The sequence below is a fragment of the Benincasa hispida genome, chromosome 9 (genome assembly GCF_009727055.1).
Source record: "Benincasa hispida cultivar B227 chromosome 9, ASM972705v1, whole genome shotgun sequence".
Lineage (NCBI taxonomy): Eukaryota > Viridiplantae > Streptophyta > Magnoliopsida > Cucurbitales > Cucurbitaceae > Benincasa > Benincasa hispida.
Genome location: NC_052357.1, coordinates 23,887,193 through 23,959,281, shown reverse-complemented (window position 1 = coordinate 23,959,281; position 72,089 = coordinate 23,887,193). Strand labels below are relative to the sequence as shown.

Genomic DNA, 72,089 nt, shown 5'->3' with positions numbered 1-72,089 from the left:
TGGACAACGGATAAAGGCATATTGCAGAGGAGATTTCCAACCGACACAGTCTCCGCAAATTTGAAAAACCCGGACTATCCCTTACTCAACTCTTGAACAACTCTTCGTCACTTTACTATTATCAGTATTGCACTTATTTTTCTAAAAAAAAAAAAAAATTGCTCTGTTGTTTTGTTTTAAAATCATTTGACCCTCTCTGTCTGTTTACAAGAATTAAGGCATAGGATTATGAAGAAGCAAATGATCTCACTCCATCATCGTAATCCACAGAAGCAAAGATCGCTGTAAGGATGGATGCATCAAATACACAATGTGGGCGACAACACAAAATTTGGGGGTGTACTCTTCCTTATCTTTATTTCAAATTTTGCGCTATAACATTGCATTTCACTTTTCAAATTTTTATCACCGCATCCTCCTTAATTACTGCAATCATTTGACAAATAGATAAATTTAGTAGTTCACCGCATGTTGTTACTTTGCCAAGTACGATTTCAATGATGACAAATATGCTTCTAAGCCTTTCGTATATATCAAAATAATCTTAAGATAGTCACCTCATGAAATATTTCTAGAAATTAGGGGTTTGCTAGCTTTCTCTCAAACTCTCTTTACAATGCATTCTATGACCATGGCATGACTTATTTTAATTTCCTTTGGCAATGAGCACATTGCCGTATTTTAATTTTGAGGGTGAGGTATTTATTTTCGACCTTGCTATATCTCTAATAAATAACTAAATAAATAAATATATAGAATAACAACTCCACTGTCAACGCAATGGGAAACCCATGTTGATAAGAGTTAAGTTGTGAAAGCCACTTACCCGTAGTTGGATGTCCACATGGACACATGTGGGGAGCAACGGGCCAAAACGAAAAGTAAGTTACCAGGATCAATAGCATAAATCAAATAACCGCAACTCCACTAACCAAATTGGTATGAGTTTAGCGAGAAAAGAGTACATTGCTCGTAGTTGGATGTCCGCATGACACACGTGGGGCAAGTCCAAATAAAGGCAAGCACTCGGATCAGCGCAAGGTCAGAAAAAAAATAGCAATGAAGAAAATTTTTGTGCAAGGATAAATCATTTGACACTCCGGTGGAAAATTTTCTTTTTGAAATAAATCATGCGATGTTTCCGGAATTAGTAAAAGTCATTTTGAAAGTTAAGCTTGCAATCCTAAGTCTTAGAAATATTTTAGGAAGAGACTTGAATAAGACTTAAGGAAATTCTGGCATAAATAGGATTTAACGAAATATCCTTGAGAAATCTTAGTGTGTAAAGACATCTTATGCTAGCTAACTTGCTAAGAAAGCTTATAGAACATATGGTTGAGCGATCAAGCATTTTTTTAAATTTGGGGGTGTAACGGGCAAAATGCACATTATCATAGTACTAGTTCTTAAACATGTTGGATTACGTTGATGAAATATGTTAAATTGCGTCCATTAAGCATAAATTCTATATATATTGTTGGTCGCATGCATCCAACGTATTAGAGCAGTTGATCTTTATATTTTTGGCAGAATATGCGTTAACGCAATGAAGAGATTGCGATCACAGGAATACATTGGTCGAGCGCAACTTCACCGCAAGACTTTGTGTTGATCGTGCTCGCAAACATTCGCTCAAGAAAAATCACCGCAACTTGGTCGTGCAACATGGTGGCGATCTAGGTGAAAGGATAATTAAGATTGATGGGACAGAAAGCTGATGGCAGTCAGATCCAAATTAAGTTGACAGCCGATAATGGTCACAAAGTACATTCAGCTTTATCGGTGACAATTATCCGGCGCATCAGTCAGGAATTAAAGCTGTCCCATCCGTACAACCGGGAGAGAGAAGCCGCCTTTCACCATGGAAACTCTATAAATACCAAGTGCATTCTTCAGAGAAGGGGTTAAGAAGTCGATTACTTCATCACGTTACAAGTTCACGCCTCTGTCCATAGTTTTCTTCCATTTTAAGGCGGACGCGAGGAAGAAGGTGTGCCGATAGATCATTCCGGCAAGCTTGGGAAAGCATCAGAAGTTCCAAAGACAGAGAGAGAGCCGATGCCTGCGGAAGCGGGAACATTTGTAGATCAAAATAGAGATTCAGTGTAAAAAGCCTCGGTCAAAATTGCTACCAGGCTCTTTACCTTTATTTTCCATTATCATTTTGTACTCAACTCAGTTATAAGAATGGAATGTCTTTCTCTATATCTGTTCACTCTCTGTTATTTAAGCATGAGGAGCTAAATTAGTTGAATGGGTTGAGAAGTAGTTAGCTAGCATAATGAGGGAATCTTCATCTTTGCGATTATCTTGTTAAGTATGCTTCATTCGTCTATTAGAGATACTCGGGAGGTAGTCTAAAGACAGGATCTAGACTTGGGAAGGTCAGGTCAGAATCTAGGTTTGGAAGATTCATATTAGAACGCATAAACGGGAGATTGACGCTTAGAAATGAGCACTATTTGTTATTAACACATCGCGTGCATTTGAGCAATAAGGTATGATTGTATACGGTCACCTTGCTTTCCTTCATTTTTCATCAACGCATAGGACAAGAGTAGAGACTTAGGGATAAGCTCTATGGACATTTTGCATTTAACACATGCGTCCTAAACTTAGGAGCATCGCATTTACATTGGGAAATGACTTGCTGTGCATGGTTGTAACATGATCGCAAGGTTTGATGCATTCTCGAGTAACGCTAGCTAAAGATCTTCTCAACCCGTTCATCGCATAATCATTTCATCTATCAACGAAACTATCTTTCTCAAATCCGCCGCCTTTATTACTTCTTTTTCATTAACGTAACAACACACCTAAAACTTATTATTTACTTGGTTACCACAAAGTTTTCATAAATATTACCAACGTAACTATTTTCACAAGTCCCTGTGTTCGACCCTGGACTTACCAGGAAACTCAGGGGAATTTACACTTGAATTCTGCTGGGGAAACTTGAGTGCGCAACACCATCCATTAACGCATATCTATATTTCCACTTAATAAAATTAACGCATCACATCGCAATTCCTTTCATAAATTCACCGCATAAAATAACGCTTCAGGAACTCAGCTTCACAAGATGGAATTCACTTCTTCCCCGAGGCAGGGGTAAGTAGAGAGATAACTCCCTTAAGGGCTGATTCCAGGGCTTGAACGATGTGGCGCCACGCATCTTCTCATGGCCCGAGAGGTGTTCACACATAGTAAGACTATGTTGTATTGTTCATTAGAGGGATCAGTGGCACTTAAGGAGGAAGATGTAATTACAGGGGCAAACGGTAAATTGGCTTGCTGTAATTACGAGCATCTGTGAAGGGTCATCGTATTGATGATTGGTTATATCCAATGGATATAGAAATATATCTATGGCGAGAAGAGTTTAACTATCGGTCTTTAGTGGAATGCGTGGCAGTTAACAGATGGTGGATATCGTGACTAAAGAGTTTAGTCAGATATTCACGTATCGTTGGAGCTTCGAGCCATAGCTCCATAAGGTCCCCTTGGTAGCTTGGATACAAGTTGAAAATAAGATTTTGGGTCAGTTTGAAATGTTCAAATTGACAAGAGGGAGTTCGATTATATATGATATAATTGAACGAGTTAATTAATTATGATATAATTAATTTTATGTATGAGATACATTAATTTGGAGAAAATTGGATATAAATATGATTTATATCTAGTAGAGGAAAATATTATAATTATTATATGATATTAATTATATGTTATGAATATGATAAGATCACATTCATTGGATGGTTAGAAAGGAAATGGGAAGGCACCTCTTCGTTCTAAATAATAGATGAGTGCATTATAAATAGTAGACGGTGTGTTGATCTCGGAGTGCACGGACATTGTGAAAAGATAGTGTCATCGTTTAGAAAATCAGTGCCTATACAATAGTGACTGCACGATCACTTACATATATGATATTTCTAAGCGATCGCATACTGATTACACCGTTGCACGCTATTATCTAAACGACCGTTTAACTTTTTCCTAAGCGATCGTTTAGCTCCCGGTATTTACTAAATGATCGTATAAATGATTGCTTAGTTTTTCCTACGTGATCGGTCGGACGATTGCTCACCCTTTTCCTACACGATTGTTTACCTTTTCCTACACGATCGTTTAGACTATCGCTTACTTTTCCTACACGATCATATACTTCACCTAAACGATCAAGCATCTTGTCTATGCGATAGACGACTGCATCTCCCACTTGCTTGATCGTTGTGTACGGTCTCTCTTCCTCTTTCATTCTACTAAATCTGAGCAAAGCCCACACTTTGGATTCTCACTCCAAGAATACTAAGGGCTCTGAGTGGTATTGTCTTTTCCGTTTCCTTCTGTCTGAGTGGTGATTGTTCGAGGTAGACGGTTGGGCTTCAGACTTGCTGTGAAGAAGAAATCTTCATCTGGTATGATTTCTTGATCCCTTTAGCATTATGAAAGCATGTTTGAATGTATATGCAGTAATTCTGTCACAATGAATTGGAAAGATCCACTTCCGCTCATAGGTACTCTTGAATAAGATTCGTTCAATTGGTATCAGAGCACTCGGTTTTCTGATATTCCAATTCAGTGCTTCAAAAGAATTGCAAATACATTCCTGATGGGTGCATTTCTACACTATTTAATCATTAAATTGCTGTGGATGTGCGGGTTTATGGATATTTTCGTGGATGTTAGCCTCAGTTTGATTTAATGCTTTTACATTTGCGGTTGTTTGTAAAGGTCCCTGTGTTTTTTGGGCATTAATAATCGTTATGGACTCTGTATTCAAAGTCTGTTTGAGTTTTGAGTCGTTTGTGAAGAAGATCGGAGCAAGCATTGTGGTTCTTCGAGGAAGGAGATGATTAAGGGTTGATCGCATCGTGCAGACGATGGAGTATGCGATCGCTGTTGATCGCATCGGTTAGACGATGGGGTATGCGATCAAGTGTTGATCACATTGTGTAGACGATGGGGCACACGATCGCTGTTGATCGCATTGGTTGGACGATGGAGTACGCGAACGCTGTGATCGCATCGGTTAAAACGATGAGGTATGTGATCAAGTGTTGATCGCATCATGCATGCGCACTGGACGATCATTTAGGTCAACAAGCTTCATCGCTCAGTAACTAACGAAACGATCACTTAGTAACGCAAGGTAAATCGGTTACCTGTCGCCGCGTTAAGTAACCGCATAGACGTCCGTTTTGGTCAGCAAGTTTCATCACTTAGTAACTGACTAAACGATCGCTTAGTAACGCAAGGTAAATCGTTTACCTATCACCGCGTTAAGTGATCGCATAGACGATCGTTTTGGTCAACAAGCTTCATCCTTAGTAACTGACTAAACGATCGCTTAGTAATGCAAGGTAAATCATTTACCTGTCGCCGCGTTAAGTGATTGCACTAGACGATCGTTTTGGTCAGCAAGCTTTATCACTTAGTAATTGACTAAACGATTACTTAGTAATGCAAGGTAAATCGTTTACCTGTCGCCACATTAAGCGATCACATAGACGATCAGGCTTCCCAGCCTTGTTCGTCGTCTACGCAATCGTTTAATTTTGCTTCTATCGTCTTGTGCGCGTTGGACCATCGTCTACCTACGGCGTTTACTACACGATGGAGTCCTCCTGGCAGTTCAAGACCCAGTTTGCCTATGAACTGGTTTGCTCGATGAAAAATGTAATAGATAGGGTTATTTCATTCCGGTTTTTGTAAGGGCTCATCCCGGTCCATTAATCTTTTATTTATTACATGTGATGTATGTTTTTAATATGTCATATGGTATGCACATATAGATAAATCCCATCTTAGGTCATGCATATTCTCTTTATTATAAGTGTTACTATTTAGATAAGCATGTTTTAATTTACATAAATGCATGCTCATGTATCATATAATATAAGGGTTATATTTATTTATGCTTTTTATTTTTTTTAACATTATATTTATAAGCGTTATAAATACTTCGTTATGTGGGATGAGTGTTTTAGTTGTTTATTTTATAAATGGTTATAAAATGAAATTAGAACTAAAATAATCAGTAAAAGATTAATATGTAGAAAATCTATCTATAGTAGATTTTTTGTCGAAGGCGGTGTCTTTGTAGGCTGGGGTATTTAAGATGACGGCAACGGAACACCCCTACCTAGGATCCTACCTGGAACGGTAATTTAGATAGATTTAATGCATGCATGCAAACTAAGACCAGTCCATTAAAGAGTTTAATGTGACTACTTGGATTTTTTTTTTAATTTCAAATAAAAAATTTGTTTTTGAACACAGTTTATAAATAACTTAGATCATAATTAGTAGCTAGATTGTCTAGGTTAATAAATCCCTAGGTAGAACATTCAGTGGGAGTAAGAAGAAAAAGGGAGGTGAGGCAAATGTTGTCTCGTCCTCTAAAAAGTTCTATCGAGGTTCGACCTCAAGAACAAAGTCTGCACCTTCAACTTCAAACTCTAGAAAGGGGAAGAAGAAGAAGGGTGGTAAAGGGAAAAGGAATGCGCTAGCTAACCTACCACTTATCGCCCAGAAGAAGTGTCCATCGCCGGTTGGAAAAGGAAAATGTTTCCACTGTAACCAGGACGGACACTGGAAGAAGAATTGTCCTCGTTATCTAGAGGAAAAGAAGGTTGCCAAGGCAGAAAAAGGGGATTAGATCCTGGCGACAATTGGAGGCTGGTGAGATGATGTTGCGAGTAGGTATCGGGCACATCATCTCATCTGTGGCGGTGGGAGACATCTAGTTTACTTTACAGAATAGGTTTTTTATATTAAAAGATGTCTTTGTAGTTTCTAAACTATAAAGGAAACTTATTTTTGTAAAGTGTCTGTTACAATACAATTTTACTATTTCTTTTAAATTGAATAAACCGTTTATTCGTAAGGATGGTGTTGAAATTTGTACAACTAAACTGGAAAATAACTTGTATATGCTAAGACCTTTAGCCTTAAGTTCCCTCCATAATATAGAGATGCCAACGAGTTTCTCCAAAACCTTGTTGGACATGGTTCGTTCGATGATAAGTTACGCTTCCTTACCGGACTCGCTTTGGGATTTCACAGTGGAGACTGTGATATACATTCTCAACTGTGTCCCTTCTAAGAGTGTTGCAAGAACATCTCTGGAGTTGTGGAATAGGCGTAAAGCAAGTTTACATCACTTCCGCATATGGGGTTGCCCAGCACATGTGCTTGAGGAAAATCCCAAGAAGTTTGAATCACGATTGAGGTTATGCCTCTATATAGGCTACCCCAAAGGTACACGGGGAGGTTACTTTTATGATCCGTCCGAAAACAAGGTGTTTGTTTCCACGAACGCTACTTTCCTGGAGGAGGATCATATCAAGGAGCACAGTCCACATAGTAAAGTCGTGTTAAGTGAGCTTTCCAAAGAAACTACTGAAATTTCAACAAGAGTTGTTGAAGAGCCTGATTCATCAACCAGAATTGTTGATGATAGTTCATTTGATAGGTCGGTTCCACCTCAAGAGTTAGGGAACCTCGACGCAGTGGGAGGGTCATGAACCCGCCTGATCGCTATCTAGGTTTCACGAAAATCCTAGCTATGGTGACAGATGGTGACGTTGAGGATCTGTTGTCCTATAAAAAAGCAATGAAGGATGTTGACTGGGATGAATGAGTCAAAGCCATGAATCACAAGATGGAGTCGATGTACTTCAACTCGGTATGGGATCCTGTAGATCAACCTGATGGGATAAGACCTATAGATTGTAAATGGATCTACAAGATGTGTATAAGAGACAGGCTATAGTGTTCGAGGGTCACCTTCAGAGCATGGGTCTATAGGATCGCCCGTGGCTGGATAGGGCAAGTGGGAGATTTTGTTGCACTGGGTTTTTATGCCCTAGTTTATTGTTTTGTGCCTATTTACTTGTACTCTCCACTTCGCTTGGTTTTAAACAAGTGGGAGATTATTGGGGTTTGTACCCTAAAGTCTTGTGTCCAGTAGTTTGTAAACAACTTTGTACGAACACTTGTGATGTATAATATACATGATATTTACTTCACTATTTAACTTTACACATTTAGATTTTTTTTATTTTACCACAAACCAATAAACTTAATATCCCTGGTTATCTATATGTAACTTAAGCATGTATGTGGTGACATACAAGTGAATCATGTCTTGAGTGATGACTAAAATGGTCTGTAGTATATGGATATAGGAGAAAAACCTTATCTTGGTAATGCTACGGATGCGGCCCACTTTGTGGAATAGTCACAAGTGTTGTGACTTGTCACAGATGACCTGATCCTGATCATTCTTGTAGGGGAGATGCGAGCGAAGGCGTCCTATACAAAGAGTTTGTATAAGACCTGACCATGAAGTGTTAACGTCTTATTATATAACACCGTACATAACTGAGACTTCACTTCACTAGGATGACAATAGGTAACATGACCTCAATCCTGAGTGAGTTGAGGGCGATTCTTTAATTTGCATGGGTGCGAATGGCCAGAACGCTGACTCAAACCTACCATTTTGGGGATTTGTCTGATTTTGGAGCTGGGAACTTAGCTTCACAAGATGGAATTCACTCCTTCCCCGAGGCAGGGGTAAGTAGATAGATAGCTCCTTTAAGGGCTGATTCTAGGGTTTGAATGATGTAGTGCCACACACCTTCTCATGGCCCGAGAGGTGTTCACACATAGTAGGACTATGTTGTATTGTTCATTAGAAGGATCAGTGGTACTTAAGGAAGAAGATGTAATTACAAGGGCAAAACGGTAAATTGGCCTGTTGTAAGTACGAGCATCTGTGAAGGATCATCGTACTGATGATTAATTATATCCAATGGACATAGAAATATATCTATGGCAAGAAGAGTTCAACTGTCGGTCTTTAGTGAAATGCTTGATAGTTAATGGATGGTGGATATTGTGACTAAAGAGTTTAGTCAGCTATTCATGTATCATTGGAGCTTCGAGCCATAAGTTCATAAGGTCCCCTTGGTAGCTTGGATACAAGTTGCGCATTAGTTTTTGGATCAGTTTGAAATGTTCAAATTGACAAGAGGGAGTTCGATTATATATGATATAATTGAACGAATTAATTAAATATGATATAATTAATTTTATGTATGAGATACATTAATTTGGAGAAAATTGGATATAAATATGATTTATATCTAGTAGAGAAAAATATTATAATTAATATATGATATTAATTATATGTTATGAATATGATAAGATCACATTCATTAGACGGTTATAAAGGAAATGGGAAGCCGTCTCTTCGTTTTAAATAACGGATGAGTGTATTGTAAATAGTAGACGGTGTATTGATCTCGGAGTGCATGGACATTGTGAAAAGATAGTGTCATCGTTTAGAAAATCAGTGCCTATACGATAGTGACTGCACGATCGCTTACATATACGATATTGCTAAGCGATCGCATACTGATTATACCGTCGTGCGCTATTATCTAAACGATTGTTTACCTTTTTCCTAAGCGATCATTTAGCTCCCGATATTTACTAATCGATCGCTTACATTTTCCTACGCGATCGTTCGGACAATCGCTCACCCTTTTCCTACACGATCGTTTAGATGATCGCTTACTTTTCCTACACGATCGTATACTTCACCTAAACGATCAAGCATCTTGTCTATGCGATAGACGACCGCATCTCCCACTTGCTTGATCGTTGTGTACGGTCTCTCTTCCTCCTTCCCTCTACCAAATCTGAACAAAGCCCACACTTTGGATTCTCACTCCAATAATACTGAGGGCTCTGATTGGTGTTGTCTTCTCCGATTCCTTCTGTCCTAGTGGCGATTGTTCGAGGTAGACTGTTGGGCTTCAGACTCGCTGTGAAGAAAAAAATCTTCATCTAGTATGATTTCTTGATCCCTTTAACATTATGAAAGTATGTTTGAATGTATATGCGATAATTCTATCATAATGAATTGGAAAGATCTGCTTCCGCTCGTAGGTACTCTTGAATAAGAGTTCCTTCACAGTTGTGTTGTCGTTCACTTAGATTTTTTAAATCAAATTTCTTTTTATCTCAAGTTGCCATAAAACTGTGTATAACCACCCACTATGGTCGGTTATTGAGAAAAAGAAATATCAATTATCATATAATTAATAAATTATAAATAAATACAATAACTAACTTATCATATTATATTTATAACCTATAGCTTTAATATTCCATCATATGCAACATATAAACCATAGTTCTTTTTTTTTTATGGTGATTTATATTAACTTCTTCAATCAAATAATAATGTATCAAATACATCATATTAATTATATCATATATAATTTAATTAATTTAATTATATCATATATAATCAAATTCTCTGTTGTTAATTTGAACATTTCAAACTAACCCAAAAACTGATTCTTAACTTGAATCCATTTAACTACCAAGGGGATCTTATGGACCTATAGCTTGAAGCTCCAACTGTACGTGAATAACTGACTAAACTCTTTAATTACGATATCTACCATCCGTTAAATGTCGGATACTCCACTAAAGATTGACAGTTGCACTCTTTGTACTACAAATATATTTCTGTGTCCATTGGATATAACCAATCAATAATGCGACGACCCTTCACAAATTGCTCGTATGTATGGCTAGGCCTAATTACCGTTTTGCCTTTGTAGTTACATCTAACTTCTTAATTACTACTAATTCCTCTAATGAACAATAAGTCATAGTCCCACTATGACCGAGTCCTCTCTTAACAAGAGAGAATGTGGCCACTATATTCAAGACCTTGAATTAGCTCTTAAGGGAGCAATGTATCTACTTATCCCTACATCGGGGAAGGAGTGAATTTTGCATTGTGAAGTTGAGTTCCCAATTCCCCAATTAGACGAATCCCCAATATAGTAGGCTTGTTGAGTTGACAATCTGGCTACTCTCACCCATACAAATCAAAGGACGACCTTTATGAGCAAGAGTTCACAACTCACTAAGAATTCAGGTCATGTCACCTATGGTCATCCTAGTGAAATGTAAGTCTTTATTATCAACGGTGTTATATAAAGAGACTAATCATTTCGTGATCTAGTCTTATACAAACTCTTTATTATCAACGTCTGTCTCTACATGATTGATGAAGCTTAGATCATTTGTAGCACTTTCAACATTTGTAACATCTACAAAGCAGGTCGTATCCATAGTGTCACAAGGATAAGGTATCCAACCTTATCCATCTACTACATACCATTTAGGTTATTATTTAAACAAGATCCACATGTATGTCTTTACATACTTGTTTAAATTTACATAAAATAACCTTGATCTTAGTTTATTGGATTGAGTAAATGGTTATAAAATAACACTTATTTTATTAACAACAATATATTTATACAGAGTTTACAAACTACGAGATTACAAGGAGATTTAGGACACCATTCCCAACAGATCGAGCATGAAACACTAGGTTTGCAGTCATAGCCCCAACCTTTAAATTGTCACACTAGAGAACAGAGATACCATTTATGGGAAGTAAGTTGCAAACCCATGTAACTTCAACAATGGTATGGGCTCGCTCTGTACTCAGATTCGGTGCTTAATCGTGCCACGACATTATGCTTTTTGGAGGACCAATATATGGGAGTGTCACTAAGGAAAACACAATAAGTAACAATGGAATTTTGGTCAACAATGGGCCGCCCAATCAACATCGGAGAAGGCTGTGAATTGAGGATTGAGCTTGGTTGAATTAAAAGACCATGAGACATAGTGCCCTTGAGGTACCGTAAAACCCTTTTGACGGCAAGTCAATGAACATCTGTAGGAGCCTTTAAGAACTTATTGAGTTTGTTGATGATGAATGCGATGTTAGGTTGGGTGTTTGTTCAATACTAAAGAGCACCAACAATGCTTCGATAGAGTAGAGGATCTGCAAGGAGAGCACCATTGTTGATAAAAATTTGCTTGTCGGTTACTGTAGGGGAGAGGCACAGTTTGAGTTTTTGGTAGTTCAGCTTGTCCAATATATTAGAGATGTATTGCTGTTGACTCAAATGTAAACCATTGTCAAGGTAGGATATTTGAATCCCCAAAAATAATCAAGTCGACCAAGGTCCTTGAGAGCGAATTTTGAGTTTAAAGATGTCACAAGAAGAAGAATCATAGGCATGCTAGTGCTAGTGAGTATATGATCATTGACATGAACAAGCAACAATAGAATCATGGAGTCCCTTCGAAGGTAATATAAAGAAGCATCTAACCTGCTAGGAGATAATCCATAAGAGATGAGGAATTGTCTGAGCTCATCATTCCACGCTCTTAAAGCTTGCTTAAGACCGATGGCCTTATTTAATCGACAAACATGGTTTGGATGGATTGGGTTTTCGTACCCAGGGGGTTGAGTCATGCAGACAACCTTTTCAACGTTCCTTTCAAGAAAGCATGGTTGAAGTCAAGTTTTTGAAAAGGCAGCGTTGTTGAAGTCAAGTTTTCGAAAAGGATAGCCATGAGAGATTGCTAGAAAGAGAACAATTCGAATCGTAGAAGGTTTGACAACTGGACTGTGAGTGTAAGAAAAATCGATATCAGAGCTTTTGTAGAAGCCTTTGGCCACTAATCTAGCTTTGTGGCATTGGATGGTGCCATCTAAGTTCTTTTTTAATTGGAACACCCATTTCCACCCTACCACATTTTGTTGAGGCGAGAAGGGGACTAGAGTCCGTGTATTATTTCGACGAAGTGCTTCAATTTCAACATCCATGGCCGATTTCCACACGGGTACAAAGGGCGTTTTGAAGCTTCGTTGCTTTAATCAAGGATAGATCTGTGGGAGTTTCAACAATCTTTAGTTGGTTGTGGGTGGTCGCGGTGGCGGTGGAGCTGGTTCAGGGGTCACAGAGGGCTCGGGTGAAGAGGTTGAAGATGAGAAGTCGTAGGGTAAGGGAGTTGAAGATGAGGTAGGCATATGGGTGGGTGAGGTGTCTGAGTGATGGATGGGATAGAAAGTTTGGGTAGGTGAATTATTATGGGTTGGGGATTGGGAGTAAGTTGGAGAGCCCATAGTTTCTTCGTGATATGTAGACTCGGTCAGATGAGGACAAATATAAATAGCCTTTGTGATGTGGTGACGGGCCCCAATAAACCCACTTCTCTACATGAAAAGAAAACTTTTGAGTTTGATAAGAGCCTAAATTAGGAAAATATGCACATCCAAATTTATGGTAGATAAATCCAATTGATTATTAATTAGGATCTCCATGGCTGATTTGTTTTGCAACACAGGTGTAGGAAAGCCCATTAATTAAAAGAATTGCATTCTGAAACGCAAACCACTAGAACCATAATGGCATTGAGGCTTGGGCTAAATAAAGTGAGGCCCATTTCAACAATATGCCCGTGTTTACACTCGGCCCATCAATTTTGTGCTGAAGTGTGGTGACATGAAAACTGTGAAATAATCCACAAGTTTGTTCAAAGATTTACAATCGGTTTATATTCTCCACTACCATCCATTTGTAATATCTTGACCATGGTATTGAATTGAGTTTTCATAAGAAAAAGAAGTTGGTTGAAAGCATGAACAACATCATTATTTTGTCGAAGGGGGTCTATCCATGTGAAACGATTGAAGTCATTTATAAACACCACATAGAAGCGAAAATCATTGGCTGAAGGTAAAGAGGTAGATCCCCATAAATCTGTATGAACCAGCTCAAATTTAGATGATGTAGGAGAAAAAGAAATAGGGAAGGGAAGATGATGAAGTTTTCTGAATTGACACGTCTCACAAAAATCAGGACTATAATTAACCGAAACATTCAAATTACAACTCTTGATAATTCTATTTAGGACTTTAACAGACGGATGCTCAAGTCACTTTTGCAAAACAGATTTGGCCAGAGACAAAGACGATTGAAAAACTTGCTGTGAAGGAAAATGCAAGCCAACAACACCAGAGCCACTTTTGGGTAGCTCATGTGCACCATTACTTATGAACAGGTTGGAAGTTACTTGATAAAGACCATCTTTAAGAACCCCCTTCAACAGCTCCACCCTCGTAAGCTTGTCTTTAATTACACAGAAATCAGAGTGAAATTTGAAGTAAACATTATTGTCTAAGGCTAATTTCAAAACACCGACCAAGTTTTTGGACATTTCAAGCACGCAGAGAACGTTATTAAGTTTAAGACGGCCATAATTTGATGGAAGAACATAATTTCCAAGATGAGAAATAAATAATGGAGAGCTGTTGCCAACAATAACCTTTTCCATACCTGTGTAGTTGGATTTGGGGTTCAGGTAGTTTGGATTAGTCGTGACATGGCTTGAGGTCCTGCTATCAGCATACCAATTTGGATCGATGATGCATGGGTTGATGCCCTAAATCTCGTAGGTCATGTAGTTCGTAATTGTATTGTACAAACAATTTATTTGTTTAATAAAATATAAGGTATTTTATTTGAAATTTAGTAGCATTAACCCACATAACCAATAAACAAACATCCAATGTTCGAAGGAAATCACAAACAGAGATCTCCATGAGTAGCGAAAGTGGATCGTTCCAAATTCCATTTCGAATGAACACAACGATTACAGTCTTAAACGAAAACATACAAATTATGCATAAACAGAAATTACAACATGCTACAATAGAGTACAAGGGATAGAGTATACGTACCTTTGAAGAACCATTATTCAAGTATCCATCGATCAGTCTTTAAAGCGTCCACAGCAACATTCAAACGCAACGAACAGAACACCAACAACACGAACAACCAACAGCTCCTCGAACCCAATCGAGTCCAACTCGATTCACGAACGGATGTAGAACACCACCACAAGTGTTACTTGGTATTCTCGGTGTGAGAATCTAGGAGTTGTGGGCTCTGTATGATCTTGGATTGAGGAAGACAGGAGGTATGCGATCAAGTAGACGATCGAGTAAGTGAGAGATAAGAACACTGTCTATCGCATAGACGATATACTCGATCGTGTAGCAACGATCGTTTGAGTAACTATCGTATAGTCAACTCTTTACACGATCGTTTAGTCTCTCAACAGCTATCGCTTAGCAAAAACTATTTTTACTTGATAGCCTTTTTCCGTGAGAATTATCTGAAAGGATTAACTTCTAATTTTGGAAAACAATTTTCCTTTTATCTCATGGTTACCATAAAACTTCCAATAACCTCTCACTCAATCGGTTATTAGAGAAAAAGAATTAATTATCATATAATTAATATATTATAAATAAATATGATAACCAACTTATCATATTATATTTATAACCTATAGTTTTAATATTTCATCATATAAACCATAGTTCTTTTTTTATTTTATAGTACTTAATATAAATCATATTTATATTAATTCCTCCATTTAATGTATCTAATACATCACACCAATTATATCACATATAATTGAATTTCATCTTGTTAATTTGAACATTTCAAACTAACCCAAAATCTGATTCTCAACTTGAACTCATTAAGCTACCAAGGGGACCTCATGGACTTGTAGTTTGAAGCTCAAACGGTACGTGAATAACTGACTAAACTCTTTAGTCATGAGATCCACCATCCGTTAACTGTCATTCACTCCACTAAAGACCGATAGCTGCACTCTTCTCACTACAAATATATTTCTGTGTCCATATAACCAATCAACAGTGCGATAACCCTTCATAAATCGCTCATAAGTACAACTGGGCCGATTTATCGTTTTGCCCCTATAGTTATATCTAACTTCTTAAGTATCACTGATTCCTCTAATGAACAGTAAGTCATAGTCCTACTATGACTGAGTCATTTCTTCCAAAGAAAGGGTGTGGCCACTATGTTCAAGACCTGAAATCAGCCTTTAAGGGAGCAATTTATCTACTTACCCCTGCTTTGGGGAAGGAGTGAATTCCATCTTATGTAACTGAGTTTCCAGCTCCCCAATCAGACGAATCTCCAAAAAGATAGCTTGTTGAGTTGGCAATCTAGCCACTCTCACCTATACTAATAAAAGGACTGTCCTCATATGCAGAAGTTCTCAAAACACTCAGGATTAAAGTCATATTGCCTATGGTCATTTTAGTGAAATGTAAGTCTCAATTATAAACAATGTTATATAAAGAGACTAATCATCTCGTAGTCCGGTCTTATACAAACTCTTTGTATAGGACACCCCCGCTCGCATGTCTCCATATGAATGGTCAGAATCAGACCATTTGTAGCACTTTACAATATTTGTAAATATCTATAAAGCGCGCCGTATCCGTAGTATCACAAGGATAAGATATCCCCCCTTTATCCTTATACTACAGACCATTTAAGTTATTACTTAAGGCATGATCCACTTGTATGTCTCATATACATGCTTAAGTTTACATGAAATAACCACGGGTCTTAGTTTATTGGATATGAGTAAATGCAAATAAAATAACACTTATTTTATTAATAACAATGTGTATACAAAATGTTTACAAACTATGAGATCAACGAGAGAATTAGGACACCAATCCCAACAAGGTTATCTTCTGTAACTTAAACATGTATGTAGAGACATACATATGGATTGTATTTAAGTGATAACCTGAAGGGTCTATAGTAGATAAATAAGGCTAGGTACCTTATCTTGATGACACTATGAATATGGCTCGCTTTGTAGATGTTACAATTATTGTAAAGTGCTACAAATGATATGATCTTGATCATTCATGTAGGGACATGTGAGGGAGGTTGTTCTATACAAAAGGGGTTGTATAAGACCGGACCACGAAATGAATAGTCTCATTATATAACATCGTTAATAGTAGAGACTTACATTTCACCAGGATAACCATAGATCACATGACCTGAATCCTGAGTGAATTGTGAACTCCCGCTGATGCGTTTGAATTAAGCGATGAGATGAGTGCTATGTGAAGTCTTATTAATGCATTGTCTTACCTAGTTAAAAATAAGTATAAGCCTAACTAGAGTCCTGGTGAGTCTAGGGTCGAACTTAGGGATTGCATTCTATGTATGTAGCAAATATTTTTTTGATCTTGATGCAAGTTGTTACTAAATAGGCGATGATGATTTTTTTTCTAATGTATTACTGAAAGAAAGTGATGTATGCAATGGAAATTACACCCTTGAACGAAACAATCTATGCGAGTAGTGCGAAAGTCGAATGAATAAGAGTAGGGTTGAGAAATAGATTTTTAACATTCCTAAGTAAATGCATAAATCATGCATTCAAGAAACTTACTCAAATTACAACCTATACTTCTCAGTGTATTTAGCCACAATATCCTATCTCTAGGATGCATGCGATGAGTATTTGATGTAAAAGATATTTCTTTATTCCTAAAGATGTTCTCTTCTTATTTTATGAGGTTTAAATCTTTAGCTTTTTTAAACCTAGATTTCAATCTACTTAGAATAATATCTCGACTCACTTAAGTGGTTTATAAAGCATGCATAAAAAAAGTTGAACGCATAATTAAGCTTTACTTAGTTCATATTAGCTGCAATGTTTCTTAACTCATAAAGAAATTAGTTGCTCATGATAAAAGTTGGGGAGATGGATAAAAGATAGACGAAAGATGCATGCATATTGAGAAAAAGAAGTCTTTCAACGTTTACACAATACAGATGCAACTACGGAAGAAAAGAGATCAAGATAAAGAATCAAGCCATTGTACGCAATTCCTTGCTCCTTCCGGTTCTATGGATAACTGCTTCAAAAAGAGTGTTGGAGGTGAAGTGCCCTTTTTGCTTCCAAGGAGAGAGAGTTTTCAACTTAAGATTTCACGAGGGCTTGAAGCGGAAATGCTTTTTGAAGTAAGAATTTGAGTAGAGTTTTTCTTCTAATGTCTTTGTTCTCTTTGATGAAAGTCTCATAGGGTATTTATAGGCATCAAGGGACAACTTTTATTCTCTTACTAATGATTATGCTGATAAGGTACATTAAATTCTATACCCTAGTGCGGCTCTTGCTCCGCATTAGAAGTTCATTGGCTATGCTGTGAAACTTTCTTGTCAGCCACCAACTTGGTCTTTGATGTGACTTCTACCACTTATGCATCATGTCATTCACCATCAGATGAGGTTACCAACTATGTGATTCCTATATTGGCGTTGAGAGTTTCTTACGATCGCATAAGAAGATTTCCTGCACCCAAAAAGAATGATTTTTATAACTTTTGTAAATGGAGACTTTGTGCGTGTGTGATTGCATGATATAATTACATTCATGAATTCCTCATCAAGCTATCACATTTTCAAGACCTTTTTCTAATTGTTTAAGATAAAAGAGGTAAAATAATTTGTATTTCTATAAGTTATCACTTGCCTATAAAGGCGGTCCTTTGATTTGCATGGGTGAGAGTGACTAGTTTGCTGACTCAATATGCCTATCATTTTGGGGATTTGTTTGATTGGGGAGCTGGGAACACAATTACGCAAGAAAAAATTCACTCCTTCCTTAACGTCGGGGTAAGTAGATAGATTGCTCCCTTAAGGGCTAATTTTAGGGTTGAGAAAATTCAAACTATAGATTATATTATACTTGATATAATATAAAATATAAGTTATATATTATATTAGATATAACATATAGTATAATATATGTTATATAAAAGTGGTTAATGCATAATTAATATTAAATAAATTAAAATTAATTTTAATTTATTTTTTAATTTTAAAATTCAAATAATTTTAAAATAAAAAATAAATTAAAATTAATTACTTGAACAATGTGGCATCACACCCTCTCTTGGCCCGAGAAGAATTTGGTCATAGTTAGACTATGACTTATTGTTCATAGAGAGATCGATGGTACTTAAGGAGTTAGATGTAACTATATAGGAGCAAAATGGTAATTTTGGCACAGCTGTACTTACGAGTAATTTACAAAGGTCATCGCATCGTTGACTGGTTATATCCAATGGACATAGAAATATATCTGTAGTGCGAAGAGTACAGCCGTCGGTCTTTAGTGGAGTGATTGAAAATTAATGAATGTGATATTTAACTAAAGAAGTTTAATTATATTCAATACCATTGGAGCTTCAATCTACTAGTCCAAATTCCTATCTGTAGCTCAATTTGGGATTAATTAAGAATTAATTTTGGATTAATTTGAATTATTAAAATTAATTGAGGGAATTAATTAATATAATATAATTAACTTAAATTAATTATATATTATATAATAATTAATAATAATGTATTTGATACATTATAATATAAAGTTTAATTTGAGAGGATATAAATATTTAAATATGATTCAAAATATTAATTATATGAATTAGATTCATATATTTAATATAAATTTAATTTATATATTATTGAGAAAATTCAAACTATAGATATATAACTTGATATAATATAAATATAAGTTATATATTATATTAGAATAAACAAATATAGTATAATATATGTTATATATAAAGGTGGTTAATGCATAATTATATATTAAATAAATTAAAATTAATTTTAATTTATTTTTTATTTTAAAATTATTTGAATTTTAAATGGAGGGAATCAACTCCCTCCCTATTTTCTCTCAATATTGTACATGGGGTGGTTTTTCGAGGATCATGTTGTTCTTCCCTAAAGATCAACACATAACGTCTATGTGTGTAATAAAAAAAAAAGAGATTTGCCCAAATTATTCTAATTCTCAACCCCTAAGGAAAATATAGAGGAAAATGAGAAGAAATTCGTGAAGACTCTGTGACTTCAGGGATATGTTTACTCGTACATTTTGTTTTAGAATTCATACTTAGGGTTTGTGTAGGTTATGTGAAATTGGGAATTAGGATCGATCCTGCTTCCGTATTGGACCTTATAGTCCTTCATTCGGGGGTTGTAACAGCAGAATTTGTAACCATGGCGTTCTGATTTCCACGGTGGTTTTTTTTCTGGCCAGGAGTGGTGAAAACTTATTCACACAGACGATGGGTTTGATTCGGGTTATTGAACTCTCTGTTATATAAAGAAAAAATAGATGTTATCAGTATGGACAAGTCGTCCACACAGTTGGAACGTAGGGTGATTCATGGTGGAGCTGTTCCAATGGCCACATCCACGATCGCCTCCCCCCTCTCTGACCACTGTTTTTTTGACTGGAGTTGCCACAATCTGGGTTGGGATTTAGGGTGGGTGGGTTCCTGTTTTGCACTATATTTACGGAGGCAGAGGACTCAACACCAATGGACAAATTCGAAACACCATTTTTAATGGTGAACTGATAGTCCAGTCGTTTCTCATAGCCCAATGGGTCTGATTGCATTTCAATTCAAGATATACCAGCTTTCCCTTGGATAGATACAACAACTACATTATACTCCTCATCGAGTCCAGAGTGTAGCTGAGAAATAAGATCATTTGTACTACCTAGACTCCCTGCTAGAGCCAAGTTATTAGAATACATTTTCATGGTAGATAAAAATTCACTCATTTTCGACCCACCTTTCCTAGTTTGTTGAAACAATCTTTTGAGATAATCAATTTCAGCCTAGAATGAACCCCAAATACAGAACAACATCCCAAAGTTCTTCTGAAGTTTTAAACCCCATTACCAAGGTGACAACTTCTGACGATATGGAGTTGTAAAGCCATCTAAGAAGTAACTGATCGCCCCCTACTCAGGACTCATACTCTGGTTTAGCTACTTTTGATAGGAGCATTCAAGCTCGATCCTTCTATGTTGATTGTGTTAATGCTTTTAGTGATGGTTTTGCTGGGACATACCTTTTCTCCGATCAGATAACCTTCAAGGTAGTAGAATCGAAGTATTGGGCACGGAAGGTTATGCTAGATAAGGAAGTTTATTCTATTTAATTTGACTGAAGTAATTTGGCTGAACAACTGGTTTAATGGAGGTCTGGTAAGGTTTTTGGAGCTTGGGGCCAAGATTGGCAAAATGGGATTATTAGCCATCCGGCTTGATACCAAAAAGAGAAATAAAGAAAAAAAAGAGGAAGATAGGTAATTGGATGAGGAATTCCTCTTTGATATATTTCTATATTTTTGCTCACTAAAATAACTAATTACTGAGCAGTTCAAGATGTTATATACAATTTCTAAAGAATAATGGAAAAGGAAAGAATTACATAGAAAAGAGATTCTAAGGCAACGTGGTGCCTGACAATTGGACAAAGCATAATAGAAAAGGAAAATAAAATAAATTGGATTGTTCCCAAAGACCTCATTGTGAGTGTGCAGACATCTCAGTGCAAAACAACTGACTCATCAGAAAAAATGCCACATCACTGGTTTACTTTGCCTTTAATAGCCTTCACGCTTTGTTCTCTTACTTCACCCCTAGAGCTATATAACTGAAGGAACTCTTATCAAAGAGAACCCATGAGCAGAAGCACGATCGATCCAAATTCGTTGTGACAGAATTAGAAGCATTCACAAATATACAAACTAGTTAGGCATCTTTAACAAAATTACGACATGCTTTAGAAATTAAATACAAAAGGAGTGAGAGACTTACCTTTGAAGAATTCTTCTTTCACAGGTATCTCGCTCTCGTGAAGAACTTGGACAACAAAATTTTACTCTTGCCCAGATCATCTACCCAATCGTCCAGTGGTCACGAACCAACTTCTCCAAAACAAACAACCTTTCGGACACCACCACTCGACAACCTTAGTATTCTCGGAGTGAGAATTCAGGAGGTGTGGACTCTGTTATGAATTTGGTAGAGGGTTGGAGGAAACTATGATCGCACTATACGACCAAGCAAGTGGGAGAAGGATACTGTCTGTCGCATAGATTGTGGTGCTTGATCGTTTAGTAAAAGTCAGTAGGTACACGCTCGTTTAGGAAAAACAGGTTTGATCGTTTGTTCAGTGAATCTCGCTTGCCACACGATCGTTTAGTAAAAAACTGCACGATCGTTTAGTCGAAGGCACGTGTACACGATCGTTTAGACAAACACTTGAAGGCTGTCGTGTAGTCTCTAGTGAGCTAAACGATTGCAATGTACTTAATGAAGCGATCCTTACAAAATGAAAACATTTTTCATTTTATCCTTCAGTTATGAAAACTGAATACAACCTCCCACTTTCACGCATGGTTAAAGGAGAAACCACCCACAATTATCTCATAATTGTTTTAATTATAAATAAATATAATAACTAACTTATCATATTATATTTATAACCTCTAGTTTTAATATCACATCATATGTAACATTTAAACCATAGTCTTTTTCTTCTTTACTTGATATAAATCATATTTATATCAAATTCCTCCAATTAAAGTATCTCATACATCATATCAATTATATCATATATAACTGAACCAGTTTAATCATATCATATATAATCAAACTTCCTTTAGTCAAATTGAACACTTCAAACTGACCCAAAAACTAATTCTCAACTTGAATTCATTGAGCTATCAAGGGGACCTTATGAACCTATAGCTTGAAGCTCCAACAGTACGTGAATAGTTGACTAAACTATTTAGGCACGGAATCCAACATCCGTTAACTGCTGGGCACTCCACTAAACTGCACTCTTCTCATTACATATATATTTCTGTGTCCATCGGATATAACAAGTCAACGGTACGATAACCCTTCACAGATGCTCGTAAGTACAGCTGAAAAAATTTACCGTTTTGCCCCTATAGTTACATGTAACTTCTTAAGTACCACTGATCCCTCTAATGAACAATACATTATAGTCCTACTATGAGTGGACACCTCTCGGGCCTTGAGAAAGTGTGTGGCACCACATCGTTCAAGCCCCGAAATCGACCCTTAAGTGAGCAATCTATCTACTTACCCCTGCTTCAGGGAAGGAGTGAATTTCATCTTGTGTAGCTGAGTTCCCAGCTTCCCAATCAAATGAATCCCCAAAGTGGTAGGTTTGATTCGACAATCTGGCCACTCACATCCATGCAAATCAAAGGACCGCCCTTATAGGCAGGAGTTCCCAACTCACTCAGGTTTAAGGTCATGTTACCTATGGTCATCCTAATGAAATGAAGTCTCTGTCATGAATGGCGTTATATAATTAGACTAAACACTTCGTGGTCCAGTCTTATACAAACTCCTTTGTATAGGACACACCTGCTTGCATGTTTCCACATGAATGATCAGGATCAGACCATCTGTAGCACGTCACAACACTTGTAACTATCTACAAAGTAGGTCATATTCGTAGTGTCACCAGGATAAGGTTTCCCTCCTATATCCATAGACTACATACCATTTTGGTTATCATTTAAGGCATGATCTACTTATATGCGTCCACATACATTCTTAAGTTACAACGAAAATAGGGATCTTAGTTTATTGGTTTGTGCTAAATGCAGATAAAACATCTCATATTTCATAGACAATAGTGAAGAAAATATCTCATATTATTATATCACAAACGTTTGTTCTTACAGGTGTTTACAAACTACAGAACCCTACGAAAGTTTAAGGCATCAACACCAACAATCTCTCACTTGTCCTAAAACGAGTAGGTTTACAACATAATAACAAGTACAAAATAATAAACTACGGCACTAAGGCGCAGTTCAAAAATCTCCCACTTTCCCTAGTCCAGCCGCGGGCAGTCCGCAGACTCATGATCTGAAGGTGACCCTAAAAAACTGTAGTCGTGAGAGCCTTCGTAAACTGGTAAGCAGCGTTGTGCTCCGAATCGATCTTCGTGACTATCACGTCCCCTCGATGCATTATCTTGCAGATAAGATGATACTTCCGCTTTATATCTTTGCCGCGCTTGTGACTTCTAGGCTCCATGGAGTTCGCCACAGCTGATAACTTGTAGAAATACAAGTTATTGTCTCTCAAAAGTTGGAACAATTAGGATTTTTAATGATAAAATCTCATCATTCTTAGAGAAAACGCATGGAATTACTCGAGCACTACTAAACTCATACAAAAGAGTGTTTATTACTGAAAAATGAGGCACTAATGCATAATATTGCAGGATTTCAACAAAGATTCTGTGTCACAGGCAACGTCAACGCATAAGCATGCGTCAGAAGGGTTTCAACACGAGGAAGATTCATTGATTCAAGCTGTTTGTGTCAAATCACCATTTGCAAGCATGGACATCTACAGCTGACGGCGTCTGAAAAGTTTCTGAGTGTCAGGCGGCTGACTAAGGTATGGAATTTAATGTTGCCCCATCATTAAGCTAGTGAAGAATAACACCTATATATAGAAGAAAGTCCCACCAGATGGAGAAAGAATTAGCTCAATTTATATAATTTTGAAATTTAGAGGCTTAGAGCTGTGCTGCTGTGACAAGAACACAAGAAGGAAGAGAACCACCCCCACCATCGATCAAGCAGTGGAGAAAGCTTAGCTCGAGAGAGAATTTTGTATCTTCTTGCACGCACACAATAAACTTAGTGTAGATCATTCCGCATTCACTTAGGATACTTCTACATCAGCTACAACGCAAGCTTTACGTTAGCTTTAATCTAAATCCCTATGTTTGACCCTGAACTTACCAGGAACCTGAATTGGATTTATACTTGGATCTGATTCAGGAAAAATTGAACGCATAAAGAGGAGTGTAACGCGTCCCTTCACGCATCACTAACGCATCAACACATCAATCACATTTGCACTCTATTTTTCCAATTACCTTATACAATACACTCCTAAGCTTGCATCACGAATCCAGCGAACAAGTTTTTGGCACCGTTGCTGGGGATTTAGCAATAAAACTAACCAAAAATTTTGCTTATATCTTTTATAGGAAAACTACAGCTGAGGGATTATTACGAGCTAAGCCTAAGCTTGTAAATGTTTATGAGAAGGGAAAACACTCCTGAACTTGTATACGACCCCAAAGTTGAAAGGACCATTTGACGAAGAAATCGATTTAATCGTCACCGTAGGTTAAGGCAACAACTACCCAGACAGCAAATCAGGCAACAACAAATGGCTGACGAACAAGCAAATCATAACTTAGCTCAATAGCTAGCCCACGCTGCTCAAAATCCTATCATAATGGCAAACAGTAGTACGTGTCCCATGCGGGAGTATGTGTCTCTTGTGTTGTATGATTTCTCACCAAGGATCATATATCCAACGCCAGATGGGACAAGATTTGTGATGAAATATGTAATGTTATAAATGCTTGAAATAGCTGGCCAGTTTGGGGGTGCTCGGGGAAAAGACCCTCATGCCCACATGAAATGTTTCCTGGAGATGTGCAACTCGTTTGCGATTCCTAGGATTAACCCATATTCTCTACATGACGAAGCAAAACAATGGGCAAGTTCTTTGAAGCCTAGGGAGATAACAATCTGGAAAAAGTTAGTGGATAAATTCATACAAAAATATTTCCCATCCACCACGAATGCAAGAAGTCGGAGAGAGATAATGAACTTTTAGCAAGAAGAATTTGAAACCTTAAGTGCCGCATGGGAGCGCTTTAAAGGACTGGTCAAGAATTGCCCCAATCATGAACTACCTTTAACTATCCAGATGGAAACCTTTTATGGCGGATTAAACAGAGCATCTCAAATGGCAGCCGATACAGCTACAGCTGGTGGTATCATGGACAAATCATATAACGAAGCTAAGGAAATACTGGACCGCATCGCCAAGCATAATATGGAATGGGTAGATGACACTTATGACGTAGGAGCATATAAGAGGAGACGATCTTAGAATGTGAACTCTGTTGATTCTAACCCAATAGCCACGCTCTCTGCACACTAGCTACCATGACAAACCTTTTGCAGAATATATCACTGGGGAATGCATCAAACTTGCAAAAGGTAAATTAGGTGGAAACATTCGTACAGGCCATGGTTAGTTGTGTGGGCTGTGGAGATCCTCATTCCTACACTGATTGCCCACATAATCTGCAGTCAGTATGCTTTATTAAAAACAATCCATTCTCGAACACCTATAATCTCGAATGAAGGAACCATCCAAATTTCTCTTGGGGAGGTCACCAACAGGAGCAACACCAACCAGGGGTAAATCAGCAGCATAAGCAAGGACCGTCGCTTGGATTCTAGCCATCGTAGCAGCCGCACCAACAATCCTTTAATAAAGGAAGTCATGCATCGAGTTCAACTTCTCTGCTTGAAAACCTCTTAAAGCCAAGCGTCATCCATTAGAAATCTGGAGATACAATTGGGGCAAATTGCTAGTGAGCTGAAGAATTGGCCGCCAGGAGTCTTGCTCAGCAATACGAAAACCTCAGGAAATAACAACGAAAAAGAGCAATGTCATGCGGTGATATTGCGAAGTGACAGACCTCTTGTAGAAGGAACCGTGAACCCAAGAACCAACAATCCTTCAACTGAGCACACAACACGCCTGAAGGCATTGGAAGATCAAGAAGAACGGACGTCAGAATCCATAAGTCATTCGAACACAAGCATGTCTAATGCAAGAGAACCTGCGGTGCAGCTGAAAGCACCATTTCCCAGACGCTTGCTGAAAAAGAATGATGAGCAACAGTTTAAGCTTTTCTTGAACTTCTGAGGCAACTGCACATTAATATCCCATTTGTAGAAGCCTTAGAACAAATGCCAAAGTACGTCAAATTTTTTAAGGATATTCTGACAAAGAAGAGGAGAATTAGTGAGACATAAGTAATTGCTCTAATGTGAGAGTGCGATGCGTTAGTCAGCAACAAATTACCCAAGAAACAGAAGGATCTGGGAAGCTTCACAGTCCTGTGCTCAATCAGAGGGCTAGATGTGGGACATGCACTGTGTGATCTGGGAGCAAGCATCAACCTTATGCCACTCTCAATTTTCAAGAAATTAGGAATTGATGAAGCGCAGCCCACTTCTGTAATATTTCAACTCGCTGATAGGACGATCAACATTAAGACTTCAATATATTGCTAAATTAGACGACCAGTTTAACTTAACAGTTCTATCTTTAAATTCAACAAAGTAAATATGTATGGAAAAATGATATGAGTGCACGTATTACTCAAACCATAAAAATCCTGGGTTATTCACATTGTTGAATCCCTAAAAGAATTCAACTCATGACTAAAGATAAAAGAATGTACTTCATTAAATCAGAAATCATAGCCACAAAATGATGTTCAACGAGAAAAGGAAAGAAAGGAAAAAATTATAGGAAAATAAACTAAGTTATAATGGAAATACAACTAAAAAATACCTTGTAACAACTCCTTTCTTTCCTAGTCTTTCCCTAGGGTGATTCTCTTCTTTCAAGGATGAATCCTCCCTCACTATATGTTCTTATTGGGTAGAGATTAACCTAAAGTACTCGAGCTTCAGAGGAACTTTCGTTCTTAAAGCTGCTGACTGGGATTGTGAGAAATAGCCTAAGGATGACTGACTAATGGCAAAACATAAGAAAGATGTAGATGGATCGTGGATGTCGAGTTGTCCTGTCAAAATGGGAGGCCTCCCTTTCTTTTATAGGCTTCAAATTGGTTAAGGAAGATTGAAATTCACATCATAAAATTTTACCAAGTGATTCGGGACTGAATAACCGGTTGGAACAAGAAAATTGCAACTTCTCGACTGGGTAAAGATCTAAAAAATTAGGGCTCTTTGATACAGCAGCAGTAAATCTGGTGATACGACTGCATTGAAATTTTTTTTTCAAAATTAGTCAAAATTAACTGCCAAAGATCACAAAATTAGTTAAAAATCAGTAAATAACAACTTTTAAGATCAATAAGACCTTCATAAGACCATTTTATCAATATAAGACTAATTTTGGGGAAAACTACATGCAAAAGTCCATTTTTTCTAAATAAAAGTATGAAAATATAAGCCCAAAACCTGCATTTCATGGCATGTATCATCTGTTTCAATAACGAAGTCCAAGTTTTTGTTGATAACATTCAAACTTTTCACAAAGAGATATTGTTTTAGGCTTCTCTTTTTGTCTATGAAATTGTAGTGTGCTATTGTCCACATTCAAGAGTGTTATACATGACAAACTAACGTCTCTAGTGTCTAACTAGAAGACTACCCAATGATCGATATTGTTTTGTCTAGTGAATTGATATCTCCTTAATTCTTTATTCTTAGTGTATTGCTAAACAAAATTTAAATTTGTTTCTCTCATATTTAATAGTGTAAAAGTAACTATTGTGATAGACATATCAAACACTTTTTTACTAGAGAGAGAAAAAGAATAATTTGACATTCAAAGAACTATGAGAATTTAGTAGTACTTGCTTATACACTAATTAGTATTAGTACTAAATAGAGAACATTTTGGACCAAGCCACTAAAAGCAAGGACATTAGTTTTAGGTGTATAAGTGAGCATTAATGATTGTTTTTTTAACTGATAAGATAAGTAACACATTTTAATGCTTCAATTGGAGAAATGACAAAAGAGTTACAAAATATAAAAATAGTAAAACGAAATTAAATAATAAAAAATAATAAATGGTAATTGACAAAACTATCCATGAACACCAAATTAATAATGTTTGAAATTTGGAAAGCAAAAGACTTTAAAAACAACTTGAAAACAACAAATACACTCTATTTAAACATATTAAAAGCAAATAATTCAATTTTCAAATAAAAACTAATAAATGAAATAGCATGCTGATAAATTCTAATCTCCACTTACAAGAAACAATTACCATACTAAACAAGCATGCATTAAAAGAAAATCAATGAAGAAACCAAATTAATCTCTTCCCAACTGAAACACAAAATCAAATTAGAGATTTGGATAATACAAGGTGCAACTTAAATTCCATCCATGTGAACAAACCTTCTCTATAGTGATTTGATCAGTAGAGAAACTGATAAAATTACGTCCACTGTACTTGGAAATGAAAGATAGAAGATATCAATTCCATAGCCTAAACCACATAAACTTAAAATTGCATAAAATATCAACCAAACCAAAATTCTAAACTATCTTGACTAATCTAACCCCAGTTTAAGGAGTACAAAAAAGAAAGAGTCTTCAATTAAAAGAAGACTACAAAAATGTATTGAAGTGCTTAGCTTAAACAAGAAGTGTAAATTGCAATTGCCTTAATCTCTTTCTCATCAGTCAGAGCATACTCAGAAGGATAGTTAAGGTTCTAAAAATGTACATTAACACAACGACAAGGCTTATTGGTGTGGCCAAAGAGTGAAATCGTAGAAATGGTTCGAGAAGTCATGGCCATAGGAAAAAAAAACGATGAGAGCACCACGCATCATCAAACCCCATCTATACCTGAGACCCTTTACCCCAACCATCACTTTCGACCATTGTATTCAAAGGGATTCTGTCTCCTGCGACCCAACATGGGAACAAATGAAGAAGGATCTTATGGGTAGAGATGTCTACGGGGCGGGATGGGGACGAAGATGCCATTTTCCATCCCCGTCCTGCTCCTCATTGGGAAAATTTTCCTTTTTTAAAAAAAAAAAAAAAACCAATGAATTTAAATCACTAATTTTAGCAAATTTTAATTAAATAATTAACTTTATCACTAAATTGTTTAGTTTGAAATGACAATTTGAATTTAAAGATAAATTACTCAAATTTTGGCCTGAAAAAGCTAATTAATTTCTTTTAGTAAAAAAATAAATATAAATCAAATTGTTCACATATATAATCTAAATTTAAACATTCAATTTAAATATATTCTTTATCATTCCCAATAAATAATCAAATTTGAAATATAAATGTAATATTTATATAATAATAATAATAACATAACATTAGATAATTATACTAAATAAATATGTACAAGCTAATCGGGACGGGGGCAGGGACGGGGAATGCATTCCCCATCCCCGTCCCCGTTTAGCTCACGGGGAATTTTTTCCCCACTCCCTCCTCCATTCCCCACCTAATCGGGAAATCCCAGTCTCTGCGGGGAAATTGGACATCTCTACTTGTTGGTGTGAACTTATTAATATAATATAAAATAAAACATGATAAGAATATAAAGGAAAAAATTGAAAAAAATATGAAAAAAGATAATTTATAATTAAAAAAATGAAAAAATATTTAGATAAAGTTGAATATTGTAACAAATTTAATAAAGAAATAGAAAAAATAGTCATATGATAATGTTGGGTTTTATATCCTAAAACTTGTGGTTTGTAAACAATAAACTCATTCTATAAATCAATAAAGTTGTTATTGAAGTTTGATTCAATAAAGTTGTATTGAATATGAATTGCTTATTTGATTTTAGAAATAAATTCAATAAATTAAAAGATCCATGACTGTTACATGAGTACTTGAACTTTATGTGGAGACATAAGGGTAGATCAGGTTCTAGTAAATAGTCTAAATGATCTATAGTATATGAATAAGATTGGGTGCCTTATTCTAGTAACACTATCGGATGCAACCCACTTTGTAGTTGTTACAAGGAATTCTAAAGTGCTACAAACGAAGTGATCCTAATTCATACATGTGATGACATGAGTGAAGAAACTCTTACTAGAGAGAACTGTGAGCGGAAGCAAGATCGACCCAATTTCCATTTTTCATTAAATTTAAGTTTTACAATAAAACAAAAACAAGATATGCATTTATATAAATTATAACATATTTTAAAAATAAGAAAAACTAAGAGTTTCAGAAACCCTTACCTTTGAAGAACACTTTCTTCAAGAATCCCTCTCCTTCTCCAAATGGGACACCACCACTTGAGAACCCTCTGTATTCTCTTGGGATAAAAGATTCAAGCAAGAGTTGTGTGCTTTGCTTGAATCCTTGGAAGAACGAAGAAGATGGAGAGGAGGAGAGAGAAGAGAAGAACTTTTATTCTCTGTAAATTTTGTCAGAGAGAACTATTCACTCAGAGAGAATTAAGGAAGAAGATGAATCTCCAACCACATCATTCTTTCACAACCTATGTAAAATAACTGAGAGCTACACTATTCGTATTACAGACAAATTTTTAGGTCCATTAGATATAACCAATCAACAGTGCGATGATCCTTCACAAATTGTTTGTAAGTACAGTTGGGCCAAAATTATCGTTTTGCCCCTTTAGTTACATTTAACTCCTTAAGTACCACTGATTCCCTCTCGAGCCAAGAGAGGGCGTGGCCACTAATGTTCAAGACCCGGAATCAACTCTTAAGGGAGCAATTTTTCTACTTGCCTCTGCATCAGGGAAGGAGTGAATTCCACCTTATGTGTTGTGTTCCCAGCTCTTCAATCAGATGAATCCCTAAAATGGTAGGTTTGTTGAGTTGGCAATTTGGCCACTCTCACCCATACAAATCAAAGGACCGCCTTCATGAGCAGGAGTTCACAACTCACTTAGGATTCAGGTCATGTCACCTATGGTCATCCTAGTGAAATGTAAGTCTCTATTATTAACGACGTTATATAACAGACTAATCATTTCATGGTCCGATCTTATACAAACTCTTTGTATAGGATACCCCCACTCACATGTCTCCACATGAATGATCAAGATCAAATCATTTGTAGCACTTTACAACACTTGTAACACCTACAAAGCAGGCCGTATCTCTAGTGTCACCAGGATAAGTACCCAGCCTTATTCATCTACTACAGACTGTTTAGGTTATTATTTAAACAAGATCCACTTGTTTGTCTCTACATACTTGTTTAAATTACATGAAATAACATGGGATCTTAGTTTATTGGATTGAGTATATGCTTATAAAATAATACTTATTTTATTAACAACAATATATTTATACGGTTTACAAACTACAAAATTACAAAGAGATTTAGGATACCAATCCCAACAATGAGGAGTGGAGGCATCCTGTGCAATGAATTTGCACAAGATCGAACCATGAAATAAGTCACTCTTACTTTGTAACGATGTTTACTATTTAAGACTGACTATTTCAAAACAATAACCTAGGGAACTTGACCTTAATTCTGAGTTAACTATGAACTCCTGTTTATTCGGGATTATCCTTAGATTAGTATAAATGAGAGTTGACTCAACATTGCTGGCTCAATAAGACTCCTATTTCAGAGGTAAGACCGGATATATAACTGGGGATATAAGGTGCAAGATGGAATTCACTCCTACCCGCTTTCAGGGATAGTAGAGTGGTTGTTCCCTTAAGTGCCAACTTTAGGTCTTGAACAAGGGGCCCCACCCTCTCATTGGCCCGAGAGGGACTCGGTTTGATGATCGGATCACAAACCAATTTTTTATTAGATGATTAGTGGGACTTAAGGTACAAGAGGTAATCTCGGGGGTAAAATAGCCTTTTGACCCAATCATTATTACGAACAACCTGTAAAAGGTTAACTTACTAGTCATGGTTATATCGAATGGACACAATATATCTACAGTGAGGGGAGTGCAACTACGAGCTTTAGTGGAGTGACCTATTAATTAATGAATGAGGGTTAATTCAGTGTAAAGAGTTTAGCCGATTAATCTCGGATTGTTGGAGCCCATGATCTGTAGGTCCACTAGGTCTCCCTACTTGCTCACAAACGGATTAGCCTTAGAGTAGCGTGATAAGTTGATTTGAAACGTTCAAATTAGAATTAAAAGAATTAGTAATTATATGTGATATAATTATACGTTTAATTTGGAATTGAATGAAATTGGAGAATCGATTAATATTTAAATATGATTTGAATATTAAATTCATGAATAAGGATTCATGAAGGTGAAAAGGTGTTAAATTAATTTAGTATTGGATATTAAATTAATTAGAATTAATTATTAATTTTATTAGAAAATTAATTTTGAATTAATTTTTGTAAAATTAATAAAATTCAATTTTAATTATTAGAATTAAAACTGAAAAGAATTTTTATTTTGAAAATCAAAATTGAAATAAAAGGAATTGGAAATTTGGAAAATCCAAAAAGAGTTAGATTCTTCCACTCACTTCTTCAAGCACCTTACTCATATCTCATTACTTTCCACTCAAATTTCTTAAGCATGAACTGTGATTCATACAGGAAATTTAGTTGCATGAGAGTCATGCAATATAAACCTAGATTTTTTAGTGGAATGGGCATGCAATTGTTACTGAATTATGAGAAATTAAAGGTTGAAGAAAACTGTTTTTCATAGTGAAACCAGAAAACTTTTCTCCTCCATTTTCCCTAATTCAAGTTTGTTTTGAGTCTCACACTCAATCTAAGGCACCAAGAGAATAGTAGGAAAGACCTTGTAGTGGTTCACATCCAAAGGAAGGGAGGATTGCAACTGGAGTTCGTGATTCAAAGGTACTTCAAAGGTTAGTGTTGAAACTTTAGTTTTAGTTTATGAGCATGCTGAGTTTGAAGCCAAAATTAATGAATTAGAATGCTTAATGATCTTGTTTTGCTTCTACTGCTTGCTTCTTTAATCCAACAATTGGTATCAGAGCATCATTTAAACATTCAATTCGGTTTAGTTTTGGCTTGGTGGGTGTTTTTCATAAGTTGTATGAAAATGAACTAATATGATTTTCTTTCTTCTGAGTTTTAGCATTGTTTTCTCTTCAATTATATTGTAATTTTTGTAATTAGCTATGTTTGATGAGCCTTAATGTGTGTTTAAGTGTCTATAACTAGTTTGGAGTCATTAAAGTTGCAATTACGATGTAATTGAAGAAAGAAGTGAAGAAAGTCGAGTAATAGGAACTGGATTTTTAGCCATTGCTCAATACTCGATACTCGATGCTCAATGCTCTAAAACTCGATGCACGATGCCATACTCGATGAGCATCTTGATGGTATTTAGTGAAATACTCAATGCACGATGCCATACTCGATGGTACTCGATGCTCATATTCGATTGTATTTTGTGAAATACTCGATGCATGATGCCATACTCGATAGTATTCGATGACATACTCGATGTTTGATGGTACTCGATGGTTTTTCCCGGTGACATCGACTTTATTTTTAGAACGGGTAGAAGAAAGGAAAGTGATTTGTATTTCTATTAACATATTATTTATCATTTGAAAATTTATGATTTGAGGGTGTGCTTCGTCGCCACTCATGGATAAACCAACAAGGAAATTTGAATAAATGGGGAAAGAGAGAAATTGTAGAGTAAATAAAAAAAAAAAAAAAGGTTGAAGAAGAACCTCTTCTACCCAAACCACTTTGCTCGAAGAAAGAACTCCGCTGCCCAGAACCACTCGATTGGTACCAGATCTATCGCCCAGGCCCACTTCATTTCGCCACTAGTCACTCCTTCTGTTGAGCCTCTTCCATATCTACATCTATCTCCAATCGTTGAGAATCTGTCGCTAGTCTTTGCTCTTCTTTTGCCGCTGGTATCAGATCCACCGTTGTGGATCTTCATTGCTCATTGTTGAAAAAAGTACCCCAAATTTGATGCGAAGGGTGTGAAAGAAATAATTTTAGGTCTATAAGAAAAGAGAGAGAGTTGAAGAAAAGAGATATAAATTGAGAAAATGGGGAAAGAGAGATAGAAAAAGGGGAGAAAGAAATGGATAAAAAAGGGAAAGGGGGAAAGTGTTTTTAGATCCCGCCCTCCTCCCTCTCTTTTTGCCTTTTAAAAATATATTTAATATTTTTTCCTTTAAATTTTATAGCCTATTTTGAAAAAGGCTATATTCAGAAGGTTATAAAAGGACCTTTTTCTTGTAGTGTAAACAGTCTCCCAGATGCTGGTATAGAAGGTTTAATGACTACATTGAGAGTATTGGTTTTCAGAAGAGCACCTATGACATATGTACCTATGTTAACTTAACCACCTACAAGAATAAGGTATATTTATTTCTCTATGTGGATGATATGTGCTAGTTAGAAGTTCTAAAGAAGATCTAACTCATGTCAAGGATCTTCTAAAGGGAGAATTTGACATGAAGGATATGGGTCAATATAAGAAGATCCTACGATTGAGATTAATAGAGACAGGGGGTTCTTTTAGACTTAGCATCAACCAAACTAACTACTGTGAGAATATCATTAGAAGGTTCAACTTGACCAATGCTAAACCAGTGATTAAGCCTATTACTCATTATTTAAAACTATCCTCAGCTAACTCACCTAGAGAAGCTGACTTAGAACATTTAAAACAGATGCAAACAGTTCCTTATAGTCAGGCAGTGGGTAGTTTAATGTACCTAATGATCTCTACTGGATAAATCTTTCCTATTGTGCAAGCCTAGTCAGTAGATACATGTCTAACCCTGGAAGAAGACACTGGGAAGCCATTAAATGGATACTTAGGTATCTAATTTGGTCGAAACAATCCAAATTGATCTATCGAAGTATACAAGAGACAGACCTAGAGCTATATGGGTATGTTGACTCAGACTTTGTAGGGGATCTAGACAAAAGAAGATCTCTTACAAGCTATCTTTTCTTATATGGACCTAATTTGCTAAGCTGGAAGGCAAACTTACAACCTATTACGACACTATCAACTACAGAGGTAGAGTACATGGCACTAGCAGAAGCAATAAAAGAGGCACTGTGGTCAAAGGGCTTGATAACAGACTTTGGTATATCACAAATAGTAGTTAAAATCTACTCTAATAACCAAAGTGCAATCCATCTTTCCACAAACCCATAGTACCATTCTAGAATAAAACATTATAACGTCAAATTTCATTTTGTAAGAGATAGAATTGAACAAGGCGAAATAGAAGTAGTAAAGGTCTATACCTCCGAAAATGTAGCTGATATGCTTACTAAGCTCATTACGAAGTTCAAGCTTGCTAAATGTCTCGAGCATATCAGCTTTCTGTTACCTGAAAAAGGTTAGAAAAACATCAGATCTATAAGGGTGAAAGCTACAAGGTTGAGATTAAGGTGAAGATTTGAAGCAATAATGATTTCAATGGCTAGTTCATTAAACTACAACAATCTGTTTAACAAATTTGTTACAATCTTTCTTTTTCTATATTAATAGTTCAAACAATTTTAAACACAAAACTTCTACTGTAAAAAGAAAATATGAAAAAGTAGACTTATCTTCTTGAAAAATCCTTCAATAAAGTGTATTTTCCCTTCCTGTAGATGTAGGTTATCTTAGGCCGAACCACGTACATATTGTTGTTTAATTTCTTCTTCTCCTTCATCTTCATTACCTGCATGTTTGTAATCAACAGATTATACACAAAATCTCCACTGTAAACAAAGAAAACTTAGAGAGAAAAAGAGAGGGTTTCAGATGAACCTTAGAGAGAGAAAAGGAAACATTTCTAATCAAAATCATTTCTCCTCCATTTTCGAAGAGATATATAGATAGCGATTTACACGTTCCTCTCTAAGCTCCTCATCGTGGCTCTTTCTTTGCCATGCTTTGCACCATCCTTTTGAATTGGATCGTGGTTCAACAAATGTGGGCCTGAAACTTAAACAATAAGACCAATGGATATGCTATAAAATGGAGAGTATTTCTTCACTTTACATAGGCAATTGCAACTTTAATAAAAAAAAAATTGAAAATTGGGCTCATATCCCTAGATTTTGCTTTCTTACAAACATGACAAAAAACTTCTGCCTAGAAATTTGATTGCTATCTGATTTTTATGTGATTGGTATGTGATTGTCATACCTGAAATTACAAAAAGGTTGAAATCATAATTTTGGCTTCTTAAAATGTATTTGACATATAATGCAATTTTTCTAAAATATTATGGTTGAGTCTAATTATTTGAGGGTGATCAGTATGCCAAATGATGTAGCTGTCGACATATCTGAGATTTGTAGAGGAGGCTAAGGAATGAGATGGTGAGTTGGGGATTGTCTCTTTCTCTTATATTTGTTGTAATCAAAATGCACTGACGCATGGTGTTGGGAATAAAGCTTTGAAGGATTAGAAGTCTTCAATTTTTTATGCCCGGTATCCTAACACTTATAACTCATAACGTTATCTTGTAGTTTTCTTCAGCTTTTACCCTTTCGGTAGAATATATCAATGGAGGACCTAATTTGTATTTGCAAATAATTACTTATAGAAATATAAAACCAAATATTATTCGTATCTTTTTGTATTATTCTTTTATGATATGATACTTTTTTTTCTTGAGATTAAAGGGAGGTTGTATCTAATTATAATACTAAATAATTATTGGGCTTTAATTTTTTTTTTTTTTTAGATGTGGGATCTAACTCATGTGCAACGCACGGGCAAGAAAATATCATTATATAATTCTAAAATTGTTAAAGGGAGCAATTAGGTAATGGTCAAACCATGCCATTTCAAAATTAGTTTACATCTCTCCCACCTAAAAAAGAGGAAAAAAAAAAAAAAAACTGAGGAATAAAGAAGTATTGTCTAGTAATAATTATTCCATGGAGCAAAAATCTCATTATCAAAAGTACAAGTCAAATGTGTATCACTCAACTAAAATTTAAGTTTCCGTTTTTATTTGAAATTTTAAAAGATTTTCGGGCTAATAGTGTTTTTAAAATGTTTATACTTGATTATTGTAAATACTTAAAATCATCTACTAGAAATATTAGTGGTAAACCTACTAGAATATGAGAAAACACTCGATATAAAACAAAGTGAAATTATCCCTACGTAGTATTTGTGTTATTACATTGATAGAATTTATCAATAAAAGACCTAATAAGAAATTAGAGCATGCAAACAATTCCAGAATCAAATATCACTTGTATATTTTTTTTTATTATTAGTATTAAAATTTAATACATCAACTAATATCTAATAGTTAATGAACATGCAAAGAATCTTAAATAGAATAAGTCAAATACAAGAAAATGATCATTTTTAATCTATTGATATAGTAAATCGAGAATAGATCCAATAATAATGTGAACATGTAAACCAATATGTTATAGAAAAACAAAATTGAATATCAATGATATCCATTTTCTTATTATATTGATGATAGTATATATCAATGATAAATTTAATGGTAAATAATGTCAAATACTAAGGATTAAAGTCTACCAATGCTAGACCACAAGCATTAGAATCACTAAATATACGTCCATGACGGATAGATATACAAATATACGACATTAAGATATGTTGATAGTCCTTTTTTCTTTTCGTCGTGCTTTATTTTAGACTATTAAATCAAAATTGTATCATATTTGTAAATTTTTAGAGCATGTGTTAAAATATCTTCTTTGATTTTGAATTAGATTGCATATAACTAACGTATACATTTTTTTTAGAGATAGAGATACTACATAATTATTTATTGTACTAAAAAAAAGTGGAATATAATACACCTAGGATACAACTCATGTGCTGGGCATGAAAATATTATAATATGATTTTAAAATTGTAAAAAGAGGAATTAAGGGCTAAGAGGTCACGGGTTCAATCCACGGTAGTCACCTACGTAAGATTTAATATTCTATGAATTTCCTTGACTTAAGATTTAATATCCTATGAATTTCCTAGAAACTTAAATATCGTAGGATCAAACGGATTGTCTGTTGAGATTAGTCTAGATGTGCATAAGGTGGCTCAGATACTCACAGATATATAAAAAAGAAAAATAATGGTATGTATCAAATCTCAAAAAAAAAAAAAGAAAACAAAAATTGTGAAACTATGACAGTTCAAAATTAGTCTCTCTCACCTTAAAAAAAGAATTAGGAAAAAAAAAACTAAACAGTGACGAAGTATTGCCTAGTATTAATTATTCTATGAAGTGAAATGAATTGAAATAAAATTTGTACTATTAACATCGAGGTTCAAAGATTCCTTCGACTTTTCCACATCACACATTATTTAAAACGTATAGTAATAATTAAAAATAATAATGTAGCTCCCATAATATGCAATACAAAAATTGTTGGTTGTGTTGACAGTTTTTTTTTTTTTTTTTTTTTGCCTATGCAATAAAAAACGTTGGCAGATCTAATTTTTATCGATGTATTTGCCCTGTGAGCACATCCCCATTTCTGCCAAGGAAAACATGTGTGTGGGCAAAAAGTTGAGTGGATTTAGTGGAATGCACTATTTTTGGGCATTTCTGCCGACATATTTTTTTAGTTTCTTCTAACGCACATTATGTGGGCAAAAAGTTTAGTATCGCTAACACAAGGCTCGTGGTTTTTTAAAATTATACGTATAAATATTACATTTGTGATTAACATATTGCAGAAACCCTAATTAAATATTTAGGTCATAACTATTGGTTTTTGAAACTTATGTATATAAATATTATAAATATGTGAGAATCATTTGTTTTGTTATTTACTTTTTAGAGATATTTTTAAAATTCAAACAAGTTTTGGAAAGTAAAAAATGTAGGTCATATTTGATAACTATTTGGCTTTTTGTTTTCAGTTTTTGAACTTATGTTTATATACACGTCTTCAAGTTCCATCTATAAACTTCTTTGGGAGTGTTTAGGGCAAGGAGCTGGTTATTATAATTATAGATTATTATAGTTGGGTTATAATAGTTTGAGTTTGAAGTATAGATTATTTTAGTTTGGGTTATAACAGTATGTATTTTAGGGGTAAACTATTTTAGTTTGAGAAGAAAATAGTAAACACAGTAGAAAAGAAAGTAAAATGATGAATGTAAAATAGTAAAAATTGTAGTAAATGAGAATTTTAAAATAGTGTTTACTGTAGCTAATTGAGGATTTGAATAGTATTTACTCACTACAACAAATGTTTGATAAGATAGCTTTGATTAAGAGCATCATTACTATGGAAATAGTGTTTCTTGACTTTTTTAAATGTCAAGTGTCACTTTTCTTAACATTTTAAAAAATGTCAAGGAATCTAGTGTCAAAAATGTCGATGTTCTCGATTAGAAAAAAAGTCAAGAACATTGACACTTGACATTTTTAAAATGTCAAGTATATTGACCTTCTTGATAAATAAAAAACGTCAAGAACAATTTCACTTGATATGTGAAAAAGGTCAAGATATACTTTACTTGATATTGAAAAAAAATGCCAAGAATATAGGTGTTCTTGACAAGAATAAAATGTCAAGTGCAAGACTCATTGATATTTTTCACTTGTCAAATAAATTTATATCTTGACACATTTAACTCGTCAAGTATGTGCTTTTTTTTAAGAAAAAAAGATTAATATGGATGTTTACCTCTAAATTGTTCCTATATTTTAAACCAACAATCGCATATGATATATTATGACACATATCCATTATAACAAATAAACAACCAAACACATTTTTAATCTTATGAACTAAAATTTTCTCCAATATAACAAAAGATAACATTTTTCAACATAGTCATTATAAAATTTTACAACTCCATGAAGGATTTGCTAAGTTAACTAGAAGAATATGGATAGACCTATATGGACACTTCCGAAGGAATATAAGGAACATAATTCTAACAAACCAATATGAACCGTTTCAAAAATTACATTTTCCAAACTTCTACCAAAACTATCGATCTACCCCATATTAACAAAACTATATCATTCTACCCATAACAACTATCAAAACCACATTTGTAATCACCATCTCCATATGAACACATGAAACAATTAACACCCCTCCCCCCCAACGAACAATTCCAAAAAAATACTACACCTATATAAATATGAAGTAAATCCAGAAATTGATCTGCCGGAACAAATACATTCAAAATGACCAAATTATATGAGCACCTACAATCCCATGTAGTAACCCAAAAATTCAACCAACTCAAAGTGAGTATGGGTTCCTTGTATAATCTATAAACATAAAAGCCAAATATTATAATGAATTCTACTCTTCCCTACACTATCTAAAATGTCAAATTAACGATAACATACCAAATCTGAGATTATAATGCTTCTTTTGGTCACAATATCCCTCATATACCTCATGACGTAGTATCCACATTCGGTGCTCCCAACTTGTAGAGGACACTATAGTAAAAAAACCAGTAAATAAGAATGAAGTAATCCTTACGCAATAGATGTCAACTTAATATATGATGAATAAGTAGTCATTGTTTATACTTGTCTTTACTGTTCTCCATAAGGTTACTTCGGGCATTTTTTAATATTCTTTTGAGATTGAAACATCGCAACTGTCATATTTGTCAAGAAATAATCACAAATTCTTAAATAAAGTACACTTTAAAACAAACACTACAAATGAAAATGGTTAACTTACGTGTTAATTATATATCTTATAGCTACCTGTGATGTTGTCCTCATTGAGTCTAGATAGTACACGGTATCATCACATGCATTTATAGCAAGTAATGCCCAATCACCACTAGTTAATGAAATATAATTACTATTTTTATTGTTAATGCAAGTTTGTTTGACTACTACACTAAAATTGATAAAAAAAAAAAATGTAACTCACCCAGGATTAAAAGGAGCAAGAACTATTTGGTTTGCTTTTGAGACCATTAATCTACTACATAGTTTCGAGTTTTAACTTCTTAAGAGTTATGCCCAGAAGAAATGAGAGATGGATCTACAAAAATGTATAGTGAACTTTCCTTTGAATCAACAAAGGATGAGTGCAAGTACCTATAAAAAACTTATAACATAAATATAAACGAAAAAAATTGGAAAGAAACATCAGAACTGAAGTCCACAAAAGTAATAACATTACTTATGCAATATAAACCACCAAAGTCAATGTCTTGACTTCATCTATGTTACAAAAGTTAATTATGTCTTCTCGCAGGACACAACTCTTTTGATTAAATTCAAAAATCCAACTGGAAGTTGTAAAGAAATACTAGACTCTTTGGCCATCATCTTCTCAGCATATCTAAGAATGGATTTCAAATATACTGGCAAAATCGATGTTGAGCCATTCACTTCTTTTTTCTTAGACATTTTCATTGAAGATTTCTCCTAATGCAACAAAATCATAGCAACAAAAATATATATATCAAATATAAAGCATAAATATTAGACACTTGATGAACTTAATTGATTTTATTAGTGTTACTTACCTTAAAGATTTTCAAATCTTTTTTACTGCAATTTACACTCACCTTTATCTTGTCTGTGTGTACTTTTTGTGTGTACTTTTCAATATTGCAATGGCCCCATCCACTTTATTTGTTGATTTTGTTTGTTGAACTACACCATGATTTTAGTTTTGTTTGAGTCTAATTCCAATGGAATGTTTAACTTCTGTTTGCTATATTTAACTCCTCATGATTTTATTTTGCTTATTTGATGGTTGTTGAACTATACCATGATTTTAGTTCTGTTTTCGTCCAATTCTAATGGAATATTTAACTTTTGTTTGCTGTATTAACTCCTCATGATTTTATTTTGCTTATTTAATGGTCTACCCACTTCTATTTAATGCTTTTGTTTGCTGATTGAATTATACCCACTTCTATTTAATGCTTTTGTTTGCTTATTGAACTCCACCCACTTCTATTTAATGCTTTTGTTTGGTGATTGAACTCCACCCACTTCTATTTAATGCTTTTGTTTGCTGATTGAACTCCATTTTTTTTTTCATATACATTAATGACTCAACCACTTCATGAAATTGATTGAGTTTATTTATTTATGATTTGTAAAAGTAAAACCTGAAGCCTATCAAATCTATATTTAATTTATTCTGATTTTTTGGGCTTCAATTAAATGTTGAACCACCCACCTCATCTTCTCTTCCGTATATAACCTCCTCCTCATCCACCTTTAATGATTCGAGAGTCCTCCATGTCCAAGGTTATTTTTTTCCAATTTGGTGAATTGTTTCCATCAACCATACTTTTCTTTCTATTTTCTTCTTTTCCATTTTCTAACTTTTGTTTGTTTGATGAGTGGTAAGGTATCATTTTGTTCTATCACGTGTTGAAGGTGTTAAGGTATGAAAAGTTCTATTCTCTTAATTATTATGGTTTGTTATACTAATGTGTCCATCATTTTTTGTTTCAGCTTTAATTTCAAATTTAATCTTGCAACCCCTGGACTCTCTACTCATAGATAACATACGAGTAACAAAGGTATGACATTTCTTTCTTAAACAAGTTCCTTTATTAAGTAATTCATCCTTTTTTTTACTGACTTGTTTCATTATTCTTGTTATGCAGCCCAAACTAATCCAACCTTCCATTAGTTTGAGGTTTGTATTACGTTATATACTAATTTTTACAGCCCACTTCCATTGTAGTATGTCTTTTGGATTATTTATACATATTTTCGACATTTGATTTATTGTAGTTTTTTGTTGTTTATTTTGAAAATTTATTTTTTCATTGATTAGTACTATATATCGTTGATAATTGTATGTTTGGAATATGATAATTTGTTGGGCATTTTGTATGAATTTTGTATGCATATTGTTTTATTTCTATTATGTGAAACTCAGTAATTTTATTTATGTTATACAATGACCTTCATAAATTTTTCTGTTTTTGGCATTTTAGCAATTTTGGCAATAGTTAATTGTAGATAATTGTAGATTTGAAATATCATAAAATTAATTGTAGGTTTTTTTTTTATTGATAAATAGTTATTTCTATTTTTAAAATAAAATTGAATCATAACAGCACCGCACTTAATTGTAGGTTTGAAGACATGTTTTTTTTTTTTAAACAAATTGGAAATGAAAATTTGGAGACTTATAAATTCATCTTCTTAAAATTTTCTAAGTTTGGCAATTTATATAATAATAAGTGCAGAATTTGAAGGAAATCGGAAACGAGATTTTCATGAGTAGCGGAACAAGATTATTCCAAATTACAATCATGAATGAACAAATCATTTACAGTCGACTTGAATACAAACGGTTATACAATTACAATGCAGAAATTACAGTATGAACAACAAATGCATAGAAAGAAAACTCTACGCACATAGGCAGATGCGTCTCTACGCTCCGTTGCGTGACTCTGATCGAATAACAGCAACCACGAGTGCTCGATTTACACGACTGCAACATAACACGAACACCGCACGAACACTTCGCGCTCATCCTCAACAATCTCCTCGATCACGATCTCCTCCACACCACGAACGGCCTCCAGAAAACCTCGACGGTGTTGAGTGGAGTCTGACACCACCGACAAGGCGACCTTGGTATTCTCGGTGTGAGAATCCAGAGGGTGGGCTCTGTTCGAACTTGGTATGAGGCAGACGAAGGAGGAAAACACCAATCGGGTACACGACTGGGTAAGTGGGAGATGACAGAGACCTATTGTATAGGTCGATGCCCAATCGTTTAGATAAAGCTATGCGATTGTCTAGCAAAAGCTATGCGATCGTTTAGCCTATTGTTTAGCTCGATCTGTCGCCTACAGACTCTACACGATCGTGTACTTTGGGCTAACGATCGTCTAGCAAAGCTATGTGATTGTTTAGTAAATACTGCATGATTGTTTAGCTCGCACATACACGATCGTTTAGCTCGCCCAGCCGTCGTTTAATAAATCCGAATTTACTTGACGACTTCATGAGTTTCTTTTGCGCGGAGAGAAAACTCAAAATCCTTTTCAATCTTTTTTTAAAAACCTCTTTTTCAAAATAGAAAACCATTTTTCTTTTAAACTCACGGTTACCATGATCCAATAATCACCCACTACTTTGGTTATTTAAAAGAAAAAGAATTAATTATCCAATAATTAATGTTATTATAAACATAAATGATAACCAACTTATCATGCTATATTTATAACCTATAGTTTTAATATTTCATCTCATGAAACATATAAACCATAGTTCTTTTTTCTATTACATGGTACTTAATGTAAATCTCATTTACATCAATCCTCCACTAGATGTATCTCATACATCATACCGATTATATCATATATAATCAAAACACCTTTTGTCAATTTGAACATTTCAAATCAACACCAAGAATTGATCCTCAACAGAATCCAGGCTACCAAGGGGACCTCATGGACCTATAGCTTCGAAGCTCCAACATACGTGAATAACTGACTAAACTCTTTAGTCACGGGATCCACCATCCGTTAACTGCCAGGAACTCCACTAAAGACCGACAGCTGAACTCTCCTTACTACAGATATATTATGTGTCCATCTTAACCAATCAACAGTACGACAACCCTTCACAGATCGCTCGTAAGTACAGCTGGGCCAATAACCGTTATGCCTCTATAGTTACATATGTCTCCTTAAGTACCACTGATCCCTCTAATGAACATAAGTCATAGTCCTACTATGGCTGAGTCTTATCTTCCAAAGAGAAGTTATGGCCACTATGTTCAAGCCCCGAAATCAGCCCTTAAGGGAGCAATCTCTTTACTTATCCCTACTTCGGGAAAGAAGTGAATTTCATCTTGTGGATTGAGTTCCCAGCTCTCAGATCAGACAATTCCCAAAAAAGGTAGGCATGTTTAGTTGGCAATCTAGCCACTCTCACCCATACTAATCAAAGGACCGCCCTCAAAGGCATGAGTTCCCAAAACACTTAGGATTAAGGTTGTGTCACCTATGGTCATTTAGGTGAGATGTAAGTCTCTAGTATCAACGACATTATATACAGAGTCTAATCATCTTGTGATTTAGGTCTTATACAAACTCTTTGTATAGGACACCCCTGCTCCATGTCTTCACATGAATGGTCAGGATCTACCATCTGTAGTAGTTTACAACACTTGCAAACCTCTACAAAGCGGGCCGTATCCGTAGTGTCACCAGGATCAGGTATCCCACCTCAATCCTTATACTACATACCGATTTAGGTTATCACTTAAGGCATGATCCATTTGTATATCACATATACATGCTTAAGTTCACATAAGATAACCAAAGAGCTTGGTTTATTGGATATGAGTAAATGCCAGAATTAAATAACACTTATTTTATTCATTGAACAATGTATATCTTTACAAAACAACGAGACTCCGGGAGAATTAGGACACCAATCTCAACAGAATTGACCACTTCAAATTGTAGAACATTTCCATAATAATAAGTAAAAGGATCTTTTTAAGAAGTTATTATGTTTTCATTCACTAGTCACTTCTAAGTGCATAACTAAGATGCAACGATCAACTTTTCTACCTAATATTATTATTTTTTGGGTTAAAGTAGAATTTTGATCCATATACTTCAAAAAATGTCTAATTTTAATTTTTGTACTTTCAAAAAAATCTTCAATTTAGTTGTTCAAATTTAGTTTTGATTAAAATTTTTAAATAATATAATAGGTTATTAAGATTTTATAAATAAGAATTTTCCTTATTATAAGCATTCACCTAAAAATGGTATTTTTAATTATTATAAAATTCCACCTAAAAATGGTTATAGGGAGATTAGATGGGGAGGGCCAATAAAATAATATAAAACCACCAATACTTGAGTTTATTGTTAGAGTGGTCATTATGTATATAGGAATTAACATTAGCTCTTGATGTACCTTCAGAATTTTAATCAATATTAGCTCTCACGATTCCAGGAACAATTTCAACATATTTCCTATCTTTGAAAATGGAAAATGAAGAACTATTTACCATCATATAAATCATTTCCACCTCTTAGCGAAAACTATTGGTAGTTGTATCCCTTTTCCTAAATGATCATCGTAGAATAGAGAACTAATCATTGCTTATTAGAAATAAATTTCGGCAACTAAACTTCTTCCGATTTATTTATGAGCATGACTTAGGTTTTCGCGAGAGCACACGAATGGATAGAGGATGTTTGTCATCCTTTGTAACATGCTTAGGATGACCGGTCGACTAATGCCTACTCAGTGTGTTGATGTTGAAGAGATGGTGACAATGTTCCTCCACATATTGGTCCACGACGTTAAGAATCGAGTAGTTTGAAGAAAATTTTCATGGTCAGGTGAAATTGTTTCACGACATTTACTTCATTCTTGCTGCATTACTACAACTTCATGAGATACTGTTAAAAAATCCAGAGCCCATCACAAATAACTGCTCTGATGAAAGATGGAAGTGGTTTGAGGTATTAGATCGGTTTTATCAATACATGGTCAAATACTAAAGAACTTTCTTACAAGAAACCACAAACTTTAACTTATTTATGATGTATGAACTCAAACAGAATTGTCTGGGTGCTTTGGTGGCAGATACACCGAGATCAATGTTAGTGAAACCAATCAACCACGATGTCATACCAGGAAGGGTTAGATAGCCACAAACGTGCTTGGTGTATATTCAAATGGAGAGTTCATATTCATTATGCCAGGGTGGGAAGGGTCCGCAGTCAATTTTAGGATGTTTAGGGATGCGATTTCTCGACCTACTAGATTGAAGGTCCCAAATGATATATGGAACTTTTTAGGACAATATTTTTATGTGCAAACTCGAATAGCTTTTCAACTAACTATTTATATAGCCTGTATAGGTTATTACTACTTATATGATGTTGGATATCCCAACATTGAGGGTTTCTTGGCACCGTATAGGAGAGAACGATATCACCTTTTAGAATGGTGTGGTGTTTGGAAATGCATCGACTAATCCAGGAAATTTTTCAATATGAAAGATACATCTGCTTTGAATTGCATCGAGGGAATGTTTGGCGTACTGAAAGGTCGTTGGGCAATTCTTAGTGGAAAGTCATTCTACCCAGTGAAGGTCCAATGTCGAACAATAACAACATGTTGCTTGCTTCACAACCTAATCACCAGAGAGATGGGGCCAGCTGCAATGTTGGAAGCATCGGAGGATGAAAACTTTGTACCTAGTGGATTGGGTGAGGATAATATACAATTTATTGAAACATCTGATGAATGGACCAACTTTAGGGATGATTTGGCGAGTAGAATGTTTGATGCATGGGAACAAACATCATGAAGAAATACTTTATCATTGAAGCTGTCTTCTTATGAGTTTAAATTTAATTAACTTTGTTTCATATTTTTGTAAGATGGAACAATTTTTTTGTTTTTTTTTTATGAAATATGTCTTACGTAATTCGTACTACTAAATGTATTTCTCTATGTATTCTCTTTTTAATTCAAGTAGATATACAAATGCATGTAGCTTAATGGTCGATCGTGAGAAGATAAAAAAACACACTTGATCTAAGGTTGAAGATGCAAAGCTGGTTGAATCGTTAATGCATTTGGTCGAGAATAGGTGGTGAGCTGATAATGGAACTTTCAAGCCTGACTATTTGCAACTACTTGAACATATAATACAGGAGAAAGTTCATAACTGTGGCATTAGAGCATCAACTATAAAGTGCAAGGTGAGGTTCATAAAATGACATACACAAAAATTAATGAGTTGTTGAGCAATGCATGTAGTGGCTTCAGTTGGAATGAGGAGTTCAAATGCGTGGATGCAGAGAAGAATGTGTTTGATTTATGGGTTCGTAAGCTAATACATTACAATGTATTATCATAGTTACTATATTTTTTCTAACATAATATATATTCATTTGCATTCACATCCTAACGCGAAGGGTATGAGGCACAAACCATTACCTCATTTTGACGAACTTTCCCTTATTTTTGGGAAGAATAGAGATACTGATGAAAATTATCATACTCTTATCGACCAGGCATCAGACATGGCGGAAAATATGAATGCTTCCAGATTGGAATCAGAGGATAATGAGGAACCAGAGGACCAAGCATTTGAGAACATACTGACTATTGACGGCATGAGCGAACTTTTCTCAGATACACCTACCAGTAGGCGTATCGGACCAACCAACACCACCTCAAGAGGAAGCAAGAGAAAGAGGAGTACATTCCAATATGAGTTTCTCAAGATAGTCCAATCACTGATGGACATCCAAGAAACTCAAATGCAAAAGCTTGTATCAAGGAAAAAAGAGAAATATGAGCTGGTGGTTGGGATATGAAAGGACGCCATCCAACAGATCTTCCAGGTTGAGGGTTTGGAAGAAAATGATCGATTGACCCTTATGGATATCGTGATGACTGATATTCAAAAAACATATTGTTTTCTAGTTGTTCTCCCCAAGTCAAGATGTAGATATTGCATGCGTTGATTGGAAGTTATGTTGTGAATGTCTTGAATTATATATATTTTTTTGTGTATGTAACTTGACGTTTTATCAATCTGTAGTATATATCCACACACACACATATATATAGTGCACTTTGTGAAAGGGCCGGAAAATATGGCCCCTTTATAAGCTAGTATCTACTTTTTGTGCAACAAGTATAATTGCTTTTGTTTAAAACGATTTTGGTTTTTATTAAATGATTCCAAATAATTATCTAAACTTTCCAAGTCAATTAGTATATTTCAAACTTGTAAAATAATTGCTTTTCTGTAAAATGAATTTTTTTTTCTTTATCAAATGATTTCAAATAGTTGTCTAAACTTTCCAAAATAACTAATAGAAATCAAACTCGTAAAATAATTACTTTTGTTTAAAAGAATTTTGGAAGGAAAGATCAAAACTAAAACATAAACCATAATTCATGATTATAAAAAATATGTCTACTTAATAAAAATTTGATCAAAATTTTATTCAAACAAAGAATTTGTAGAATTATGGTATAAAAAAGTTCCAAAACAAACAAGTAGATCATTTGAACAAATTCTTTTAGAATTAGAAAAATTATATTAGATACACTAACATCCCATATCAACTCTGTAGCCCCAAATACAAAATTTCAGATATCTTATATCAATTCTGCACCTCACACAGCCACTTATAAGGAAATGTTGTTGATAGAAGTGAAGTTGAATTTTGAACATGAAGTCCCTTCCATTAGCGCCGAAGAACTGAATCCAAATCTATAATTTTCAAGATCAAACTGCAACAAATGATCTTCCATTTGCAGACCTCCGATCACAATCGGCGTTCTTGGAAATTCTCCACCATTGATGAATCCCAAGCACCAAACATCAACTCCATTCTTCTTAATCCTCACCATCGTATTCCTCCCCCCCAATTTCCACACCACTTTCCCTTTCTCCATAACCAGATCCACCACCGGTGCCCTCGCCTGTCCTTCCGCCGTCACTCCCACGCTATACGCCGTATAGCACACTCCGAACGGCTCTACCGCATTTGTCAACGTGAAGTTCAGTGCAGCAGATTCTTTCATAAACACCGTCGTGAATGCTCTGTAAATTGAGCTCTGTAGCAACGCGTAATTGGTGGAGGTGCTGATTTTCGTTCCGCCGCCACCAATAACCGGCTCAAACGACAATAGAGAAGTGTTGAAAGGCACTGCCTTGCCGTTGATTCTAATGGCCGAGAGTCCAATGTAATACTCGTAAGACGGTAACCAATTGGTGTAAATCGAGTTGGTCGCCGGACTGAAGAGCAAGGGAGTGTAAATTAGGGATTTAGAAAGATCGACATTGGGGAAAAATTTGTACGGACCTTTAGAACCGAAGAAAGCAACGCCAGTCCCTAATCTCGCTCCAGATAAACAAATCGCGAAAAACCTAGGGCTATTGAATTTCGCGCTAATCACCGATGGAATCGACACGTTGGAACGACCGAGCGCCGCCAGGCCAATGACACCCCTGGCAAGTCCTCGGAGGAAATCGGTCTTGACGCAGGAGAAAGGAATTTCGGGAATACGACGGAGTGGATAGGAATCGGAGCCGTCAGTGGTGAAGAGAGCAAGAACATCGGTGATGACATTCTCGGAATCGGTGAGCTTAGCGTGATTGTAATCAACAAATTGATCTCTGAGGAATGGTTTCTCTGGATAGGCGTAGGAAAAGATGGTGTCGTTGGCGCAGACCGGAGATGGAGCTTCGACGCAGGAGCCGCAAGTATTCTGTTGTAAAGAATGGGAGAGAGGGGAATTACAAAGGACAAATTGGTAAGAGGAAGAGTTGTAACGGTTGTAGCAGTCGATCCAGGAGAAGCCGCCGCCGAGGTCGAGGTGGAGGTTGGCCGGCCGGAGCGGCGTTTTGAGGTGGACGGAGATGGAGTAGAGAAGGGAGATATGGTCTTTGTAAATGGGAGCGACGAAGGCCGTTTGGAGAGAATACAAAGGAAAAAAAAGAAGAAAGAAGAAGAAGAAGAAGAATGGAGTGGCCATTTTTGCTTTCAATACAAAGCATGCAATTTAGAGTTTGAAACGAACTCTTTCTATAGAGAAACAAAACATTTACATAAATGGTTAATATATATACATATATATATATATATATATATATATATTTAAAAAATAGCACTCAATTCTGTAATTTCAAAATTTTCTATTTCGTAAGTTTTAAAAGTTGGAATACTAAGGTTGACTTTTTTAAACCTTTCAAAATAAAAGTCGAAGTAGAAACTCTTTTAGAATTAAGAAAGAAAGTTGGCATCTAGATAATGGTAATTTGATAGTGATTTAGAGTATAAATTTTGATAGTTATACCGTTTTATATAGGTTACGGTCACATCATTTTAAATTTCTATTTCTTTTCAAAATTTTAAAAGATGATTATTTCAAACCTAAGAGTAATATTGAAAAAAAAAAATCATGTAGTGGAAATATCAATGATAAATCTAATAGAATGTGAAAAAACAAATAATTATTGTTCAATGAAAGACCTAATAGGAAATTAGAGCATGCAAACAATTACGGATAGAAAATACTAAAATCCAATATCATTCGTATCCTTTTTTTTTCATTGCTATTCTATTATTTAATAGACCAATTATAATCTAAAAGTAAATGAACATGCCAAGTTAAATACAACAACCAGATAATTTTAATCTATTAGTATAGTAAATTGATGATAGATTCACTAACAATGAACATAAAAACTAACTTAGCATCAACCAAACTAACTACTGTAAGAATATCATTAGAAGGTTCAACTTGACCAATGCTAAACCAATGACTTTGCCTATTGCTCATCATTTTAAACTATCTTCAGCTAACTCATCTACAGAAGCTGACTTAGAACACCTAAAACAAGTGCAAACAGTTCCTTATAGTCAAACAGTGGGTAGTTTGATGTACCTAATGATCTCTACTAGATAGATCCTTCCTATTGTGCAAGCCTAGTTAGTAGATACATGTCTAATCCTGGAAGAAGACACTGGGAAACCACTAAATGGATACTTAGGTATCTAATTTGGTCGAAACAATCCAAATTGATCTATCAAAGTATACAAGAGACAGACCTAGAGCTATATGGGTATGTTGACTCAGAATTTGCAGGAGATCTAGACAAAAGAAGATCTCTTACAGGCTATCTTTTCTTATATGGACCTAATATGCTAAGCTGGAAGAAAAACTTACAGTCTATTACAATCCTATCAACTCAGAGGCAGAGTACATGGCACTAGCAGAAGCAATAAAAGAGGCATTGTAGTTAAAGGGCTTGATGACAGAACAAAACATATTAATGTCAAATTTCATTATGTAAGAGACAGAATTGAACAAGGCTAAATAGAAGTAGTAAAGGCCCATACCTCCAAAAATGTAGCTGATATGCTTACCAAGCCCATTACGAAGCTCAAGCTTACTAAATGTCTCGAGCAAATCAGTTTTCTGTTACCTGAAAAAGGTTAGAAAAAAATCATATCTGGAAGGATGAAGGCTACAAGGTTAAGATTAAGGTAGAGATTTGAAGTAACAATGATCTCAATGGCTAGTTCATTAAACTACAACAATCTATTTAACAAATTTGTAATAATCTTTCTTTTTCCATATTAATAGTTCTACAAACAATTTTAAACACAGAACTTCTACTGTAAAAAGAAAATATGAAGAAGCAGACTTATCTTCTTGAAAAAGCCTTCAATAAAGTGTATTTTTTCTTTCTGTGGATGTAAGTCATCTTAGGTCGAACCACGTACATATTGTTGTTCAATTTCTTCTTCTCTTTCATCTTCATTACCTGCATGTTTGTAATCAACAGATTATACAAAAAATCGCCACTGTAAACAAAGAAAACATAAAGAGAAAAAGAGAGGGTTTCAGACGAACCTTAGAGAGAGAAAAGGAAATATTTCTAATCAAAATCATTTCTCCTCTGTTTTCTTCACTCTACATATAAAATATTGGGGTAATTGCAACTTTAATAAAAAAAAATTGAAAATTGGTCACATGTCCCTAGGTTTTGCTTTTTTGCAAACATGACAAAAAACTTCTACCTGAAAATTTAATTACTATCTGATTTCTATATGATTGTTATGTGATTGGTATGTGATTGTCATATCTGCAATTACAAAAAAATTGAAATCATGGCTTTGGTTTCTTAAAATGTATTTGACATACAATGCAATTTTCTAAAATATTATGGTTGAATCTAATTGTCTGAAGGTGACCAATCGACCGAATGATATAGCTGTCGACATATCTGAGATTTGTAGAGGAGGCTAAGAAATGGGATGGTGAGTTGGGGGTTGTCTCTCTCTTATATTTGTTGTAATCAAAATGCACTGACACGTGGTGTTATAGATAAAGCTTTGAAGAATTAGAAATCTTCAATTCTTTATGCTCTGTATCATGACACTTATAACTCATGATGTTATCTTGCAGTTTGCTTCAGCTTTTACCCTTTCGGTAGAATATATCAATGGAGGACCTAATTTGTATTTGCAAATAATTACTTATAGAAAATATAAAATCAAATATTACTCGTATATACACTTTTTCTTGAGATTAAAGGGAGGTTGTATCTAATCATAATACTAAATAATTATTGTACTTAATTTTTTTTTTTTAGATGTGGGATCTAACTCGTGCAACGCATGGGCATGAAAATATCATTATATAATTCTAAAACCGTAAAAGGGAGAAATGAGGTAATGGTCAAACCATGCCATTTCAAAATTAGTCTACATCTCTCCCACCTAAAAAAAGAGAATTAAAAAATAAATAAATAAATAAAATCCTGAGGAGTGAAGAAGTATTGTCTAGTAATAATTATTCTAGGAAGCAAAAATCTCATCATCAAAAGTATAAGTCAAATGTGTGTCACTCAATTGAAATAAAGTAATATCATAATGTTTTAAGTTTCCATTTTTATTTGAAACTTTAATACATCAATTAAAATCTGATAGTTAATGAACATGCAAAGAATCTTAAATAGAATAAGTTAAATACAAGATAATGATAATTTTTAATCTATTGATATAGTAAATCAAGAATAGATCCAATAATAATGTGAACATGTAAACCAATATGTTATAGAATAACAAAACTGAATATCAATGATATATGATAGTATATATCAATGATAAATTTAATGGTAAACAAAGTCGAATACCAAAGATTAAAATCTACCAATGCTAGACCACAAGAATTAGAATCATTAAACATATGTCCATGATTGATAGATATACAAATATACGACATTGAGATATGTTAGTCCTTTTGTCTTTTCATCATGCTTTATTTTAGACTATTAAATCAAAATTGTATTATATTTCTAAATTTTTAGACCATGTGTTAGAAAATCTTCTATGATTTTGAATTAGATTGCGTATAATTGATGTATACATTTTTTAGAAATAGAGATATTACATAATTATTTATTGTGCTAAAAAAATTGGAATATAATACACCTAGGATACAACTCATGTGCAACGCATGGGCATGAAAATATTACAATATGATTTTGAAATTGTAGACAGAGGAATTAAGAGTTAAGAGGTCATGGATTCAATCCATGGTGGTTACCTATCTAAGATCTAATATCCTATGAATTTCTTTGCCACTGAAATGTTGTAGGATCAGACGGATTGTCTGTTGAGATTAGTCCAGATGTGCATAAGCTGACTCAGATACTCACAGATATATAAAAAAGTAAAATAATGGTATGTGTCAGATCTCAAAAGAAAAAAAAAAAACAAAAATTGTCAAACCATGACATTTCAAAATTAGTCTCTCTCACCTTAAAAAAAAGCATTAGGGAAAAAAACTAAAGAGAGGAAGTATTGCCTAGTATTAATTATTCTATGAAACGAAATAAATTGAAATAAAATTGGTACTATTAACGTCGAGGTTCAAAGATTCCTTCGACTTTTCCACTTCACATATTATTAAAAAAAAGTATAATAATAATAAAAAAAAAATTAATGTAGCTCCCATAATATACACTACAAAAGTTTTTGGCCGTGTTGACAGTTTTTTCAACCTATGCAATAAAAAACGTTGGCAGATCCAATTTTTATGGACGTATTTACCATGCGTGGGCACATCCTCATTTTTGCCAACGAAACCATGTGTGTGGGCAAAGTTGAGTGGATTTATTGGAATGCACTATTTTGGGCGTTTTTGCTGACACATTTTTTTAGTTGCTTCTAACGCACATTATGTGGGTAGAAAGTTTAGTATCGCTGATACAAGGCTCGTGATTTTTGAAAGTTACATATGTGATAAACATATTGCAGGAAACCCTAATTAAGTGTTTAGGTCATAACTATTGGTTTTTGACACTTATGTATATAAATATTATAAATATGTGAGAATCATTTGTTTTGTCATCTACTTTTTAGAGATATTTTCAAAATTCAAACTAAGTTTTGGAAACTAAAAATGTAGGTCATATTTGATAACTATTTGGCTTTTTTGTTTTAAGTTTTTGAAATTATGTTTATAAATATGACTTCAAGTTTCATCTATAAACTTCTTTTGGGGTGTTTGGGGCAAGGAGTTGGTTATTATAATAATAGATTATTATAGTTAAGTTATAATAGTTTGTGTTTGGGATGTAGATTATTTTAGTTTAGATTATAACAGTATATATTTGAGAGGTAAACTATTTTAGTTTGAAAAGAAAATGGTAAATACTATAGCAAAGAATAAAAAAAATGATGAATGTAAAATAGTAAATACTGTAGCAAACGAGGGTTTTGAAATAATGTTTATTGTAGCTAATTGAGGATTTGAATAGTATTTACTCACTACAAAAAATGTTTGATAAGATATATTTGATTAAGAGCATCATTACAACAAAATAGTATTTTTGACGTTTTTTAAATGTCAAGTGTCAATTTTCTTGACGTTTTAAATAATGTCAAGGAATCCCGTATCAATAATGTCGATGTTCTCGATTAGAAAAAAAGTCAAGAATATTGACACTTGACATTTTTAAAATGTCAAGAATATTGACGTTCTTGACAAAAAAAAATGTCAAGAACATTTTCACTTGATATGTGACAAACGTCAAGATATACTTTACTTGATATTGAAAAAAATGTCAAGAATGTAGGAGTTCTTAACAAGAATAAAATATCAAGTGCAAGACTCATTGACAGTTTTCACTTGTCAAATAAATTTATATCTTGACACGTTTAACTCGTCATGTATGTGATTTTTTTTAAGGAAGAAAAAAAGATTAACATGGATGTTTACCTCTAAATTGTTCCTGTATTTTAAACCAACAATCACATATGATATATTATGAAAAATATCCATCATAAAAAACAAACAACTAAACACATTTTCAATCTTATGAACTAAAATTTTCTCCAATATAACAAAAGATAACATTTTTCAACATTATCATTATAAAACTTTACAACTCCATAAAGGATTTGCTAAGCTAACTAGAAGAATATGGAAAGACCTATATGGACACTTCCAAAGGAATATAAGGAACATAAATTCTAGCAATCAACCTAATATGAACAGTTTCAAAAATTACATTTCCAAAACTTTTATCAAAACTATCCATCTACCCCATATTAACAAAACTATATCATTCTACCCATAACAACTATCAAAACCACATTTGTAATCACCATCTCCATATGAACACATGAAACAATTAACCACTATTCCAAAACTACACCCCTCCCCCCTGTGAAACCCGAATTTCCATTTTCCCTATTTAAGCAAGTGGTTAAGGGAATTAACTAAGTGAAAGTTAAATCCTATGTTGAAGTGAAGGAAATTTTTAAGTGTTGAATAGATTTTCCTTGAGTAGCTTTGAGTTAAGCTTTAATTGATGAAATTTGACTAAGTGTTGGACTAGGCATTGCTATGCGTTGACCATAAGATCATGGAAAGATTACTTGGGCAAAGGGAGAAGTTGAAGTAGGAGTGACGCATGTGCTGCTCTTAGAGGTTAGACCAATGCATAGGCTTGATGGATGCGTTGGATGCGTTGAAGGCGTTGGATGTGTTGCATACGTTGGACGCTGTGAAATGTGTCCATACGGCTGAAGAAAGACAGCTGAGGGTGATGCGTTGGTATGGCGTGAGGGCATGTGAGGGCACGAGGATGTGCGCGAACGCGAGGCTCGTGTTGGCCCCGATGGACGCGTTGGACCAGCCGAGTGTCTTATGCGTCGATGCAGCCGAGTATCTTATGCGTCGATGCAACCGAGTGTCTTATGCATCAATACGGCCAAGTGTCTTATGCGTCGATGCGACTGAGTGTCCTATGCGTCGATGCCAAATGCCCATGCCAAGCACGCATGCGTCGATGCCAAGCGACTATGCGGTGATGCCAAGCGAGCTATGCGTCGAGGACGAGTGACCATCCGATGCATCGATGTCGTGCGACCATGTTATGCGTTGGAAGTTGAAGATGGCATGCACGATGGATACGTTAGACGCGACAACTCTGTTGAGGCATAGGCCATGCGTTGTGTTGAAAACCAAGGGGAACCAAGGGTTGCTATGCGTTAATTACATACTATGCGTTGATGACCCATTAAGTGTTGATGATTATACTATGCGTTNGTGAGGGCACGAGGATGTGCGCGAACGCGAGGCTCGTGTTGGCCCCGATGGACGCGTTGGACCAGCCGAGTGTCTTATGCGTCGATGCAGCCGAGCATGTTATGCGTTGGAAGTTGAAGATGGCATGCACGATGGATACGTTAGACGCGACAACTCTGTTGAGGCATAGGCCATGCGATGGGCTAGGTTGGACGCATGGTGGTTGGATTTTGCGATGGTTAAGGCTTGCGATGACTGAGTAAGTTAGTTTGCGATGGTGCTGTGTTGAAAACCAAGGGGAACCAAGGGTTGCTATGCGTTAATTACATACTATGCGTTGATGACCCATTAAGTGTTGATGATTATACTATGCGTTGATGGTGTGAGGAAAAGACACTTGGACATGCGGCCAAGTAGGAAGTGTCGGTCGTGGAGCAATCTTGGACTCATATAAATAGGGCCAAGGACTTCAAATGAGAACTCAAATTCTCTTCAAATGACATAAAGGAGAGTGTATTGAGAGAAGACCATGCGTTGGTAGCAAGATCATGCGTTGGTTAAGAAGTTCCAAGAGGGGAGATGTTGTCGAGCAGAAAAGACAGGAAGTAGCATCAATTTGGAACGAGGAGTTCTCCCAGAATACTCGTGCGTTTGGAGTGATTTCAAAGTCATCTGAAATCTAGGAGAGTCTAGTTTTCAGGTTAGTACTTCCGGAGAAGAAGATCCAAGGGATCGGGCTAGAAATTGAGAAAACTACAGAAGGGTCAGGCTGTCTGGTAAGCTTGGGCCAGTCTTGAAGATTTTAAGATTTCGTCCAAACTACGAGGATTTCTGAGCTAATATTTTATGGTAATCTTTCTGAGACATTTTAGAACATGTTTGCAGAAGGAAGTATCTTAAAATAAGGTCTGGAACTATGAGTAATCTAAGCTGATATTTGAATCTAGAATTTAGGGTTCAAAAGGGAAACCAAGGAAACTTAAGGAACTTCAGAAAGGAAAGTTCCTAACCAACCAAGGTGAGTGGTTATTGTGTGTTGTATTGTTGATGTAATTTCTATATATAGATAAATATATATAGGGGATAATGTTAAATTGGCATGATTAGGGATATATGTTTATCTTGTTACTATGCTTGTTAAGATATTGTTTGTATGTTTGTTTTGGAAACTAAAATTGTTCCCGAGATATATAGTTTGCATGCTTGAAAAGGTACTTGGCGGGAAAATATAGTCGACTTTAGTCGACGGGAAATGATAGTCAGTGACGATAGGTGTGAAATATAGTCAAGTTACCTAAGCATAGCTAGCGGGAAAATAGTCGATGTGCACATTGGCAGGATAATAGGGTATAGAGAAAGTTTCCACAGGAATTGTTGTTGTCTTAGTATACGTGTGAAAGTACTGGGGAAAATGTAGGATCATACCAGGGATAACCAATGGTAAAGTTGGGGATTTTTTTATTATGTGATAACCAGCGGTTTGGCTGGAAAATGATATTGAACTTGTGGTAATGTTCTTGTTGACTATGCATTGCTTTCCCAAAAGTATATTTCTATTGACAAAGTTATTTGTTTATCTAAAGGCGTCACTCACTGGCCTTTATAGCTCATTTTTTCCATGTTTTATGTTTTACCTCCTCCCCCCTTCCCCCCAGGTAGCGAAAGGTGAGAAGTTCCAGGGTGCTGCTAAAGTCAAAGTCTGCCACATGCCACAGTTACACTTTCGGAGGGTTTTACAGTTATTGTTGTAAACTTTGTAATTAAGTCTTGGAATTGTATGAATATCACATTGTTATAATAAAATGGCCCTACTTAATCAGTCTGTTGTATATAAATTTGCTCATTGGTATCAGAGTTATTTCGGCAAGAGTTTTTAGGCAATAAGTGTCAACAAAAGGGTTGATAACTGCTGCAGTCATGCCCTTTCTCGGGCTCCTGTCTCTTATACACATCTAGATGTGTATAAGAGACCTATATCATTATATCCATAACAACTATCAAAACCACATTTGTAATCACCATCTCTATATGAACACATGAAACAATTAACCACCATTTTAAAACTATAATTAATCCCCCTCCCCCTCACATATATGAACAATTCCAAAAAATATTACACCTATATGGATATAAAGTAAATCCAAAAATTGATCAGCCGAAACAAACACATTCAAAATGACCACATTGTACGAGCACCTACAATCGCATATAGTAATCACATGTAGTATCCCTCACATACCTCATGATGTAGTATCCATATTTGGTGCTCCCAACTTGTAGAGGACACTATAGTAAAAAAACCAGTAAATAAGAATGGAGTAATCTTTATGCACTAGATATCTACTTAATATATGATGAATAAGTAGTCATTGTTTATACTCGTCTTTACTGTTCTCCATAAGGTTTGCTTCCATTTTTTTTTAATATTCTTTTGAGATTGAAACATCTCAACTGCCCTATTTGTCAAAAAATAACCACAAATTCTTAAATAAAGTACACTTTTAAAACAAACACTACAAATGAAAAAGGTTAACTTGCATGTTAGTTATATATCTTATATCTACCCGTGATGTTGTCCTCATTGAGTCTAGGTAGTATACGTTATCATCATATGCATTTATAGCAAGTAATGTCCAATCACCACTAATTAACAAAATATAATTAGTATTTTTATTGCTAATGCAAGTTTGTTTGACTACTACACTGAAATTGATAAAAAAAAAATGTAACTCACCCAGGATTAAAAGGAGCAAGAACTATTTAGTTTGCTTCTAAGACCATCAGTCTACTACACAGGTTTCGAATTTTAACTTCTTGAGAGTTATGTCCAGGAGAAATGAGAGATGGATCTACAAAAATGTATTGTGAACTTTCCTTTGAATCAACAAAGGATGAGTGCAAGTACCTACAAAAACAAAACATAAATATAGATGAATAAAATTGAAAAGAAACATCAGAACTGAAGTCTACAAAAGTAATAATATTACTTACGCCATATAAGCCACCAAAATCAATGTCTTCACTTTATCCATGTTACAAAAGTTAATTATGTCTTCTCGCAGTACACAACTCTTTTGACTGATTTCAAAAAGCCTAACTGGAAGTTGTAAAGAAATACTAGACTCTTTGGCCATCACCTTCTCAGCATATCTAAGAATGAATTTTAAAGATACTGGCAAAATCGATATTGAGTCACTAACTTCTTTTTTCTTGGACATTTTCATTGAAAATTTCTCCTAATGCAACAAATCATAGCAATATATATATATATATATATAATATATATATAAAGCATAAATATTAGACATTTAATGAACTTAATTGATTTTATTAGTGTTACTTACCTTAAAGATTCTCAAATCTTTTGTGTTGCAATTTACATTCACCTTTATCTTGTCTGTGTGTACTTTTTGTGCGTACTTTTCAATATTGCAGTGGCCCCATCCTGAGCTAACTACGAACTCCTAATTATTTCGGATTATCCTTAGATTTGCATGGGTAAGGGTTGGCTCAATAGTGTCAGCTCAATAAACCCCCCATTTCAGGGGTAAGACTGGGTACATAGCTAGGGACATAGGGTGCAAAGTGGAATTCTCTCATACTCGCTTTTAGGGATAGTAGCGAGGTTGTTCCCTTAAGTGTTGACTCTGGGTCTTGAACAAGGGGCCTCACCCTCTCATTGGCTCGAGAAGGACTCGATTTAGTGATAGGATCACAAACCAATTGTTCATATTGGGATAGAGGGACTTAAGGAGTAGGATGTAATCTCATGGGTAAAACAATTTTTGACTCACCCGTTATTATGAACAACCTGTGAAGGGTTAACTTACTGATTATGATTATATCGAGTGGACAAAAATATATCTACAATGAGGGGAGTGCAACTATTGGACTTTAGTGGAGTAGCCTAGTAGTTAACGAATGTTGGTTAATTGGGTTAAAGAGTTTAATTGCATAATCTTAGATCGCTGGAGCTCATGATTTGTAGGTCCATGAGGTCCTTCTGCTAACTCATAACGGACTAAACCTTAGAACAATGTGACAAGTGAATTTGAGTTAGGGAATATGTTTTAAATATGTGTGATATATTTATCGATGTATCATCAATTGGAAATTGAATGATAAAGAGAGAATTGGAGATATTTAAATAATATTTAAATATCAAGACTATGAATAGGGATTAGCGTTGGATTTAAAATTGAATATTAGATTAAATTAATTAAATTATTTAATTAATCATTTAATATTAATTTAATTTTAAATTAATGTTTAGAATTAATTTTGAAATTAAATGAAATTATCAAAGTAGGTTGAAAGTCAAAATGTTGACTTCACAAAGCTTTGAAAGTCAAAAGTCAAAGGTCGACTACACTAAGTGGGAAATTCCAAAATCCTTTTTGTTTTGAATTAAAATTGTATTTAATTTAAATTTGACCAAAGTCAAATGTTGACTCCAAAAGTCAAAGGTCAAAAGTTGACCTAACATAGTGAAAAAATTCAACATTTTTATTTGAGTGAGAAAATTCTATTTTAAGTGGAATTATGAGTAATTCCATTTGCTAGGTGTTGATTCTATAACTAACCACTAATCCCAATAAAATTGAGTGCATTTTGAAGTGTCAAAATGTAGTTAACTCAATTTTTCATGAATTGCATGTAATTACTCTATAAAATGAGTGATTATGTGAAATTTAATTATTTCTTGTTAAGTGAATTTTCAAATTAGTTGAAAATTAATTTCCTTTTGGCAAAACTTAGAATTTTTCTAAAATATGTTTTAGAAAATACCTCAATTCTCTCTTAATTTTCATACTAAATTCATCCCTAATTTAATCACTCACCAGATCCCACCATCCTGTTCTAAGGCCGGAGAACAGTTGGGAAGATTTTTGTGGTGGTCTACGAAGCATTCGTGAGGAGATTGGAGCGGAGCTGAGAATCAATTTGTAGCTACAAAAGCTATACTCTTAATCCATTTATCTTATGATAAATTGCATGCTTACTCATATGAAATTAACATAGTCAGAGTGCTTTAGATCCTTTATTGTTTCCGCTGTGCATATGTACGTTCCATCAAATGGTATCAAAGCATGCTTAAAGTACTCAATTATCGTTAATTTTAGATTTGGTGGGTAATTTTTCATGTGATGAATGAATGTGTGCTAAAATGGATAATTTCAGCTTTGGCATCATTTTTCTCTTCTGAGTTGTAATAATTATTGTAATTTTCTGATGTTTTATGGGCTTTAATATGTTGTGAAGAGTTTGTAATTTTGCTAGAGTCATTAGAGTTGTTTTTAGGTTGTAATCGAACGGTTTCGAAAAGTGGACAGTTTCAAATTTGGTGAAAAATTAGTTTCCATACTCGGATAGGCCTCCTATACTTGAAGACCCTCTCCACGATCCGACCCGAGGTGACTCGACGACCCACGAGTAGTGCCTAATGCTTATGGTTGCTCCAACAACCTGCATCCGACCCAATTCGTGTCTAGGCCCAATCCACTTGCATTCAGGACCGTGTCTACAGCCCACGCTGACCCGCATCTGCATCTGGCTCACCCGGTTCAGTGTGTTGCTGGATCGATTTAGGAAGTTTCCAGGCGGTTCAATCTGGTTTTGGTTTTTTGAAGGCCGATTCAGGTGGTTTCAAGCAATTCGAGCCAATTCGAAGTGTTCAGAGGCCCTTTTTGGTTGTTTGTTGTTTATTATTGTAATATGTTAGCTATTTGCTAGCTTAGGATGCCAAAACTGGTCCATTTTAGTGTGGTTTATTTAATTATATGTAAATGTATGGATTAAATAATTTATTTGTTGTGTGCATATTGTATGTCATGTAGATTTAAAATCCCACCATAGGATAAGCATGTAGCATGCATTGAAAGTATATTATAAGTGTTATAATGTATAGTATGCATATTTAGGATTCCTTGTTTTTTTTGTATAAGTTGTTATATTAATGCATGGAATGAATGTTTATATAATTGTTATATAAAGCATGTTAGATGCATGTTATAGGTTTATTGTCTATTTTATAAGTGTTAATAAAAGAGAGAGACTTTAAAATCTACAATAAAGATAAAAGCATGCTCATTTAGGGGTTAACAGAACCTAAGCAATCCTATTTTAATAGTTAAAATAGGTCGATATTTTGTAAAACTAGTGGTTACAAGAATAACTCACCCGGTGAGATCCTGACTAAGGTTGGAGGTATTTAAGTTGACAGTTCACGTAATACCTGCTACCTGGGGATTGAGTCGCCTTAGAAGTTAGGTTAACTCGATTTTATGAGCATGCGTGAGTGATGTGAGGTAATAAATTAGTTTATCACTTAGACATCATAAGTTTAAATCTAGTATAAACTTTATTTTCGGAAAAATCACCTAGACTTAGGTTGTATTTATTAGCCAAAATGTACCTAAGTAAATATTTACCCAAAAAAAATAGAATACTTCAGTGGGAGATTATTAATATATAAGATATATTTTTTTTAGCTCTCACGTCTCTAAGAGTTCACATCGTGAGGTCCATGCTCACCTTCGTTTCGCTTTTACTGCGACTGCTTCATTCAGAAAGTGTTTGCATGGGTCAATAGCAAGGTGAATAGGGGAAGTAGCTCATAGTAAGTGAGTGAAGGAAATGTGTCAACATATCATACGGTCTCCTCCATTAGGTTGGACCGTGAGATTCCTATGTTGCGCTTGATTGTTGTTCTTAGGCAGCATTAGCTAGTCTTCTTTTTAGGGACTATCCCTCAAAGGGTTGTAACATCAGATTTGGAACATCTCAAACTAAAAAATGGATAGGGTCTCTTAGGTCGATTTCCATCTTTGACTCTCCAATTCGGTAGCATTGTTGTATTGGGGTTGATGCCATAAATCTCATAGGGTGTTGTAGTTTGTACATCTGTATGAACAAAAAAATTTGTGATATATAATATGAGATATTTTTTTCACTTCAGTCTATGAAATATGAAATATTTTAGTTGCATTAACCATAAACCAATAAACTAAGTTCCCTGGTTATCGTTGTAAGTTAAGCATGTATGTGGAGACATACAAGTGAATCGTGCTTTAAGTAGGTGTTACAAATGTATGTGGAGACATAAATGGTCTGTAGTATATGGATAAAAGAGGAAAACCTTATCCTGATGACACTACGAGTGTGGCACACTTTGTAGGTGTTACAAATGTTGTAAAGTACTACAAATGGTCTGATCCTGATCATTTCTGTATTAGACATACGAGCGGGGATGCACTATACAAAGGAGTTTGTATAAGATCGAACCACGAAATGTTTAGTCTCGTTATATAATGCCACTCAAGACAGAGACTTTCATTTCACTAGGATGACCATAGGTAACATGACCTTAATCCTGAGTGAGTTGTGAACTCCTACCTATGAGGGCAGTCCTTTGATTTGTATGGGTACGAGTGGCCAGATTGCCGACTCAAACCTACCACTTTGGTGATTCGTCTGATTGGGGAGCTGGGAAGTCAACTACACAAGACATAATTCATTCCTTCCTCGAAGCAGGGGTAAGTAGATAAATTGCTCCCTTAAGGGTTGATTTCGGGACTTGAACAATGTGGCGCCACACCTTCTCTTGGTCCGAGAAGGGTTTAGTCATAGCGAGACTGATGGATTGTTCATTAGAGGAATCAGTGATACTTAAGGTGTTAGATGTAACTACAAGAGCAAAATATACTTATGAGCAATTTGTAAAGGGTCATCGTACTGTTGATTGGTTATATCCGATGGACACAAAAATATGTCTGTACTGTGAACTGTGCAGCTGATAACTGGCAGAAATGCCAGTTATTATAAGCCTTTTATTTAGAATTATGAGGGCAAGTAGAAAATGTGGTGATAATACTTAGAATTTGCGAAAAATTGAGTTTTATGTCGATTAACACCTAAATTCTCACTGATCCCAATATTATGCGTTACTCCGTGCCAAAGTGTCTATTTTTGTAGCTATCGTAGGAATCAAATGCATGCATTGGAAATAAGCAATCGCAGACAAACGCATGCGCTAAAGCTAGGCGATCGCAAAGACAAATGCATGCACTGAAAAATTGAGCTATCGCATAGACGAATGCATGCAGTGATCGCATGCATCCATCGTATGGAAGTTGCGGTGATTGAATACCCCATCGCATGGAAGTTGCAGTGATCAAGCCAATGCGGTGATCACTTAGAGATTGCGGCCACGGAGTGACAACCATAATAGAAAGGCGATCGCAAGATGGGTAGAATGCGTTGATCCTTCAGTAGAATCAAGCTCGAACGCATAGCTTGGGAGTATCAACAAGATAAGATGATGTGACATTACTCATACCACGACAAAGGAAATAGTGAGACATAATGCAATCATGATAGCTGTCGGCGTTTAAACTCTATAAATAGCCCTTGGACCTTCATTTCAAAACATCTGAACTTCTACCTCAAGATAAAGGTTTGCGATCACAGATGAGAGTATGAGCGAGATTTTCAGTGAGAATTCTTCACCTCCACAACCAGACCGAGTAACGACCGAAGCTTTCACCGAAGATAGAGCTCGAGAGAGAAACATCTCCACCATTCATCATGGCACCACCAGCAGCCTTGACGCAGAGTCTTTCATTTCTCCTCTGATCTCTGTATTGTATACATTTTAGCTTAAGATATTAAGACATTTTGTAATCAATGCATATCTTGATTTCTTCAATGCCATCTTCTTCATCATCTTTAACTTTATCATCATTACCTTCATCGTTTATTTATCAAAGGCGATCGCATACTTAATCGTGTAGCCTAGAGATAGGATACATGTAGCAACCCACCAAGAGGTGTGCGTTGTGCGAATATAATGAGTTAATCCTCTTTGCTTGATGAAAGGCTGTAGCAACGCTTGTTTATGGATTGTTGCATTGCTTGTCTGTAAGTTAATTAGCCGCGTCTAACTACCTGAGAAGCTTAGAGAGGAATACACTAAAGCAAAGTATGCATTGTTCCTAGAGATGGGCACAATCTTATGCTTGACGCAACCATGCACATATAGAGATATAGTCATGCGGCTGACCACCGAGAGGTATGCGATGTGTTAGTGTGACGAGCTGGGATTACTTGAGCGATTTAAGATAATAAACATTATTATGCGTTAATGGTTGTTGTGTATCTACCAATTCTCATCATAAGTCTCCTATTGCTCTATCTGTTTAGTTAGTAGTAGGAGTAATGTGTATATCCATTAAACTTCTTCTTTTTACTTTTATTCATCGCCTCAAATGCATTGCTTCACAAGCATTATTGAGTGACAAGTCCTGTGTTCGACCTCGGATTACCCGAGAAACTTGCGTTTCGTTATACTTGGCGAGAAGGCAAGAAAACTTGTGATAGGAATGCATGGTCATTGCATACTAAATTAACGCATTTTCATTCCAATGCATGACCACCGACGCATGGGCATAAACGCATAGCTTAAGCATATTCAACGCATGATTGCGTGCAATAACCCCATCATTCGTTCCTTTTATCCAACAGCAGCTGTCGGTCTTTAGTAGAGTGCCCAACAGTTAACGGATGGTGGATATCGTGATTAAAAAGTTTAGTCAGTTATTCACGTACCGTTGGAGCTTCAAGCTACTCGTCCATAAGGTCCCCTTGGTAGCTCAATGGATTCATGTTGAGAATCAATTGTTGGGTTAGTTTGAAGTGTTAAAATTAACAAGAAGGAGTTTGATTATATATGATATAATTAAATTAATTCAATTATATGTGAATTGATTTGATGTATTTGATACATTAATTGGTTGGAGGAATTAATATAAATATGATTTATATTAAATTCCATAAAGGAGAAAAAGAACTATGGTTATATTGCATATGATCTGATATTAAAACTATAGGTTATAAATATAATATGATAAATTAGTTATTATATTTATTTATAACAAATTAATTATGAGATAATTGGTTTTAGTTTTTCTTCAATAACCGACTTAGTGGTTGGTTATGCACGGTTTATGGTTTTCATTTTTCATTCCACATGAAAGAGGATCAAGTTATCAGATAACTTGTTGAGAGAGTAAACGATCGATCGAATATTCTATACGATAGTTACTTGCTTACTGAACGATCGAGTACTCAAGTCTATACGATAGACTTCTTCCTTCTCCCACTTACTCGATCGTTCAGTTCCTCCATACCTCTACCCAAATCCATACAAAGCCCACAACTCATGGATTCTCACACCGAGAATACCAAGGTAACTGAGTGGTGGTGTCGAGTTTTCGTTAGAGGGTCGAGGATCAAGTTTTACTCGATTGTGATCGAGGATCTACCAGTTCGTGTTGTTTGTTGGGTTTGATCGTTGCATTTCGTGTTGTTGGACGAATTGTTGTTGGATCGAGGAAATACTAGAAGAAAGAGTTCTTCAAAGGTATGTTTATCCAATCCCTTGTTTGTTCTCTAGAAGCATGCTGTAATTTTATCCTTAATGCATAACTATTCCGTTTTATTGTAAATATTTATATTTTTTCACAATGGTTTTTGGAACGATCTGCTTTCACTCACTGGTTCTCTACATTTAAAGTTTCTTCATGTTGTGGCCGATCTCTAAGGTCTGAAAATAGAGGGTCACACTTACGAGAATTACTAAGAGTTAGTATATTCTAGACCAAAGAAACAATAGCTAACAGATCTATTAGAGTATAAGTTACTATTGTAATAGTGATTAGCTAAGATTGTCTCAATTCAAAGGAGGAGTAACAAGCTGCCCCTTGTTGGATGTTACTCTAAACCTCATAAGTATCATTGCAATAAGAATAATGATGGGCACCTTATTATCTTTGCTAAACCTGATTGGATAATATTAAAGGTGTTGGGTTGGTGCCCTAAATCTCATAGGGTCTTGTAGTTTGTAATTGTCTTGTACAAATATTTTATTTATTTAATAAAATATGAGATGTTTTATTTGACATTTAGTAGCATTAAACCCATAAACCAATAAACTAACTTCCAAGGTTATCATCTGTAGCTTAAATATGTATGTAGAGACATATAGATGGATCATGTTTAAGTGATAACCTAAATGGTCTATAGTAGATGGATAAGGCTGGATACCTTATCCTGGTGACACTACGAATACGACACGCATTCTAGATGTTACAATTGTTGTAAAGTGCTACAAATGATCTGATCCTGATCATTCATGCGGATGTTGGGTTTTGTGCCTAAAGTCTCGTGTCCAGTAGTTTGTAAACAACTTTGTATGAACACTTGTGATGTATAATATAAATGATATTTACTTCACTACTTGACTTTGCACATTTAGATTTTACCACAAATCAATAAACTTAATATCCCTGGTTATCTGTATGTAACTTAAGCATGTATGTGGTGACATACAAGTGGATCATGTCTTGAGTGATAACCAAAATGTCTGTAATAAATGGATATAGGAGGGAAACCTTATCCTGGTAACACTACGGATGTGGCCCGCTTTGTGGAATGGTCACAAGTGTTGTGACTTGTCACAGATAGTCTAATCCTGATCATTTGTGTAGGGGACATGCGAGCGGGGGTGTCCTATACAAAGAGTTTGTATAAGACTTGACCATGAAGTGTTAACGTCTCGTTATATAACACCGTTCATAACTAAGAGTTCACTTCACTAGGATGACCATAGGTAACATGACCTTAATACTGAGTGAGTTGGGAACTTCTGCCATTGAGGGTGGTCCTTTGATTTGCATGGGTGCGAGTGGCCAAAACACCGACTCAAACCTATCATTTTAGGGATTCGTCTGATTTGGGAGTTGAAAACTCAGCTACACAAGATAGAATCCACTTCTTCCTCGAGATAGGAGTAAGTAGATAGATAGCTCCCTTAAGGGTTGATTCCAAGGCTTAAACAATGTGGCGTCATGCACCTTCTCATGGCCCGAGAGGTGTTCACACATAGTAGAACTATGTTGTATTGTTCATTAGAGGGATTAGTGGTATTTAAAGAGGAAGATGTAATTACAGAGGCAAAACGGTAAATTAGCCTGCTGTAATTATTAGCATCTGTGAAGGGTCATCGTACTGATGATTGGTTATATCCAATGGACATAGAATATATCTATGGCAAGAAGAGTTCAACTATCGATCTTTAGTGAAATGCCAGGCAGTTAACGGATGGTGGATATCGTGACTAAAAAGTTTAGTCAGCTATTCACGTACTGTTGGAGCTTCGAGCCATAGGTCCATAAGGTCCCTTGGTAGCTTGGATACAAGTTGTGAGTCAGTTTTTGGGTCAATTTAAAATGTTCAAATTGACAAAAGGGAGTTCGATTATATATGATATAATTGAACGAGTTAATTAAATATGATATAGTTAATTTTATGTATGAGATACATTAATTTCGAGAAAATTAGATATAAATATGATTTAAATCTAGTAGAGGAAAAATATTATAATTAATATATGATATTAATTTATAGGTTATGAATGTGATAAGATCACATTCATTGGACGGTTATAAAGGAAATGGGAAGGCGCCTCTTAGTTCTAAATAACGGATGAATGCATTATAAATAGCAGACGGTGTATCGATCTCGGTGTGCGCAGATATTGTGAAAAAGATAGTGTCATCATTTAGAAAATCAGTGCTTATACGATAATGACTGCACGATCGCTTACATGTACGATATTGCTAAGCGATCGCATACCGATTACAACGTCGCACGTTATTATCTAAATGATCGTTTACCTTTTTCCTAAGCAATCATTTAGCTCTTGATATTTACTAAACGATCGTATGGACGATCGCTTAGTTTTTCCTACGCGAACGTTTGGACGATCACTCACCCTTTTCCTACACGATCGTTTACCTTTTCCTACACGATCATTTAGATGATCGCTTACTTTTACTACACGATCGTATACTTTACCTAAACGATCAAGCATATTTTCTATATGATAGACGACCGCATCTCCCACTTCGTTGATCGTTGTATACGGTCTCTCTTCGTCCTTCCCTCTACCAAATCCGAACAAAGCCCACACTTTGGATTCTCATTTCAAGAATACTGAGGGCTCTGAGTGGTGTTGTCTTCTCCGTTTCCTTCTACCCGATTGGTGACTGTTCGAGGTAGACGGTTGGGTTTTAGACTCGCTATGAAGAAGAAATCTTCATCTGGTATGATTTCTTGATCCCTTTAGCATTATGAGTATGTTTGAATGTATATGTAGTAATTCTGTCACAATGAATTGGAAAGATCCGCTTCTGTTCTTAGGTACTCTTGAATAAGAGTTCCTTCAATGAAGACATGCGAGCCGGGGTATTTTATACAAACTATTCTATACAAAGGAGTTTGTATAAGACCAAACTATGAAATGACTAGTCTCATTATCTAACACTGTTCATAATAGAGACTTACATTTCACCAGGATATCTATGGGTGACATGACCTGAATCCTAAGTGAGTTAGGGAACTCCTGCCTATGAGGGCGGTCCTTTGATTTATATGGGTGAGAGTGGCCAGATCGCCGACTCAACAAGCCTACAATTTTGGGAATTCGTCTGTTTAGAGAGTTAGGAACATAGCTACACAAGACGAAATTCACTCCTTCTCCAAGGTCAAGGTAAGTAGATAAATTGCTCTCTTAAGGGATGATTATGAAGCTTGAACAATGTGGCGCCACACCCTCTATTGACTCGAGAAGGGTTTAGTCATAGTTGGAATATGATTTATTGTTCATTAGAGGGATCAGTGGTACTTAAAGAGTTAGATGTAACTACAAGGGCAAAAGGGTAATTTTGGCCTGTACTTATGAACAATTTATGAAGGGTCATCGCTCTGTTGACTGATTATATCCAATGGATACAAAAATATATTTGTAGTGCGAATAGTGCAACTATCGGTATTTAGTGGAGTGCCTGAAAGTTAATGGATGTTAAATAATATAATTAAATAATTAAAGGAGTTTAATTAATAATCAAGTACCATTAAAGATTCAGTCTACATATCCATGAGGTCCCCTCTGTAGCTCAACAGGGATTAAATGAGGATCATTTTTGGATTAATTTGAATTGTCCAAATTAATTGAAGGAATTAATTGTATGTGATATAATTAATTTAATTTAATTATATATGATATAATTACTATAATATATTTGATACATTATAATATAAAATTTATTTGAGAGGAAATAAATATTTGAATATGATTTAAATATTAATTATATGAATTGGATTCATATAATTAAATTTAATATAAATGGGATTTATATTAAACGTTATTGGTGAGAGAATTGAAATTATAGTTTATATTGTATTTGATACAATATAGAAACTATAGGTTATATGTTATATGTGATATAACATATAGTTACGTATATATATGTATAATAAATTATTAAATTAATTTTTATTTTATTTTATTTAAATTAAGGGAGGGAAATAACTTCCCTCCTCTATTCTCTCTCAACCCACGTACTAAGTGGGAGTTTTGGTTGGTCTTGGTTTTTAATTTTCTTCTTCGATTTTTTTTTTTTTACAGTAAAGGAGATATAGAACAATTCTAGAAAAATTTTCTTTCCCAATTTCTCTTCTCCTCTCTAATCTAATCTTTCCCTCACCAAAATCACAGAGCCCACAAAACTCATGTGATTCTCGTCTCAAAGAATAAAGAGGACTCCTTTTGGTAGTGGCCATTTAGGTTAAATTAGGGTTTCGAGTTCGTAGCCTTTTATGCAGAGAGAATTCTTACGAGAAGAAAAGTTCTTCAAAGGTTAATATCTTTTCCTATAATTTCTCTCTTTCT

General features: G+C 35.1%; 1 protein-coding gene, 2 long non-coding RNA genes and 1 other non-coding gene across 5 annotated transcripts; all 4 read right to left on the bottom strand.

Annotated features, from left to right (window-relative positions):
• Nucleotides 1–23,356: 23,356 nt before the first annotated feature.
• LOC120085529 lies at nt 23,357–36,164 on the bottom strand. Of its 2 annotated transcripts, XR_005483989.1 has the most exons (4): nt 36,025–36,164; nt 35,511–35,935; nt 26,596–26,766; nt 23,357–26,513 (listed from the first exon to the last, which is right to left on the bottom strand). It is a non-coding gene; the product is annotated as an uncharacterized LOC120085529 (long non-coding RNA). The 2 variants fall into 2 exon arrangements; XR_005483988.1 differs by lacking the exons at nt 23,357–26,513; nt 26,596–26,766 and adding an exon at nt 26,780–27,523.
• On the bottom strand, nt 25,303–25,406 carry LOC120087475. The gene has a single exon (XR_005484616.1). It is a non-coding gene; the product is annotated as a small nucleolar RNA R71 (small nucleolar RNA).
• A 4,233-nt stretch (nt 36,165–40,397) lies between the features above and the next one.
• Nucleotides 40,398–52,648, bottom strand: LOC120085426. Its single transcript, XR_005483930.1, has 3 exons — nt 52,610–52,648; nt 52,093–52,520; nt 40,398–40,675 (listed from the first exon to the last, which is right to left on the bottom strand). It is a non-coding gene; the product is annotated as an uncharacterized LOC120085426 (long non-coding RNA).
• LOC120085425 (probable aspartic proteinase GIP1) lies at nt 49,249–52,083 on the bottom strand. The gene has a single exon (XM_039041385.1). It carries the CDS (start codon nt 50,723–50,725, stop codon nt 49,373–49,375), a length of 1,353 nt encoding a protein of 450 aa, XP_038897313.1. The 5' UTR covers nt 50,726–52,083; the 3' UTR covers nt 49,249–49,372.
• Nucleotides 52,649–72,089: the final 19,441 nt, after the last annotated feature.

What these genes read in the sequence shown, in the direction of transcription:
- LOC120085425 (XM_039041385.1), bottom strand. Translation starts at nt 50,725, where the DNA reads ATGGCCACTCCATTCTTCTTCTTCTTCTTCTTTCTTCTTTTTTTTCCT.